Source organism: Monomorium pharaonis, chromosome 3 (assembly GCF_013373865.1).
Source record: "Monomorium pharaonis isolate MP-MQ-018 chromosome 3, ASM1337386v2, whole genome shotgun sequence".
In the NCBI taxonomy this organism is placed as follows: Eukaryota; Metazoa; Arthropoda; class Insecta; order Hymenoptera; family Formicidae; genus Monomorium; species Monomorium pharaonis.
Window position 1 is genome coordinate 16,521,129 of NC_050469.1, and position 72,089 is coordinate 16,593,217.

At 33.5% G+C, this 72,089-nt stretch overlaps 3 protein-coding genes and 1 long non-coding RNA gene across 4 annotated transcripts in view; all 4 read left to right on the forward strand.

Annotated features, from left to right (window-relative positions):
• Window positions 1-18,787: 18,787 nt before the first annotated feature.
• On the forward strand, window positions 18,788-21,298 carry LOC118644956. The gene is made up of 2 exons (XM_036284934.1): window positions 18,788-19,256; window positions 19,605-21,298. Exons 1-2 carry the CDS (start codon window positions 18,788-18,790, stop codon window positions 21,296-21,298), a joined length of 2,163 nt encoding a protein of 720 aa, XP_036140827.1.
• Window positions 21,299-25,045: 3,747 nt separating this feature from the next.
• LOC118644957 lies at window positions 25,046-25,820 on the forward strand. The gene is made up of 3 exons (XM_036284935.1): window positions 25,046-25,069; window positions 25,352-25,707; window positions 25,811-25,820. The coding sequence occupies exons 2-3, from the start codon at window positions 25,415-25,417 to the stop codon at window positions 25,818-25,820; spliced, it is 303 nt and encodes a 100-aa protein (XP_036140828.1). The 5' UTR covers window positions 25,046-25,069; window positions 25,352-25,414.
• Window positions 25,821-44,548: 18,728 nt separating this feature from the next.
• LOC118644990 lies at window positions 44,549-47,801 on the forward strand. Its single transcript, XR_004962751.1, has 3 exons — window positions 44,549-45,804; window positions 46,500-46,675; window positions 46,981-47,801. It is a non-coding gene; the product is annotated as an uncharacterized LOC118644990 (long non-coding RNA).
• Window positions 47,802-71,522: 23,721 nt separating this feature from the next.
• Window positions 71,523-72,089, forward strand: part of LOC118644959 — a 2,528-nt gene continuing 1,961 nt past the window's right edge. Inside the window, exons 1-2 of the mRNA XM_036284949.1 lie at window positions 71,523-71,555; window positions 71,627-72,089. The exon at window positions 71,627-72,089 is cut by the window's right edge and continues 1,961 nt beyond it. Of these exons, the coding sequence (XP_036140842.1) occupies window positions 71,523-71,555; window positions 71,627-72,089 (496 nt within the window). The remainder of the gene's footprint in view (window positions 71,556-71,626) is intronic.

The following is a 72,089-nucleotide window of genomic DNA, read 5'->3' on the forward strand; positions in this document are numbered from 1 at the left end:
TTGTCCTGCTTTATTTATATACTTATGTACATATTAATAAACCTTGAATTTTCTCCAATATATTGTATATCCATATTTCCATTCCATGCAGTAAGAGTAGGAGGATTATAGTCATTTATATAACCCTCTCTCTCCGTTCGAGGAATATCATAAAGCCTACTTCTAGACTTTAACTGTTTCCTACCTGCTATCGAACTTACAATATCTCTTAAACATAACGTATCCGTAACAGGGCGAGGAAATCCGAAACGACATATACGACCAACTTTACGTCCCATTTTCTTAGAACGAAGACAATAATTGTTATGTTTGTGTTGTTGGTATGTATTAACTCGCTCATATAATAATGGAGAAATATTTTTATCTGGCATTTTACAAGTTACATGTTGTAAAATAAATTCAGAAGTTTCTTTTTCAGAAGATACACCAATAATTGGTGCATCTTTAATCCAAATTAACATATGAAAATGTTGTATCCCTCTACCTTGATATTCTCGTCGCCAGAAGTAATGTGTAACTTCTCCGATCGGATGATCTTCGGAACAAATAAAATTAATCATTGCTCGAAACTTATTATCGAGAAATCTCGCTGATACAGGATCTCTAGCAACGAGAGCACTAGTGGAAGACGAATCGTTACACCAACCATTTACTTCACGAATGTATTGACCTAAATCATCCCACATCTATTCACTAGGACTCAATGTTAAAAACCATGTCGCAGGTCCGTAATGTTGTATCATGCACTCTAAATCATATCTTGGTCTACGCCAATATTGTGCTGTATTTCTCAAGGTAGAAAATATTGTACTCAAATCAGACTCCAATAATTCTTTTTGCACTGCTTGTAAATATTCCGAAGCCGTATAACGATCTCGCAAATTGGTTACGTTCAATTTATGATAAATACCGCGCTTTAATTGACGATTATTCGCATTATTTAATAAATAAAACAAATATTGTTGATTCAATCTGTATTGGGGATGTTTAGAAGTCAAACGACATTTAATATATTCATGTTCATAAAGTTTAATTTGTCTAGTTTCATGTTGTCCATTAACACCAAAAGGATATAAATTTGGAAAACATAATAGATCTAAAAAGTTTTCACGGTTATCCAGAGGTAGTTCTTCAATTTTTAACATTTGATACAAAGCGTTAGCACTTTCACGTGTTTTTTTTCATATAAAGGATAAATGGTATACTGTTCATAATAACTCTCCTTGTCATCGGTAACCTGAGTTAACATAGCGTCACCTTGAAGATTTAAAACAATAGCTTCTGCATTATTTTTTGTTTCTTGCATTTCAATTTTGGAATTTAATAATGTACCATCATTATCATCATTATCCGATACAAATTCAGTATCATTTTCTGTCTCTTTTATTTCAAAAAATTCTACATTCTTTTCCGAACATAATTCATCGCAAGTATCTGGCAGTATAATGTGTTTATAAAGGTGATTATTACGTTTTAACCATACCACAGCATCAAATACTTTTTTAAGATTTACTATTTTTTCCCAAATAATTTTTGCTTTTGTCGGAATACCTCTAACTAAAATGTACAATTCCATATTATTTTTATTTATCGCATCAGTTTTCGAACATATTTTGTTCATTGTTTGTTCTAATGGTAATGGTAAATGAAATGTTCTACCTTTTACTTTCTGTACCATCTGCCTATGAAGCAACCTTTTATTCATCACAGTTCCCATTTTAACAACAGTTTGAAATGCTTTAGCCCTTTGTATTAACATTTTTTCGAATGAATTAAGAGACGATATTACTTCGGGAACATTTTGGATGAATAGATTGTTTAAAATACAATAAGCAGGCATTAATCCATTACGGAATTTTCTTTGGCAATAAAGACATATGTATTGCGGATCAATATATAGATTTTTTATACGTGCCATTAAATCTCTCCAAATTGGAATATTTAATTGTGTTTTAACCTTACTAATTTCAGATACACTTTTCTTATAGCAAAGTCTCTCACATGAAACACAAACATATCGAGGTGTGTCCATGGAACGTTTAGTCAACGCCTTAAATGCTTTGCTATATTTAGAAATAATATCATCATCACTCAAATCAGTTAAACTTTGATGATGTTTGTACATATTTGCTCGATCTTGTGCCAAAATTATAAGTTCATTTAATGTATCAATATCGCCAGAATTTAAAGCTTTTTCTAGATCTATTAACTTTCGATAGTCTGCTCTTATTCGATAAATCAAACGTTTAATATGTCTCACCTTTGGAAAATGAGGTGATAATAATTGAATAGAAAGAGACATTGCTTTACAAAGATTTGGATAAATGTAACAAGCCTGTGTATGACCTAATTTGTCAGTCAAATCGTTTACTGTACATTTCTGATAAACCTTGCGGAATAATTCTGGTATTTTCTTTAAAGTATATATATTTATTACTTCGAGAAACTTTTTATAACGATCAATTACAAACGAATCAATTTTACACGAAGCGTTGCACAACCATGCTTTTTTAGCTTGTGCTTCTATTAAAGGTAATACATTTATAATTTGACCTTTCACGTTTGTTATTAAAGGTTGCAATGAAGTCAATTGCTCGCTATATGTAGCTATATATGTCGCTATATAAAATAATTTTCGGAAGAAGCTATATGACCCGATGCACCACATAACGCATGTAATTTATCATCAATTGTTAAACACTCAGTAACGAGAATTAAGTGTACTTCAGCCTTTTTTTTCAATACAGCTAATATTTTATACATATTATGAATATAATTATTTCTAATCTGCATAGACCAACGCAAAATTTTTTCAGCTTCTAATTGTCTTTCAATTTTATTTTTAATATTAAGTTTATTCATAATATCTGTTATTGTTACGGGATTATGCATATGCATGTAATTTTTTGACCAAAACTTACTATATTTTTTAATAATATTTCGATCAACATATTTTTTACAGAATTAAATTTTAACATCTTTTTCTCGTAATATTGTTTATTATACAACCATTTACGATCAAAATATTTTCTGTATCTATCTCGTTCATGTTGTGAATGTTTAAAGTAATGTATTCTCTTACGCAAACGATTTTTTTGTAAATTTTTTTCATATTGACGTCGCTTTTTAACACGATTATTCAGTAAATTTTTTTTATATTGATTCCGTTGCTTAGCCCGATTTTGTTCTAAATTTTCTTGATATCGAAACCGCTTTTTAGTACGATTATTCAGTGAATCTTTTTTATATTGATCCCGTTGCTTAGCCCGATTTTGTTCTAAATTTGGTTGATTTTGTTTTAAATTTTGTTGATATCGAAACCGCTTTTTAGCACGATTATTCAGTAAATCTTTTTTATATTGATCTCGTTGCTTAGCCCGATTTTGTTCTAAATTTTCTTGATATCGTAGCCGCTTTTTAGCACGGATATTTTCCAAATCATTGTCTATATAACGTTTTTTACTACGATTATCGTCAATTTTTTCATATTGACGTTACTTTTTATTAACATGATTATTCAATAAATCTGTTTTATATCGATCCAGTTGCTTAGCCCGATTTTGTTCTAAGTTTTGTTGATCTTGAAGCCGCTTTTTAAGACAAACATTTTCTAAATCATCGTCTAGGTAACGTTTTTTACCATGATTATCTTCAATATCACATTTATTTTTCGAAGAATATTCGACCATATAACATTTTTTAACCTGATTATTATCAATATTATGACATTCATTCTTCAAAGTATTTTTTTTAAATAATCTCTTTATACGTTGAGCATTAGCTATAGCTTCTCTTGCTTTTATTACTGCTAATGGAAGTACTTTTTGAGGAACACCATAATTTAAATCCTGAGGAAAATGCTCAATCAAGTCGGAAATCTGACTGAATGTGTCTCAAAATCATATGTTGGAAATAATCTTTTCAAGAATTGTTCGTGATCTTTATGTAATATTTTATTATTTAAGGAATCATATATAAATATATTTTTTCTATCGTAATAACTACATACCCAATGTGACGGACTATACAATATTTGAATATGTTTTGTATCTGGTAATACAGGTTGTATCAAATGAGGAAGCTGTATTCGCCATGTTCCAACAGGTTTATAGTCCGAACAGTTTTGTAAAAGTTCATGAAAATGATCAATATGGTCATCGTTAAGCCATTCATTTTGAATAATAATATCTTTATTTTCAGGTTTTAAAATAATAATTTCTTTTTCCTTTGGAGACATTTTATTTGAAAAACTTACTACAATTTTTCACAAACGTTCGATTGTTATAAGTGCAAAGCAGTGAATTTTTATAGATCCACAGCAACCGATTTTTATAGACACAGCGACCGATTTTTAAAGGCGCACAGCAGCCAATTTTTAAAGGCGCACAGCAGCCAATATTTATAGGCGCACAGCAGCCAATATTTATAGGCGCACAGCAGCCAATATTTATAGGCGCACAGCAGCCGATTTTTATAGGCGCACAGCAGCCGAATTTTATAGGCGCACAGCAGCCGGATTTTATAGGCGCACAGCAGCCGATTTTATAGGCGCACAGCAGCCGAATAATGTGATATGTATATATAAGAAATATGTAAAGAAAGAAGAAAGAAAAAGAAGACAAAACACAAAAAGATACAGAAAGAGAAATAAAAATAAGAAATACAAATAAAAATAAAAAGCTTTACCTTTCTTCTCTAAATTAGTAGAACCTCTTCTAAATTAGTAGATAATATAAGTATCTATATGAAAACGTAAAAAAGACAATTATTGCATACAAAACATCATCCATCCACAATGACCGCAGTAGTAAAGTTGTAATGCAATCACATTAACGATTGGCGTTTGCGATTGTCTCTTGATCAATAGACAAATGGCTAAAGCTTTCTAATTGACAAGATTGTCAAGAGACAATCGTAAACGCAAACGTGAACGCAGATGCAATCGCTAATATGATTCGGGCATAACATATCTCAAAAGTCTGATCCACTCCCTAAAGCTTGGAAACAGCTTTAAAACATGATGAACATGTGGACTTGAATAACGTTGACAAGATCAGAAGGTCACCTTAATATTGATATATCAACATGATGTCCTCTTGACCTTGACAACATTAAAGTCAAATTCATACATATTTTTCTCATAATATCCTACTTACAACTTTCATCTGAAACATTTTTCCGTATTTAGGCTAGTATTCATAGTCGAATCTTATTTAAAGATCGTCTCCAGCAATGTCTTAAGATGCTAATATGGCTCTGTGATTGGTTGTTGGCATCTTAAGACAATACTTAAGATAATCTTAAATATAAGATTCGACTGTGAATACCAGCCTTAAAGTCGTTTCCAGGATTTAAGTAATAAGTCAATAGAAACGCTCTGTTTAGAAATAAAATATTAATATTTTTTCAGTTTATTTTATTAAATATAACATAATGTAAAAATTAGATAAGGCAAACAAGCATCGAGAACGTAGTATACTTATATACGTAAAGATATAGACCGGTATTCACAATCGGATCTTATATTTAATTCATCTTAAGTACTGTCTTAAAATGCCATCCGTCAATCACAGAGCCGTATTAACATCTTAAGACATTGCTCGAGACGATCTTTAAATAAGATTCGATTATGAATACCATAGATCGATATTCATAGTCGAATCTTATTTAAAGATTGTCTCGAGCAATGTCTTAAGATGTTAATACGACTTGGTCGATGGCATCTTAAGGCTGTACTTAAGATGATCTTAAATATAAGAATCGACTATGAATGGGCCATAAATTTACTTATATTTTCATAAAAAAGTTAGTTTTTCAAATTAACGAGTAAGCTTTTCAATACAAGATGTTCTGTATTTCTAAAAGAAAATTAATCCACTGATTGGTGTATACTTTTTTAGGATTAACGATCACATTTTTACTTTTTCAGAAATACAGAATCGATTCCCAGACGTTAAAAACCAACCAAAAGTTTGATTATTTCAATCAGTAGCAAAATATCAGATTAAAATCAGTATAAATCAAAAACATAACCATGTTTCACTTTTAATGCCCGTTTACTTTTATATTTAATTTTGGAAAATTCTGAGTCTACTTTGAAAATAATTACACATTTTCTTCTTGATACTTACTAAAATATTACCTTCAATACTTTCTTCTCGCCTTTGATTTAACAATAATCAAATTAATTATATTGACAATCTGTATCAATAAAACCACAACCATAAACAAAAATGAAGACACCATTCAAACGGCCATAAAATTTCTAAAGCTGAGTTCGTAAACATCACTGCCATGTACCTGCATATGGTACGTTCGGGGAGCCGCTATTAGCGCTACCAACATCAGTCTATCTTCATTGCTCATTAAAAGCAGAACAAGAACAGACTTATGCTGATAGTAATAGCGTCTCCCCGAACGCACTCATATATTCCAGTGTGTCTCCATCCACGTCGACCCATGTCGAAAATGGCGGCAAACAAGAATATTATGTAAGTATAAAAAATATAACGTATCTCGTAAAAATATTAATCATTAAATATAATAAAAATAATACGTTTAATTTCAGCAATATGGAAATCGACAGCGAAGGAGATGAATTAATAGCCAATGCAGCTTCTCAAATTGAGAAGCTGCACGTGCAACAAGTCGCACCTGCAGCTTCTCAATTTGAGGAGCTGCAAGAAAATGCGCTACTGGCGGCGATTCCATTGCCGCCGACGACAACGTCGATCCCGCCGCCGCCGACGACGTCGATCCCGCCGCCGCCGACGACGTCGATCCCGCCGCCGCCGACGACGTCGATCCCGCCGCCGCCGACGACGTCGATCCCGCCGCCGCCGACATCGATCCCGTTGCCGCCGACAACGTCAGTCCCGCCGCTGCCGACGTCGGTTCCGCCGCCGCCGACGTCGTCGATCTCATCAGTGATGTGGTGGGGGGCCACACCAACGTGGCCATACCCATGGGGTGTACCCCACGGACTATTGATGACCCCACCACCACCACCACCACCAACACAACCGCCACAGGAGCGGACAAGACGTAAGTAAAAAATACTCCAGGTTCTCTATAAAATATATTAATATCAAGGTCTGGTCTGTGATACACATCAGTTTTTTTTCGGTGCAACAATGCAGCACGGTCAGCCACAAAAAAATAGTCTGTATCACGGATCAGATATTTTTATATTTTGTTTATTATAGTTAATTTATTTTTCCTTATTACAACTCCTCGATGGCAACGAGCAGGGCGCGGGCGAAGAAGGGGCCGCGGAGGGCAGCACATAAGAGGAAGGGGCCGCGGAGGGCAAAATATATACATAACTTATAAGTAAAAGGTAAGTAAGATAAAGAGCACAGTCGGGCTCACGCTGCGCTTTCACTTGGCACGAGCCACTACCATGTCTCTTGATAGATGTGGAATATAAAAATACTGTTATGTGACAATAGTTACAAACGATCAAGGAATTCCTTGATCCGCAGCTACTATCACATTACAGTATAATTTTAATACATGTACAAAATAACAAAATTTTTTATTATTGTTTCAGAGCAATGCCATGGATGTATAAATATATATAAAAAATACATATAATATGTATATAAATATGTATAAATACATAATAAATATTTTAAAAAAATTTGTTTATTTTTTATTTATTGAATCACACGAGAGTATTACATACATGGAACGAAACTTCTAATATAAAAATTATGTATAACAAAGTACAACATAAACTTGTTAAAGTCATCGACGACTCTGATGGAGGTGAAAGCCTTGGAAGTTACTGCCGTTACATGTGTCTGTCTCATACGCTTATGATCTGCCGAGATGATACCGAGGAGGAAAGAGCCAAGATTAGTAAGCTTCAGGTGTACTCTGTTTAAAATGTATTCTCCGACCCACGTAAATGGGTTTCTACTGCGTCACTATTGCAGATGATCGAATCGGAATGGAATTTCATTAACTTAATAGGAAAATAATTTAACTTTAATGTTAATTTTAAATTAATATGTAAAGTTAATTTCTATTTCACTACCAGAATGCATTACGAATATCTCTCATTGTGATGACAGACATTGTGTGCTTTCCAGCAAGACAGTGTAACACAGTGTCCATTAGTATGAGCGAGACACACTGACATGTTCTTTCTCACACTAATGGACACTGTGTTACACTGTCTTGCTGGAAAGCACACAATGTCTGTCATCACAATGAGAGATATTCGTAATGCATTCTGGTAGTGAAATAGAAATTAACTTTACATATTAATTTAAAATTAACATTAAAGTTAAATTATTTTCCTATTAAGTTAATGAAATTCCATTCCGATTCGATCATCTGCAATAGTGACGCAGTAGAAACCCATTTACGTGGGTCGGAGAATACATTTTAAACAGAGTACACCTGAAGCTTACTAATCTTGGCTCTTTCCTCCTCGGTATCATCTCGGCAGATCATAAGCGTATGAGACAGACACATGTAACGGCAGTAACTTCCAAGGCTTTCACCTCCATCAGAGTCGTCGATGACTTTAACAAGTTTATGTTGTACTTTGTTATACATAATTTTTATATTATGTTGCACACTGTCAATGAGATACGCAATGTGAGATAGTTGGAGACCAGAGAGAAACCTCTCCGAGGTTTTTCTCTATGGAGATTGATTGAGGTACTCGTGAGATCATCGATGGAAGACCTTTGAGAAAGGTAAGGAGGCAAAAAAAGAGAGAGAGAAAAAAAAAGAGTGAGAGCGGTCAGTGGAAAGAATTATTTTGTGTAATTCAATTGTATTGTATACTGGTGTCAATGAAAAATAGATAAAATAAAGGGGCTATCTCATTTAAACAGATTCTACATGAAGTATATAATGCTCGTAGAACTTATACTTATGTATGCTACTATATGTCCCAAGTTGTTCAAAGAAGTCGATGGAAACAATAGTCTAATTATCAATATTAGTATTACTTGTAAAGATCATGATATATTTTAAATATATCATTCGTGATACCATTGCTATATTTTTTATTTATTACATATAATTCTTTTATATATAAATATAATATGCTATTTTATGCTTTCAGAATAATGGATGTTAAATGTGCCACAAGATTTTATTGACAAGTATGATTCCATGTCCAATAAGACATCGAGCTAGGCTCATCTCAGGTCGAGTATTAACTCATTTCTGCTGATATTATATTTATAAAAAATCTTTGTTGCATTAATTATTTTAATGATCTTAAACTCTACCAAATATCAATTGTAATTCGGACTTCAGTTCAGCTTTGAAAAATCTTGATGGCAAATTATACCCTTTGGATGGAGAACGAAGATACAGATATTGCAAGTACTTTAGAAAAGGTTTTAACCACGTCACGAGTGGAATATATCCATAACCATATTCACTTGTCATCAATAAAATCTTGTGACACATCTAACATCCATTATTCTGAAAGCATAAAATAGCATATTATATTTACATGCAACAGGAATGATATATTTAAAATATATAAGTTTACTCACCGTGATCATGATCTTTATAAGTAATACTGATATTGACAATACATACATAAGTATGAGTTCTAATACATTTCATGTAGAATCTGATTAATTATTTTTGTCCTAGCATTCCAATATTAATTTATAGAATTTATTTGGACAGGTGATTATCTCCTTTGGAGAAAACAGTCAATCCTACATATAATACTACAAGATAATGCCATTAATTGTATTTACAAGTTAGTTTCGTTTATAAAAAACTATTTTATAGTTTGATTTCTATGATATTTAGATGAGATAGCTCTTTAGTAAATCTACATCACATAATCTCAAATATATCTCATTAACATCAATGTACAATACGATTAATACACAAAACTTGCATACCTCGACTGCTTCGCTTTCCACTTTTGTCAGTTCCCATTCTTTCCATTGACCGCTCTCGTTGTCTTTCTCTCTCTCTCTCTCTTTCTCTCTCTCTTTCTCTGCCTCCTTCCCTCTCTCAAAGTTCTTCACTCAATGATCTCACAAGTACTTCAATCTCCACAGAGAAAACCTCGGAAAGGTTTCTCTCTGGTCTCCAACTGTCTCACGTTGCCTATATCACTTACAGGAAATACATGTAAATTACATGTGATTATTATAGACATTACCAGTTATTAAGTGATACTATAGTCCACATACTTCGTTGTGATCGCTTTAGACAAGATTTCACGTATTTTACCTACCTAAATTGTAACTATTCTCTTATCTGACTAATACACCTTCAAATAATCCTTTAGGTATAAAACACACAATAATAATTCATTGAATTTAATCAACAGCAGCATACATTGCCTCACAGTAAATCTTTGATGTCAATCAATTATAATGGCATAACATGCCTCTCGATCTCTTTCTTTCTTTTCTCATGCACTCTTTTTTCTTTTTCTATTCTTCTTCTGATTCAATGTTTCTTCCTCTCTTTTTTTTTAATATAACTGAAATAAAACATAACACAAAGTATTACTCTTATCTCAGAATACTTTATTCCATAAAAGAATAAAAATGTGTAACTTATCTGATTCAAATTAGGCACAGCTGTATTTTTTTCCACCATGTAATATCCACGATGTAATATGCAAGTTATCATATCCATCGCAGATTAAAACATCACACATGAAATGACAATTGATAGCTACATTCCAGTTCCCGTTCTATCCACTGACTGCTCTCGCTGTCTCTTTTTCTCTCTCTTTCTGCCCCCTTCCTTCTCTCAAAATAGACATCAGTCACTGTTAGACATAATGGTATAAGGCCTGGTCTATAATAGCTAGAGTAAACATGAAGTAAGAAGTAAGAGTAAGGTAATTTCCTTCTACGCTGTAATTGACCAAGCGTTAAGAAAAGCAGGAGTAGGAGTAAGACCAAATAAAAATAATTTATTTCGCTTACGCCCTTATGCCAGCTTTCTTACGCTGGATTAATCCTTTTATGCCTAATCTTACTTCTTATTCCATGCTTATTCCAGCTATCGTAGACCAGGCCTTATACCGTTATGTCTAATAGTAACTGATGTGTCTTTTAAAAAAACAATATATTAAGAGGTAAAAGTTTTGAGAGGAGAGACCAGGCATAACGCAAGATCTATAGTGTCAGCAGGAGTAATGAAGTGAGGATGAGGAATAAGAGTATAACAATTGATCATTTCATATTTTCTTACTTCTTATCTTACTCCTACTCTATTACTCCTGCTGACATTACGGCTAATATCATATCACATAGTCGAATCTTATTTAAAGATCGTCTCAAGTAATGTCTTAAGAATGATCTTAAATAAACCGACTATGAATACCGGCCGTAGATCTTGCATGCATAATACTTCACGAACTGTCATTATTAATAACAACATAACCTCACACTGCACGTCACTTCGCGCGAACTCCTGGCGACTCACATAACCCATTATTACACACGATGCAACCGTAGTAACGATGCGAATTCGTTTTATTACGCACATGATTAATTAGACATTAATAAATAATTATACGTAAAACGAAACATTGTTCAAGAAGCATGCGAATATGACCGCTGCTCATGCCACTATATTTTGTCGGTATGATAGATTCCTAAATAACCTGATGTTTATTCATCAGCACACAAGCGCCTCTCGTATCAAAAGTGTGAAAGTGACGTTTTCTGATCTGAGAGGTCGATGACGATTGACGATGACGACGTTTCTTACATGAAAATTTTGACATTTGGACTTTGCGTCGTGATATCTCCTCTCATAAGATACGTAAAAAAAAAATAAAAATAGTTTTCTTATATAAATCGACCCCAATCTTTCGATTAAGCCTAGTTAAAACTCGATCCGTTGAGCCGTTTCTGAGATTCAATAATCTCGAGTGCTCGCAAGTCGTGTACTTGCGTAAAGAACACGGTCGGGCTCGCGCTGCGCTTTCACTTGGCGCGAGCCACTACCGTGTCTCTTGATTAATACAGATTATCAATATAATTTGATTATTATTAAATCAAAGGTGAGAAGAAAGTATTGAAAATAATATTTTAGTAAGTATCAATAAAAGTATAACTATTTTCAAAAGACTCTTGGAATTTTACAAAATTAGATAAAAGCAAGCGGGCATTAAGAGTGAAACACGGTTGTTATTTTTTATTTACGTTTTGACACGTTTATACTTATTCTGACAATCCGAATTTTAACAATGCTTTTACAATTAAATAAGTTAACATTTTATGATCTGAGCATATTCGTTGCAATGTATATTTTTGTTCTACTGATTGAAATAATCAAACTTTTGGATTTAAATATGGATTTAGGTGGTCGATTCTGTATTTCTAAAGGAGTAAAAATGTGAAAAGCAATGTTTTTTAAAAATATAGAACCTTTTGTATTGAAAAGCTAATTCGTCAATTTTGAAGAGCTAACTTGTTAAGTTTATGAAAATATGAATATATTTATGGATATAAGTACTGCGTCCTCAATGCTCGTTTGCCTCTATTTGATTTTTATATTATGTTATAGTTAAAATAGTGTAAACTGGAAAAAAATTAATATTTTTATTTTTAAACAGAGCGTCTCTACTAAGTTATTTCCTAAGGCCGGTATTCATAGTCGGATCTTATATTTAAGATCATCTTAAGTACTGTCTTAAGATGCCATCAGCCAATCACAGAGCCGTATTAGCATTTTAAGATATTGCTTGAGACAATCTTTAAATAAGACTTGACTACGAATACCAGCCTAAATCTCGGAAATGGCTTTAGATTTAGATATGGAAAAATGTTTCAGATGAAAATTGTAGGTAGAATATTAATAATGGAAAAAATATGATTTTGACTTCGATGTTGCCAAGGTCAGGAGGACGTTATGGTACTATATAAATATTAAGGTGATCTTGTAATCTTGTTACTGAATACCGGACCGGGATTCATATTCAAGTCTTATTTTAAGATTTGTCTCAAGCAATGTCTTAAGATACTAAGGACGGAATTCATAGACCGATCTTAAGTTCAAGAATAGTCTTAAGTCTAGCTTCGAGCAGACTTGAGACTTACTTAACCAATGAAATAACAGCATTGACGTCTCAAGATCGTGCTTGAATAAGATCGGTCTATAAATTCCGTCCTAATATTCTGATTGGTTAATGACATCTTAAGGCAGTACTTAAGACAATTTTAAAAATAAGACATGTCTATGAATATTGGCCATAGTCGAATCTTGTGGCTTGTTCTTTTTCGCTGCATTGTTGCACTGTTAGAGTAAGACAAATATATTTTTTCTCACTAACTTATTGCACGAGTGCAGCAGTGCAGTGGAAAAGAACAGGCCATTATATTTAAGATCATCTTAAGTACTGTCTTAAGGGGTTACACCAACCTAGCGGGAAAAAAATTCGATTTTTTTTAATTACATTTTCTTGAAGTTTCAAGTTTCGAGAATATATCCTGAAAGTTTTATGTTGATATCTGAAAAAATGCCGGAATTACAGAGAGTTGAGTAAAACGGGATCGAGCGTTCGAGTGCTCGAATTAGAGCAATATCAACATAAATCGCCACTGGACGATGATGTGATTAAAGCCATTTGTCCAATATTTGAAAACAACTTTCTAGTGATAATTTACTGGAGAAATGCGTCGGTGGATTTACGCAAAACATTAACAAAAGTTTGAACAATCTGATTTGGCGCATAGCGCCAAAAGTGCAGCACAGCGATGCACACGTTGTGCAAATTGCTGTCAATATTGCTGCATACACATTTAATGAAGATGCTGCCGCATATTTATTAATGATAATAAAAGAATTGTGCTGCATATTGCGAAAATCAAGACCGAGCGCGCATCGATGTGGCCGAAGTACGAGCGCAGAAGGTGACGCGCGAAGAAAGGATTGCTCGCCATCAACAGAAGTCTTTACAGAGCGCTACTGTTATTGATGTGAGTAGGAAAGCTAGACCGGTTCTAACTCGGGAGCTCCGAGGGGGGTGCGGGGGATTTCTTGCTGGTAAAGGGGAGGGGGAGGCGTCATTTTCTCCCCACCAACGTGACGCCCCCTCCTCCTTTAACAGCAAGAGACCCCCGCACCCCCACACCCCCTTCGGAGCTCAGGAGTTTTTGAACCAATAACCCCCCCCCCCCGATTTTTTCACGTACTCCATATGTCACTGTAGACCATGTTGTGCTGGGAATGAAGAGATTTCACGTACTCCATATGTCACTGTAGACCATGTTGTGCTGGGAATGAAGAGATCTTTTGGAATCAATTCATCATTAGATTTTTTAATTTTTCTAACGATGCGCCGATTCCAAAAGATTTCCCCCTCCTTTTTTTGATACGATTGATATGCGAAACCGCGATGGCGCGTCAGCCGACGGTTCGCGACAAGAGGATTCCAACGACCACGTCGAGTCAGGCTTACTTCCGTTAGACCGACCTGACATGTCTGTCATGTACTGGGAATGAAGACATCTTTTGGAATCAAGCCATCATTAGATTTTTTAATTTTTAACGATGAGCTGACTCCAAAAAATTCCCCCTCCCCCAAGATATTATAAACGTATAGTTTTTAGACTTACATTACGACTTTCGTCGTGTTGGGAGATTTTTTTTTCACGTAATCCATGTCACTTGTGCGTTGAATTGGGAGCAAAGAGATCTAATGGACTCTGAGCAATAATAGATTTTTTAATTTTTCTAGTATTAATCAGAGTCCAAAAAATCTTCCCCTCCCCTTTCCCGTTTTTGAATTTACCACACAAATGAATTTAATTACAATGATATGGCGGCGAGTCGATCGATGCATAAGAACACCTCGAATCACCAAAGAAAAATATATTTGCATCAATAGCGTAACATGCCATTGCCGATTATATGGCAGTGACGCGAATGTATTTTTCGTTGGTGATGCGAAGTGTGCCCATCCATCAGGCGACTCGCCACTTTCACTAACACAGTTGATAAGGCGATGGGCCATGTGATGAATAAAAGTACCTCACCTTCGAAGTCAGAATCATTCATGTCGTAATTGTTTCCCGCAATCAATGAATTGTTATATTTGTGAAAAAATTTTTTCAAGATCTAACGCAAGACCTCGATATTTACCAGTTTTTTACAAATATAACAATTTATCGATTAGGGGAAAACAGTTACGACATGAATGATTCGGACTCCGAAGGCGAAGTGCAGTCATCCACCATGCGACCGATCGCATGTAATTTTCACAAGCGTAAAAAACTGAATTCGCGGAAACGCCCGTCCCGACGCGGAAATGTCCTCGTTGGTGATGCGAAGTGTGCCCATCCATCAGGCGACTCGCCACTTTCACTAACACAGTTGATAAGGCGATGGGCCATGTGATGAATAAAAGTACCTCACCTTCAGAGTCCGATGCATTCACGTCGTAACTGTTCCCCCAATTGATAAATTGTCAATCAATTGGGAAAAGAGCTACGCGTGAACGACTCGGACTCCGAAGGCGAAGTGCAGTCATCCATCATGCGACCGATCGCATGTATTATTTTCACACGCGTAAAAAACTGAATTCGCGAAACGCCCGTCCCGACGCGGAAATGTCCATCTCGACGGGTGGACGACTCGAGACTGACTGACTGACAATGAGTAAGTACACCTTTCTTATTGTGCGAGATGCTGCGTACGTAGCGGAATCTTTCATCAGTCGGAAGTTATTATTTAGACGTTAGATAAGATAGCGCCAACGCTTCGATCAATACAACTTGTAAATAAGGGATGCGGTCTAGCGTTCTCTCGCGCGCTCTTACTCTCATTCACCGCATATATATTTTTGCACGTTTTTTACTCACACCAAGCTTATGATATTAATAAGGGAAGACGTGCGGAGGGGAAGTCGTGGGAATAATCTTACTCTTTGCTATCGGTGATAGACGAAATGTGTCGCCATAACAGTTAAAATTTTATAAATAAAAACGTCGTAATTTTCTGTGTCGGCGTCGACTTATGAGGGGGGACAATGCACGTAATCGTGGAAGAAGATACCTTTTGAGACCTACCGAAGACAAAATAATATAAAAAATCTGAGATGTGGTGTATAATTCAAAATAAGAAACGTTTGTCACACCGACTGACGTTTTAACTGAATTGTAAATAAGGGATGCGATTCGTGGAAGGGATGCGATTCGTGGAAGGGATGCGATTCGTGGAAGGGATGCGATTTGCGGTTAAGTATCGATACCTGATAGTTGCTTGTAAAAATAGCGGCTCGCTGTGAAATTGTATAGTTAAAAAACAAAATAACAAAATGTTTCGGTTGAGACAAAGAGAAAAAAGATAAAATATACAAAGATTAGATGTGGGTAGGGGGAAGTCGTTGGAAAAAAATTTTGAAATTCTCTCTACTATCAGCGATAGACGAAATCTATTGTCCAAACGGTTAAAATTTGTAAATAACAATGTTATAATTTTTTTGTCGGCTGCTAACTTATGAGACGCGTAGTCATGGGAGAAGATACTCTTGAAATCCATCGAAGACAAAATAATGTGAAAACTTGAGAAGTGGTATAGGATGGAGAAATAAAAGACGTTTATCGCACCAACACCTCAATCGCTACGAGGGATGCGATTCGCGGTTTAGCACCGATATCCAGCTGTTCGCAGAATTAGGAGCTTTCTTTGAAATTATATATAAACAAAAATGGCGATGCCTATGTTCTGGTTGAGACAAAGGAAGACAAAGGATTATAGGAAGTATATAAATGGTCAGAAAATGCACGATCGCACAGTCGACTTGAAGTTCAAGATGTGAGAAGTTCATGTGAGCGAATCAGTGTGACGTGAAAAAATGACTTCGAATAAAGTTATGGTGGAACTTGTAGACATTGCGGACGATGATGTCGAAGTGATAGACATTGCAGACGATGGTGTCGAAGTGATAAACATTGCGGACGATGATGTCGAAGTGATAGACATTGCGGACGATGATGATGTCGAAATGATAGTCATTGCAGACGATGAAAACGAAGTGATAGATATTGTGGATGGTGCAAATAATGTGATAAACATTGCGGATAATCATCCGGAAAACTTTAATGTTGTGGACAATATACAACAAATGGACGATGCCCAGATAATAGACGTTGTGAATGACATTAATTTTGAGGATATAATGGATGAAGAGAGCGTAGCATCGGAAGATAGTAACTACATTAGTGATGATTGCAGCGAGGACAGCGAGGATTATATCGATGTCGTTGAGAAACATTTGACACCTGCGGAAGTGCGTGCCATAACCGCAAGATCGAAACATTGCGGTATATACTTTTATTACACCACGGGTGGTACATATTCAGTATGTGCCGAATGCATTATGCGAATAGCGGACACTGATTTCGGAATAATGCATGCTTTTAGTAAACATATTACTAATGCGTTCGGTAGGCTGGATGGAAAATATTGCTCAAATTGTAGACAGCCCATGTTTGTAATGATTCCCAGTAACTTGTGTCCGGTTTGCACAGTGTAAAGACTTATTAATAATTATTGAAAAAAATAGTATTAAAAATGGAACATTTTGAGCGCGAGCTGTTGGACCAAATTGACAGGGTCGTTACCTTGGGCAAGTGTTTCGAGTGGTTGCAGCGGTGCGACGAGTGTATCGAACGACTCGAGGAACATAGCCGCGTCAAGCGCCCTCGACTCAACGTTGGACAAAGACAATCTTTGGTGGCGAGAATCGCGCGACTCGCGGGTGAAAAGACGCGACTGCAAAGACGTTTCGTGCACGTCGGTGGTAATTACGCGAGTGACTCGTGGGACAACGCGGACAGACTCGTGTGGCGAGAAATTGACACCGCGTTTGAGAATCGCGTTCTGACAGGAGCGGTTATTAATGGGAACTCATTGAACCGCGAAAGTTTTTAGAAGACGCTGGTGGTATAGTACTCGAGCGAGTGCGGGACGCTGTTGAAAGACACAACTCTGTGAAAGTGAACACCGCATTCAATGGCGTATTTGTAACGGGCGACAAACGCGCCAATAAAAGTATTACCACGAAAAACAGTGATCTCTTTAGAACATCAGACTTGGATGAGTGGTACGAGCGGTGCGTTACCGAGCCCACGTTAGCATCGCTCGAGGAATTCCAAGAACGCGATAGTGGGTGGGCGTTGTCGCGTATACAGAATTTGACTGTAAATGTGAATAAGTACAATTCTATGCGCGCGGGATGTCACGTGATATTACCGCAGGAAATAATAACAAAGCGTGCGGTTGTTAACGTGAAATCGATGGATAATGCTTGCTTCGCATGGTCTGTGATAGCCGCTCTATATCCCGCAGAAAGAAATTCAGAAAGGGAGTCATCGTACCCTCATTATACAAACGTTCTGAATTTCGATGACATTGAGTTTTCAATCGCGTTAAAAGACATTAAAAAAATCGAGAGACTAAATAATATTTCGGTCAACGTCTTCAAGATCCAAAAGGATCAAACTGAAACCTATAAAATTCTCCCGCTAAGACTCTCCAACGACAAGAAGGAGAAGCATGTTAATCTGCTATACGTGCAAGATCCACGCGAAGACAACGTGGGGCACTTTGCATGCATCAAGTATCTGTCTCGTCTAGTGAGCTCACAACTCAGTAAAAAGGAACACAAAAAATATATTTGTGACCGGTGAGTAATAATTTTATAAATGTTGTATTAATTTTTTATAATAAAAAATAAAAATTTACGCTATTTTTTTACAGATGTTTACATTACTTTAGTTCTGTGGAAAAGTTGGATGTCCACAGCGTAGATTGCCAGAAAATGAACGACTGCGCCATCCAATTACCTACTGAAGACGAGAAATGGTTGAGCTTCCGCAACATCAACAATAAGGAGCGCGTGCCGTTTGTCGTCTATGCCGACCTGGAGTGTACATTGGAGAAGATGGAGAAGGAGGATATGGAAATATCGTACCAACAGCATCATCAAGTATTTAGCTTGGGATATTATGTACATTGTTCGTACGATGACACATTATCGGGATATTGGTTTTATCGCGATAAGGATTGTATCGCATGGTTCACTAAACAACTAGAGAAATTAGCGCATCGCGTAAAATCAATTTTATCTGCTAAGGTCCCCATGGAAACTCTATCGAAAGAGCAATGGGAGGCATATCGTAACGCAAAGCAGTGTCATATTTGTGATAAGCCGTTCGCACCGGATGATACACGAGTGCGAGATCATTGCCATCTCACCGGTCGTTATCGCGGTCCCGCGCATTCGCTTTGTAACTTGTGTTATCAAAATGTGTTGTACATACCAGTAATTTTCCATAATTTATCCGGATACGATTCACACTTCATTATTAGAGAAATAGCCACAACATTCAAAGGGAATATCGATGTGCTTCCCGTTACAAAAGAAAAATATATTTCTTTTACGAAGCATGTCATAGGTACCGCCGATGAATTAGACCCAAACAATCACATAAAATTACGATTCATAGATTCGTATAAATTTCTTAATTCTAGTCTTGAAAAATTGGCATCATTTCTCGGTAAAGAAAAACTAAAAATTGTACGTAAGAAATTTTCAAATTTATCTGACGAAGAATTCGATTTATTGACTCGTAAAGGCATATTCCCATACGAGTATGTTGACTGTGTCGCAAAATTGAAGGAAACGCGTTTGCCATCGCGCGAATTATTCTTTAGTTCGTTGACGGGCGATACCGTGTCCGAGAGTGATTACGCGCACGCCAAGAACGTATGGGATCGATTCTCTATTCGAACGCTGGGCGAATACAGTGATTTGTATTTGAAAACAGATGTATTGTTGTTAGCCGACGTTTTTGAAAATTTTCGTGACAAATGTGTCGAAAGTTATGGTCTCGACCCCGCACATTACTATACATTACCGGGATTCACGTGGGACGCTATGCTTAAATATACACGCGTCAATTTCGAGTTGCTCACCGACATCGATATGGTAATGTTTATTGAGCGCGGTATACGCGGAGGTCTGAGTCAATGTTCCGGCAGATACGCGCAGGCTAACAACAAGTACATGCAGACGTACGACCCATCGAAACCATCGTCGTACCTCATGTATTTAGATGTAAATAATTTGTACGGATGGGCAATGTGTCAGCCGCTGCCCTATGGAGAATTTCAATGGGTCGAAGACGTCTCAAATTTTGACGTAAATGCGATCGCTGTTGATTCGCCCACAGGGTACATTCTCGAAGTCGATCTGGAGTATCCACAACATCTGCACGATCGACATACTGACCTACCGTTCTGCCCGACGCGCGATAAGCCGCCTGGCAAGCGAGAACGTAAACTTTTAGCGACCTTGCACGATAAGAAGCGGTACGTCATTCATTATCGCAACTTGCAGCAATGCACTCGTCATGGTCTCCGCATAACACAGATACATCGTGTATTACAATTCGTTCAATCCACCTGGCTTCGCGATTATATCGAGTTAAACACACAATTTCGTACCCTCGCGAAAAACGATTTCGAGAAAAATTTATATAAATTGATGAATAACGCCGTATTCGGAAAAACTATGGAAAATGTGCGCAATCACGTAGATGTAAAACTTTTGACAAAATGGACAGGACGATACGGTGCGGAGGCAATGATTGCTAAACCAAATTTCCACAGTCGCAGTGTTTTTGCAGAAAATTTAATTGCAGTCGAACTCCGAAAACTTGAAGTGAAATTCAACAAGCCGATTTATGTAGGTATGTGTATACTAGACATATCGAAAATTTGCTTGTATGAATTTCACCACGAGTACATGCTACCTTTGTACCATGACAAATCTAAAGTCATGTACACAGATACTGATAGTCTCGTGTATCACATCGAGTGCGACGACGTATATGAAAATATAAGACGCGATATCACAAGGTTCGACACGAGCGATTATCCGACTGGTAACGCGTACGGTATGCCTCTTGCGAACAAAAAAGTTCCCGGGCTAATGAAGGACGAAAACAACGGTGCGATAATGACCGAGTTCGTTGGACTCAGGGCGAAAATGTACGCGTTAAAGGTGGATGGAAAAAATGACACTAAAAAGGCAAAGGGTGTAAAGTGTAACGTTGTCGCAAGAACGATAACATTCGACGACTACATGCGGTGTCTGCGAGATGAGATAGAGATGACGCGTCATCAGTCGTGTATACGATCTAAATTGCATGAGGTATACATGATACGTGAAACGAAAATCGCTCTAAGTCCATACGACGACAAGCGGTATCTCGTACCTGATTCGGTAAAGACGTTGCCGTGGGGGCATTATCAAATACCTTTATAATATTTTTGTATTGTACAGCCATTTTTATATTTGCGTTTTATGTATTTTTATACTTTATACTTACATTTATATTTTAATGTTCACGTTTCGCATATTTTATGGTTTATATTTTATGTATTTTACGTTTTACATTTATTTTATAATTTTACATTTAATACTTCATATATTTTACGTGTTACACATATTATGTATTTTATGTTATATGTATTTTTAAAAAAATTATTTGATAATTTATGTGTAACGTTAGAAATGGACGATGGAAGGATAATAAAGATGCTTCATATATGTCACAAAAAAATTATATTTTTTATATAATGTATGCACTACACTTTTTATATGTTTATAATAAAAACAATTTTTTATACTGATTAAATAACATTGTCTTTGTGTATCCACGAATTGTGTGATCCATCGAATCCCAACCACTTGACATAAACCTCGTTTCCTTTCCTGCGCAATACTTTCTCTACCAGAAATACATCCGGGTGAGTCGCGCGATGCAACTCATGCTCGTAGAACGCTCCAGCGATAGATGTTCCACGATAATCCTCGAGTAAATAAGTTACGGGGTTGGTACGCTGCACTTTAACGATCTTGAACACCTCGGTTGTCCAATTTGGTGTGTAACCTTTCTCGAAAATTGTCTTGTACTTGCTCACGCGTACAGAGTCGCCTACTTTGAATTTCGCTGGACCAACAATCTTTATAGTGCTGTATATCGTATCCAAGAGTCTTTCAGCCATCGCAGGAGTTACGTCGACGGGTCGCACACCGATCGTTCGGTGCTTCCGAACGTTGTAATTCGACACGAGACGTGATAACAGGTCAATCCACTTGTAATTACCGTTGAGCGTAAACTGCTTCCACATATCGTTCTTCAGCGTGCGATTAAAGCGTTCGACGACCGACGCCTTCATTACCGAGTACGTGGAATAATAGTTAATGTCATGTTTTTGCAATAGTTTCTGCACGTCGGCGTTGTAAAACTCCTTCCCCATATCGGTTTGTAAATTTTTCGGACGTCTGCCGCTCTCTTGAATTATCTCAGCGATAGCGTCAGCTGTCTCGCTTCCACTTTTGCTCTTGAGCGGTATAGCCCACGCGTACTTGCTCAACACATCGATGATGGTAAGTATGTAGTGGTAACCTTTGTTGAAACGTGAGTACGGAATCATCTCGACGATATCGGCCTGCCACAGATCATCGTATCCTCGAACTATGACGTGTCTCCGCGGAAAATTTTTTCTCGCTGAAGCGTGCAGTTCCTCGACGAGTCGTCGTTTTTCGGAACTAACATTAGATTTCGGTAATTTCATGTTTGGAGTATGGAATGACGTCGATCAACTGATTTGTTTTGACGATACGCAAGTTAATTTATAATAAGGCCTGCCTCGCGAAGTTCTTCGATGATGGACAGCATCTCGTTGTCATGAGCGTTATGACCAGCCCGATGCGAGGCTTCGAGCAACCGTAGACGATCCACCAGTTCGTTAGGATCGTCCCAATGCACGTAATCGATCACGTTGTCGTTTAGTGTCATAGCGCGAGGTAATTCCTTTCCGATTGCATCATCGTTTGGCGTCATAACGCGAGGTAATCCCATTCCGCCCGTAAAATCATATTTTAATAACGGTGCAATTATATATTTATACTTGTATCCCTTATTGGCTAATAATCGGCCGTGTGTAATGTAATTACGTTTATGCGCGTTTGTAGCCAACAATATATCTTTGTACTTTCGTTTATCGTTTTCCGTGTAGACTGAATCGTTGGGATATCGTTTAAAGATCAGTTCGTAAAGACCGTGTGTACCAACGTATTTTACATCACCGATAATTATGTGATTACTACTGTTGACGTCGAACGTTTTATTACCCAACATCATACCATCTCTGTCTAAACGAACGCCGTACACGGTATCCATAATTTTCTCTTTTTTACCACGGCCGCTGAGAAAATCTCCGATGTACTTTTGACCCAGCGGCCCCAAGTGCTGAGATAACGTTTCTAGACCTTCTGACGTTTGTAATCGATTTCGAACGGTTGTCGACGTTCATTCACGTACTTTCCACGTTCGTTTACGTACTTCTTATGTTCGTTTCACGTTTGTTCACATACTTCTTACGTTCGTTTACGTACTTCTTACGTTCGTTTCACGTACTTCTCACGTTCGTTCACATACTTCTTACGTTCATTTCACGTTCGTTCACATACTTCACACGTTCGTTCCACATTCGTTCACGTACTTCTTACGTTCATTTCACGTTTTAAACATCCTTACGTATATGTATAATACCGTTTTTTCCACTGCGTACTGCCTCATCATACACGACCGCGTGGTTCAGTACAACCCGTTGACAAACGTTGTGCGCAAAATCACCTAACAACGTTGTACATTAAAGGAGAGGGAGATAAGACAATATATAAAATCTCATGTTTTCGGAATCTGAATATATAGTGGAATCGAACGACCTATTTATAGGCAAGTGAGTGCAGCGTATGCTGTATATAAATATGTGTGCGTGTGTGTGAATGCAGCGTACGGATAGCGAAAGCGTAAAGGAAGAAGATAAGCTCATCGCGGCGCGTATCAATGACCGCGCAAAGAAGGAAGATAAGTTCGTCGCAGCGTGTATCAATGGCTGCGCGGGCGTGATGCTATACCCCGCAATGGCTGGGCGTGATCGCTGTGTTTATCAATAGTCGGGCGTGACACAACTTATCACCGTGCGTACTAATGGGCGATTCTGTTGAAGATGACTGCTAAATTAATATAGAATTAATATTTTTTACGTTCGTTCACATCTCACATTCATTCACATACTTTTAACGTTTGTTCACGTACTTCTTATGTTCGTTCACGTACTTCTTACGTTCATTCACGTACTTTCCACGTTCGTTTACGTACTTCTTATGTTCGTTTCACGTTCGTTCACGTACTTTCCACGTTCGTTCACGTACTTCTTACGTTCGTTTACGTACTTCTTACGTTCGTTCACGTACTTTCCACGTTCGTTTCACGTACTTTCCACGTTCGTTTCACGTTCGTTCATGTACTTTCCACATTCGTTTACGTACTTCTTATGTTCGTTTCACGTTCGTTCACGTACTTTCCACGTTCGTTCACGTACTTCTTACGTTCGTTTACGTACTTTCCACGTTCGTTTCACGTTCGTTCATGTACTTTCCACATTCGTTTACGTACTTCTTATGTTCGTTTCACGTTTGTTTACGTACTTCTTACGTTTGTTTACATACTTCTTACGTTCGTTCACATACTTCTTATGTTCGTTTCACGTACTTCTCACGTTCGTTTACATACTTCTTACGTTCATTTCACGTTTGTTCACATACTTCACACGTTTGTTCCACATTCGTTCACGTACTTCTTACGTTCATTTCACGTTTTAAACATCCTTACGTATATGTATAACCGTTTTTCCACCGCGTACTGCCTCATAATACACGACCGCGTGGTTCAGTACAACCCGTTGACAAACGTTGTGCGCAAAATCACCTAACAACGTTGTACATTAAAGGAGAGGGAGATAAGACAATATATAACTCTACGACGCATCGAAGTCAATCACAGTCTTCTTGATAACAACAGTCATGTCTGCACCAACGTTCGTAGACCTGCAAGGTTTCATCGTTGGAGGAAAATTTATCGTTAAGGAATTTGCCTCTCTCAAAGATGGATTTGAACTCACCCACTACTTGTTTACATCCACTTATCCATGAGAATACCTTACCAAGGCAGAAAGATGTCAGGTGGTAATTACCGTTGAGCGTAAACTGCTTCCACATATCGTTCTTCAGCGTGCGATTAAAGCGTTCGACGACCGACGCCTTCATTACCGAGTACGTGGAATAATAGTTAATGTCATGTTTTTGCAATAGTTTCTGCACGTCGGCGTTGTAAAACTCCTTCCCCATATCGGTTTGTAAATTTTTCGGACGTCTGCCGCTCTCTTGAATTATCTCAGCGATAGCGTCAGCTGTCTCGCTTCCACTTTTGCTCTTGAGCGGTATAGCCCACGCGAAAGATGTCAGGTGGCATGGTTGAAAGTGAATCATCATGGAATATCATGGGAGGATGGATTAATTCCACACAGCATGGCTAGGAGTTTGATTACAAAGGCGGTGATGGGTACAACTGCAACCGATGATGAAATTCTCGTGTACGTCAAGGGATGTGAGAAACGAGAATGGTTGCGTGATTTACTTCTGGACGAGGCGAGACAGGAAGTTTACGTCGAGAATATCGAGACGCATTACGAAGACATAGAACCTCTAAACAAGTTGGACATTATGTACACTTTACGATGTCAGAATCATGTGAACAACTGTGCTTTACAAAATGTATTTAAGCTGTTTAATTGGTGGTCTAAGAATAAAAATTATATATTGTATCAATTTTTTACATTCTTTCTTCCTCACATATTTCCCTTCCCCCCCTCCCAATCTCGTTTTTATTTATACAATAATTTTTTAACTTAAAACTATATGCAGGAAAAAATAATTCAAACAATATCATTTTTATACATTTATTTTGTTATATAAAGCATAACGTACAATATGATTCACAACGTAATTAGCTTACAGTTTACAAGACTGGTTTTCTTTACACATTTTACTTGTCATATAAAGCATCATATACAATATTATCGAAAGCGTAAGCAATTAGCTCACACTTTACGAGACATGTTTTATCATATTTTTCGCGTAATAACTTTGCAGCGTCGCTTTGATTAGTAATATGATTTTGACGCAAAATAGTAATAAACTTCTTATATTTATCGCTCACGCTTGTACGTATGTTGATCTAATTGATGACATACATAATCAACACAATCTTCAAGTTCATATAGGAACAGTAAGGTTGACGGCTTCATGTACATGCAATTATCATGCAACACCAACTTTATAATATTTTCATCGCGCATTTTTACAAGTTTTATAATCAGATCACAAACTGCAAATCTTGAAGATACTGCACAAATCGTTGTGCAGTCAAAATAAGCTGACCGCACAAATCGTTCAATATCCACCCGTCGATCTATAAACGTTTTCCATGTTGCGTATGGCAAAATTATTTGATTGCCCCTGTTGTCACCAAGCAGTATTTCCACATAAGATATAGGTCCCACGCCGATTGCAATATCCAAGTATTTGTATGCCATGGCGGTCAAGGCGTATCTCCTACCCAAGATGCGTGGAGTATAACGCGGCTGCGATAATGCTCTGTAAAAAAATATAGCTCGCTATAGAAAAATATAAGATATTAATACGAAGAAAATTTTAAAAATTATAAAAAATACTTATGGTTTATCATTCGCCTCGTTCTGTTGGATCGGAACGTAATAGTTTATGCTGTACGTTTCGGGAAACTTTTGAAGTCTGTCTTCCACCGACTGAGGAGCAAACGAGAAGTTTTGCTGTCCGTCTTGTAACACGCGAGTGATGCGGTACCATTGTCAGAACTCTTCTTATATTGTACACCCCTCCACAAATTTTTTAATCCTTTGTCTCAACTGGAGCACTCATCACACTTAATAAAATTACAGCGTTGCCGACGTTTATAAAATTACACCGTTGCCAACGTTTAAATCACGTGATCATCGAGAGCCAATCACGTTATCGCGAAACATGTTGCAACATGTTTAATGCAACGTTGCCCCCCCCCCCCTCTAACACCCAAAACAGGGAGGGGGTAAAAAGTAGCATTTTTTATATCAATACCCCCTTATAAAAACATATCAAGTTTTCAAAAACATATCAAGTTTTTTCAAAGGCACCGCAAAATAGTTTACGTCTGATAAGCGGGATATCAGTTTACTTCTGATAAGCGGTTTTTCCCGGAACCCCGGGTGACGTCACCCCCTCCCCGCCGTAACACCCTCCGCGCCCACAAGTTCCCCCCGCACATCCGCACCCCCCTCAGAGCTCCCGAGTTAGAATCGGTCTTGTATTCCTACTATCAGAATATCAGTATATTAAAATATCGGTGTATCAGAAATACTTTTGGATGATTCAACCTAAGTATTGTATACTAAGTATGTCAAATTCAACCTAAGTAATATATACTAAATGCGCCAAATTTAACTTAAGTAATATATATTTCTGAAGTTAAGGTTTATACTCACACACACAAAATAAATTCTGTACAAAAATAGTGATATCTGAATTTAAATTCAACCTAAGTGATATTTTCTTTTAAGGAAAAAATTACAAATTCAAAATAAAATTTTTAATCAAATTTAACCTAAGTGGTATATACTTTTGGAAGGTTCAAACTAAGTATTATATACTAAGTGTGTCAAATTCAACCTAAATAATACATATCAACCTAAGTAATATATATTCCTGAAATTTTTAAAGTTTATACTCACATACACAAATTAACTTCTCTACAAAAATAGTGATATCTAAATATTTTGCGCCAATTATAAGAACAAATATTTTTATAGAAACTAAAACATTAATACTATTCTTTAGCCAGTTTTTATAATACAAAAGAATTTTTTAGATGACACTATAAAATGAGAGTATTACGGTTTTTTTTCTATAAAAGTAATGATATAATATATAGAACATGCGCCAACTATAAAATAGATGTTTACACGAATTAGAACATTTACTTTGTTATTCTTTGGCTAGCATTTATAGTTTGATTTTTCATTAAGTCCGTATCAGACTAGAGATTGATATTGAGTTTGAATTGAAATATAACCAATTAGTTGGTTCTAATTCAATCTCAATCTCAATCTCTAGTCTGATATGGCTTTGATTGTTTTAAGTTTGTTTTTAAATACAAGTTCGTTAATTACGAAGTATTTTAACGATAAACTTAAGAAGATTCTTAAATATAAGATTAAACTATTAATATTAGCTTTTTGTATTAAATTATTGGCTGCTGTGCGCCGATACGAGGCTGCTGTGCGCCTGCTAAAAACAATTGTCAGGAAGCATGTTGGCAACAAATAAAGGAGATAATATTGAGCTGGCAAATAAGTATTTTTATACAAATAATCACAAATATAACAAATATTTTAATACAAATAAATATTTTACTACAAAAACTTGGCGCCGCTAAACCGAATAATTTGCCAGCTATCTTTCCTTTTCTCTTGCATTTGTGTGTGTGTGTGTGTGTGTGTGTGTGTGTGTGTTTAGTATATAACTTAATTTATATTTTTTATTTTTGTACAGAATTTATTTTGTGTGTGTGAGTATAAACCTTAATTTCAGAAATATATATTACTTAAGTTAAATTTGGCGCATTTAGTATATATTACTTAGGTTGAATTTGACATACTTAGTATATAATACTTAGGTTGAACCATCCAAAAGTATATACCACTTAGGTTGAATTTGATTAAAAGAAGAACCAAACACTTGGCGCCTTTTTTTACCTTTTTTAAAAAGGTAATTTTGTTGGGATATCACGCATTTTGTAGTGTTTATAGACCACTTAGATTGAATTTGATGTATATATTACTTAGATTAAATTTAATTATATAATACTTAGGTTGAACCATCCAAAAGTATATACCGCTTAGGTTGAATTTGATTAAAAGTTTTATCTTGAATTTGTAATTTTTTCCTTATATTACTTAGGTTGAACCATCTAATAATTTTTTGCTTAAAAGAAAAACTAAACACTTGGCGCCCTTTTTTACCTTTTTTAAAAAAGTAATTTTGTTGGGATATCACGCATTTTGTAGTGTTTATAGACCACTTAGATTGAATTTGATGTATTATGTATCACTTAGACTGAATTTAATGAAAAATATCTTATTTGATACATAAGTAAATTATTTTTTTCTATTTCATATATCACTTAGGTTGAATTTGATCAAAAGTTTTATCTTGAATTTTGTAAATTTTTCGTTAAAGGAAAACCACACACTTGGCGCTTTTTTTACCCTTCTTAAAAAGGTAATTTTGTTTGGATATCACGCATTTTGTATTTTTTTATAAACTACTTGGGTTTATAGACCACTTAAGGTTACACTCTAAAGCTTTCTCTTTGAGAAAAATTTTACTAAGAAGCTAAAGTTTATATAACGAATATAATACTATGAATTTTTGAATAAAATTTTCCTTTAGAGCATGTTTTGAAACCATACCTAAGTTGAATTTGATATAATGTAACATAGACTAAGTGATATTTTATTTTAAGGGAAAAATCATAAATTCAAGATAAAACTTTTGATTGATCAAATTCAACTTAAATATAATATATACCTTTGGATGGAAAAAATCACATTTATTTATGTATCAAATAAATTCAAGATAATACTTTTTATGAAATTTAAACTAATTCAACCTAGGTAATATATGTGTGAGCTTCTTTCAAACAAAAAATCACACTTTTAATTTAATCTAAATACATACATATCACATTTATTTATGTATCAAATAAATCCAAGATAAAATATTTTTCATCAAATTTAACTATGATGTAACATAGATTAATTAAAGCGAATATTTTAATCATTGATTAATAAATTGCATTATGCACAAATACAACTTTATATTGTGTAAAAATAACATTTACACATAATACAAATAATCAATCAATGAATTAAACAACTCGCTTCGAAATTTCTCAATTTTTTAAATATTTATAAAAATTTACATTTATATTAAATTAAGAATATATACTTTGCTAAATCCACAAATATAACTTTAAACATTTACACATAAGACAAAAATTAATCAATGAATTAAGAAACTCGCTTCAAAATTTCTCATTAAATTTAAAATAGAATTTAAAATTTAAATTTAAATTATATGATTACATTGCTGAACATATTTATAGATTAATACTTATATTAAATTAAGAATATATACTTTGAATATACTGAATATATATTATTTATTATCAAATTTTTCTAAGAATAATATATAAATATCTTTAGCACCTCTAGGCCATGGCTTTTTTGTAACTTGCACATCATCTGCTTCAATCCAATGTGAATTGCTACTATACAATCCTTCTCTACACATACTTGTAAAATTACCATTTTCAATACATGAACCATGATGAAATACAGCATTCATAACTTTATATACTTGTGCAGCTATTAATATTTTACTTGTCGGGATAGCGCATAAATTAAATTTTTGTGGAACTTTTACTAAACTACCATTTTGTAATGAAAATAAACTTAAACATATAATAACTATCTGTTTTGTCAATTTTATTTCTTGCTTAAATAATAACTCATTTCCTTCACAACGTTCACATGATTTATCATATAATTCAAACCAATGTGAAAATGATATATTTAATAAATCATTAAGATTAAAACTTTTTTTTTAAATTGTTAACAGGAATTGAAAGAATAACATTATTATCCGTAGTAACTTTTGTATTACTACATAACTTGCATCGAGTAGTAAGAATAACTTGATGCTCTACCAAATCTTTTATAAAATCGTATTTTGTGCAAAGAGCTGTAAGAAAATCAAATACATTTCGTTTAATACAAGTTGAAAAATACTCTCCTAAGTATTCCCGTATTGCATAGGTATTCAAATTATGTATTCCATTTTCATATCGGTGAACTAAAATACTTAAAGTATCTAATTTAGCATAATTAAATAATTGTTTTCGAATAATATTTAAGTAAAATAAACATTGCAATACAGCATTTGCATAACATGAAACTTTGTCAGTATTTTGGAAACCACGTAGAATCCAACAAGCGGTACTACGTCGAACTTTTTGATCCGACTGTTGAACAGAAGTAATTGTTTTCCATAATGTCCATAGCGTATCTTTAACTTTATGATATAGTTCTTTTGAAATAGTAATAACTTGTTTTTCCGGTTTATGTATTCGTTTTAACCGATAATTGCTTCTTCACTAGCTATTACACACGAAGGGTCGAAATTAATCAAATGCAATCCATCCAGAGATGTCACTCGGGATAATGCAACGTAAATCTGACCACAACTAAACACAGAATTACCTATATCCATAACAACATTTTGCAAACTTAATCCTTGGGCCTTATGAATGGTAATACCATAACTCAAAGATATTGGAAATTGTTTTCTAATAACAAATGCTTTTTCCATAACTTGAAATTTGACACTGACTTTTTCAATAAAATATTCCAAATTAGATGGTAAAAGAAGTTTGATTTTTTCTACATAATCCGTAGATGGATCTTGCACAAATGAAATAACTGTAGCAATTGTACCATTTACAAGGCCTAAACTAGCATCAATGTTACGTCTTATCATAACTTTTGCTCCAATTTTAATTGTAATTTGTTTGAAAAGCCCAGCTGTCCTACTATTATCATCATCATTATCCGTCAATAACTTTGTTACTCTTTTTTAAATATATGGAATACATTCAATCTCATCTTCAGCAATACGACTTAACATTGCATTGTTAAGAACATCACACATATGACAAGTAGGGAGCAAACAAACGGCATCAGAAGGCAAATTATCAATAAAACTACATAATTCACCTAATCTTTCTTCGAAAGACTTACCTATGAAAGATATTTTTCTTTTTTCGAGAATGTCACAATCAGATTTTGTCAGTAAACCAATACGAATTCTCGAAAGTAATTCACGATAAGATCTATCTCCTTGTTGGCGCATATTGATCGTTAATTTATCGTAATCAAATAAAGTAGTCCATAAATTAACAGCATTTAAGGAACCAAGAAATTTCTTAACTTTTACATTTGATAAATCTACAAAGGCAGGATCTTTATGTACAGGAGGTAATTGAAGCAAATCTCCAAATAGAAGAATATGCACTCGACCAAACCAACCATCATCACAATCAATAGTATCAAATATTTCAGATAATCGCAAATGTATATACAATAAAATCAAATTCGAAATCATTGATACCTCATCAATTATAAAAAGAATAACATCTTTGAGGTCTGCTCGTAAAACTTTTAATACGTGATCAGCTAATTGTTTATAATTAGGAGTAGAACCATGTTCAACGGGTAATTGAAGTAATCTATGTACTGTCAAACCATTTATATTAAATGCTGCTATACCAGTGGGCGCTGCTATTGCAGTATCCTTATTAAGATTTTGTTTTATCGAGCATTTAATAGTTTTAATCAAGAAACTTTTACCAGTGCCTCCTTCTCCACTAACGTATAGTCGTAATAACGATTTTTTATCTGACACGGTATTAATGACTCTATCAAATACTCTTTTTTGATCTGCATTCAATTTTGAAATCATTTCAGATATATCGATTTCTTCTTCGTGACCACCGAGATCTTTAAAATCTTGCATTGCTTCACCAGCTTGAATATTTTGAAAACCTATCGGATTATCAAGATCATCTTGAGACAGATGCTGTTTTTTGTCAATCTGCTGTTGAACCAATTCCTTTACAGTTTCATATGCTTTTTTCAATTCTTCCATTTTTTTATGATATTGCAATGCTTCGACGAGATGTAATTTTATCTTATGAAATGATTCCGCATAAGTATCACAACCATTTTTAAGATCTTCCATTTTTCGCCATGGTTGAAACATAAGAAGTAATGAAAAGAAATAATTTTCCAGCCGCGTCTTAACATCATATTTATAATGATTAATGAGATGTCCACGTTGTCGCCGTTTAAGGTAATAACCATTATCCATTTTGTAATATTTAATATTTTTACTTTGTGGTTTAATTTTCGTAATAACATGCCATTGCATAAATTCATATAAACACATCGATTCAAATTCTTTCGGTCTATGTGGATAATGGTCATCTATTACAGACGCACAAAATATATCTGTAGAACCTCCATCGAGAGCTTCAACTTCCTTAACGTTTTTAACTCTTCTATATCGTATCTGATTCGTATCCAACCATTTGATCGTCGTATTTCGATCAGTTCCATATAAAGGAATACTTAGCAATGTATCCGCAGCTTCAAGAGCTCCACATTCTCTATTATTTAAAAATCGTAATCCAATATTCCAAAGACAGCTCGCTATCGATTTGCTTGTCTGATTTTTACAATCAAGAATATCTTCAGATAATTCACATTGTCCTGCTTTACTTACATACTTACTTATGTACATATTAATAAACCTTGAATTTTCTCCAATATATTGTATATCCATATTTCCATTCCATGCAGTAAGAGTAGGGGGATTATAGTCATTTATATAACCCTCTCTCTCCATTCGAGGAATATCATAAAGCCTACTTCTAGACTTTAACTGTTTCCTACCTGCTATCGAACTTACAACATCTCTTAAACATAATGTATCCGAAACGACATATACGACCAACTTTACGTCTCATTTTCTTAGAACGAAGACAATAATCGTTATGTTTGTGTTGTTGATATGTATTAACCCGCTCATATAATAATGGAGAAATATTTTTATCTGGCATTTTACAAGTTACATATTATAAAATAAATTCAGAAATTTTTTTTTCAGAAGATACACCAATAATTGGTGCATCTTTAATCCAAATTAACATATGAAAATGTTGTATATCCCTCTACCTTGATATTCTCGTCGCCACAAATAATGTGTAACTTCTCCAATTGGATGATCTTCGGAACAAATAAAATCAATCATTGCTCGAAACTTATTATCGAGAAATCTCGACGCTGATACGGGATCTCTAGCAACGAGAACACTAGTGGAAGACGAATCGTTACACCAACCATTTACTTCACGAATGTATTGACCTAAATCATCCCACGTCCATTCACTAGGACTCAACGTTAAAAACCATGTCGCAGGTCCGTAATGTTGTATCATGCACTCTAAATCATATCTTGGTCTACGCCAATATTGCGCTGTATTTCTTAAAGTAGAAAATATTGTACTCAAATCAGACTCCAATAATTCTTTCTGCACTGCTTGCAAATATTCCGAAACCGTATAACGATTTCGCAAATTGGTTACATTCAATTTATGATAAATACCGCGCTTTAATTGACGATTATTCGCATTATTTAATAAATAAAACAAATATTGTTGATTCAATCTTTATTGGGGATGTTTAGAAGTCAAACGACATTTAATATATTCATGTTCATGAAGTTTAATTTGTCTAGTTTCATGTTGTCCATTAACACCAAAGGGATATAAATCTGGAAAACATAATAGATCTAAAAATTTTTCACGGTTATCCAGAGGTAATTCTTCAATTTTTAACATTTGATACAAAGCGTTAGCACTTTCACGTGTTTTTTTTCATATAAAGGATAAATGGTATACTGTTCGTAATAACTATCCTTGTCATCGGTAACCTGAGTTAACATAGCATCACCTTGAAGATTTAAAACAATAGCTTCTGCATTATTTTTTGTTTCTTGCATTTCAATTTTTGAATTCAATAATGTACCATCATCATCATCATTATCCGATACAAATTCAGTATCATTTTCTGTTTCTTTTATTTCAAAAAATTCTACATTCTTTTCCGAACATAATCCATCGCAAGTATCTGGCAATATAATGAGTTTATAAAGATGATTATTACGTTTTAACCATACCAAAGCATCGAATACTTTTTTAAGATTTACCATTTCTTCCCAAATAATTTTTGCTTTTGTCGGAATACCTCTAACTAAAATGTACAATTCCATATTGTTTTTATTTATCGCATCAGTTTTCGAACATATTTTGTTCATTATTTGTTCTAATGGTAATGGTAAATGAAATGTTCTACCTTTTACTTTCTGTACCATCTGCCTATGGGGCAGCCTTTTATTCATTACAGTTCCCATTTTAACAACAGTTTGAAATGCTTTAGCCCTTTGTATTAACATTTTTTCGAATGAATTAAGAGATAATATTACTTCGGGAACATTTTCGATGAATAAATTGTTTAAAATATAATAAGCAGGCATTAATCCGTTACGAAATTTTTTTTGACAATAAAGACATATGTATTGAGGATTAATATTTAGATTTTTTATATGTGCCATTAAATCTCTCCAAATTGGAATATCTAACTGTGTTTTAACCTTACTAATTTCAGATACACTTCTCTTATAGCAAAGTCTCTCACATGAAACACAAATGTATCGAGGTGTGTCCATGGAACGTCCAATCAACGCCTTAAATGTTTTGCTATATTTAGAAATAATATCATCATCACTCAAATCAGTTAAACTTTGATGATGTTTGTACATATTTGCTCGATCTTGTGCCAAAATTATAAGTTCATTTAATGTCGTTATGTTAATCGATATGTTAATCGATATCGCCAGAATTTAAAGCTTTTTCTAGATCTATTAACTTTTGATAGTCTGCTCTTATTCGATAAATCAAACGTTTAATATGTCTCACCTTTGGAAAATGAGGTAATAATAATTGAATAGAAAGAGACATTGCTTTACAAAGATTTGGATTAATGTAACAAGCCTGTGTATGACCTAATTTGTCAGTCAAATCATTTACTGTACATTTCTGACAAACCTTGCGTAATAGTTCTGGTATTTTCTTTAAAGTACATGTATTTATTACTTCGAGAAATTTTTTATAACGATCAATTACAAATAAATCAATTTTACACGAAGTATTGCACAACCATGCTTTTTTAGCTTGTGCTTCTACTCAAGGTAATACATTTATAATTTGACCTTTCAAGTTTGTTATCAATGGTTGCGATGAAAAAAATTGTTCACTATATGTAGAATCAATAAAATAATTTTCGGAAGAAGCTGTATGACCCGATATACCACATAACGCATGTAATTTATCATCAATTGTTAAACACTCAGTAACAAGAGTTAAGTGTACTTCAGCCTTTTTTTTCAATACAGCTAATATTTTATACATATTGTGAATATAATTATTTCTAATATGCATAGACCAACGCAAAATCCTTTCAGCTTCTAATCGTCTTTCAATTTTATTTTTAATATTAAGTTTATTCATAATATCTGTTATTGTCACGGGATTACGCATATGTATGTAATTTTTTGACCAAAATTTTTCGTACTTTTTAATAATACTTTGACCAATATTTTTTTCTGTAGCATTAGATTTAACATTTTTCTTGTAATATCGTTTGTTATATAAACATTTGCGATCAGAATATTATATTCGTCTCTCTTGTTCACACTGAGAATTTATTAAATAACGTTTTCGCTTTTGTTCACGTTGTTTTACTAAATCCTTTTTATAACGACATTGCTTCTGAATTTGATTATGTTCTAATTTTCGATTATACCTATATTTCTTACTAGCGCGATTTTTTGCTCCACTTTTGTGATACCGTTCAACTTGTTTAGCGCGATTTTTTTCTTTACTTTTGTGATATTGTTCAACTTGTTTAACACGATTTTTTTCTCCACTTTTGTGATATCGTTCAGCTTTTTTAGCGCGATTTTTTTCAATATTTTGATGATACCGACGCCGCTTTTCAACACAATTAATTTCTGAATTCTGTTCATACTGATGTCTTTTTCTAGTAGTACAATAACTTTCTGAATTGTGCATACAGCTCACTTGGTCTAAAAACAAAGATTTATTAACATTGTTATTTTCAAAATCTTTGTTTATATTTATTAATTGTACATTTGCTTTTAATATGCTTTGTTGTTCTCTTTCGTATTGACATTCTTCACGTGTGCAAGCTGCTTCAATCTCTTTTGCTTTTACTACCGCTAAGGGAAGCACTTTCTGAGGAATATAATTTACATCTTAAGGAAAATGCTCAATTATATTAGATTCAAACATAAAAATGTTTGAATCTAATATAATTGAGCATTTTCCTTAAGATGTAAATTATATTCCTCAGAAAGTGCTTCCCTTAGCGGTAGTAAAAGCAAAAGAGATTGAAGCAGCTTGCACACGTGAAGAATGTCAATACGAAAAAGAACAACAAAGCATATTAAAAGCAAATGTACAATTATTTAACATAAAACCTAACGAAGTAAAATATAAGCATAGCTTAATGCGTTCGCACTTAATAAAAATTAAGTGCGAACGCATTAAGCTATGCTTATATTTTACTTCGTTAGGTTTTATGTTAAATAATAACGAAACAGCAAAGGCTATTGCAAAAACACCACAATCGCTACCGTTCGGTTGTTGTTGCACAGTAAGAAATATGACAGGATTCGTGATAAAATCATAAGTTAGAAACAATTTTTGTAAAAATTGTTTCTGACAATCACTCAACATTTTTCCATTCATAGAATCGTAAATAAATATATTTTTTGTATCATAATAACTGCATATCCAATGTATTCCCAACAACGTAGAAGGTAATATTTGTATATGCTTTTTGTTTCTCGGTATAGGTTATATTGTATTTATTAATTGTACTCGCCATGTTTCTACAAATTCATAATCTAAATATTTCTTTAAAAGAAAATTAAAATGATCCATATGCAAATCATTTAACCATTCACCTTGAACAATAATATTTTTTTGCTCTAACGTCAGAGTTATTTCTCGTCGATATCGTTTTTTTTTTATCAACATGCCCAGTGAACACATTTTATAGCGGCAATATAACATGGAAGTTACATGTAATTTAACATTGTTATTCTTGTGATATGTAGGTGCTATATGACATGGAAATAACCTGTTACGTAATATTTGTTATACGCAAGTGATATAGCTGTTATACATCGTTTTGGCGTTACAGTTATTCAACAAAAATTGTATAATCGTAACATAACACGTTCGTATCAATGTTATTACGGAACGATGCGTCGTAGTTGACTCAGAAATCAGACAACATTTTATAACATCCTAAATGACAGTTCTATTTGATAATAAAAAAAATTATTATAAAGATAATGTTTTTTAAAGTAACGGTTTGTCTACAATTACTGCGCACAAAAAATGCACAAAATCTAAATTCATCATGTGCTGAACAAAAACAAAATAATAAATGTATACTATTCAATTTTTCTTAGAATTACGATCTATATAGTTAACCATCTAATTAATCATTTGAACGCTTCAAAGATTAGTGCTAAATAGATCGCAACTTCCATCAAATTATTAAGGTTATGGAAAAAAAATTTAACAATGAAATTAATAAGTATATACATTAATGCTATTTATTTTTAATATGTTTTGCAAAATTTAATTGCTTTTATAAAAAATAATATAGTTGCGTCAGTTTATAACATATAGGTATATGTAGACAATAACAAGTACCCATATCGATGAGTCAAATTGGCGTAGCAGGTAGAGTACAAGGTTCGTCATCCTAAGGTCCCGGGTTCAAACCTAGCAGCGACAAATAAGAATAAAATAAAAAATTACATAATTTAAATTTAATTAATTAATAAAAAATTATTCTAAATGTAGTATGTGCTGTTGATAAAAATAATTTTTAAAAAATGAAATTTTTATTTTATTTTTCTTTGTAACTGTTGTGTAACGGCTAGATAACATGTAATTATAACATGTTATATTGCTGAGTCGGAAATTGTAACTTACATGTAAGTTACGTGTAATTTCAGAGTAACGTAACCTGTTATATTCGGTTACATTGCTGTTACACTGCTGCTATATTACTGTGTTCACTGGGTGTTTTATTTCAGAATCATGACTTTTTTTCAACAGATTCAATTGTTCTTCGTGTTTGCGTTTTGTACAAGTCGCTTTAATCTCTTTTACGTTTACCACTAATGGAACTAATTTCTGAGCAACATATTTCGAATTTTGAGAAAAGTGCTCGATTAATGTACTTTGCTTTTTTAAATAATTTTCAGGTAATCCATCATTAAATTGAAAATCGTAATTTTTTTGTAACTGATTTAATTTCTGTTGTATGTTTTTTTGGTCAGATTGACTTTTGGCATGTTTACGAGCTGCGTCAGCTTCTCTTGCTCTTATTACTGATAATGGAAGCACCTTCTGAGAAAAACCACACTTTAAATTTTGAGGAAAATGCTCGATTACGTTGGATTCAAAAATTTTTACTAAATGCGAACGCATTAAGTTGTGATTATATTTTACATCTTCAGGTTTAAGATTAAATAATAATGAAATAGCAAAAGCTATTGCAACAACCCCGCAATCATTTGTATTCGGTTATTGTTGCACAGGAGGAAATTTAACGGGTTGTTTATCAAAGCAATAAAATGGAAATAATTGTTTTAAAAATTGTTCATAGTTTTTATGCAATTTTTTATTATTAAGTGAATCATAGATAAATATATTTTTTGTATCATAATAACACACCCAATGTCCATTCAATGGTTTATTTAAATCATGTAAATATAAATTCATTGGATCAGATATACTGAATAAAATTTGTATATGTTTCTTATTTTCTGGCATTGATGGTATCGTATCAGGAATTTGCATTCGCCACGTTTCAACGAGTCTATAATCCGAATAACTTTTTAAAAGCTGTTTAAAATGATCCATATGTGCACAATTTAACCAGTCACCGTTAATAATAATATTTTTTTGTTTTAATAACATTTGTTTATTCATTTTTGCAGACATTTGTTTTTATTTTTTTAAATATTTTTTATCTAATATATACCACACTACACTTAATCTCTGCAGACACACTCGATCTATACAAGCGCACAGCACCAGATCTTTGCAGGCGCAAAGCACCTGTTTTCTGCAGGCGCACAGCACCCGTTTTCTGCAAGCGCACAGCACCCGTTTTCTGCAAGCGCACAGCACTCGTTTCTTATAGGCGCACAGCACCCGATATTTACAGGCGCACAGCACCCGATTTTTACAAGCGCACAGCACCCGTTTTCTGCAGGCGCACAGCACCCGATTTTTACGGGCGCACAGCACCCAATTTTTACAAGCGCACAGCACTTGTTTTCTGCAGACGCACAAGATCTAATCTTTGCAGACACACAACACCTGATTTTTATAGGCGCACAGCACCCAATCTTTACAGTTACACAACGTCTAATCTTTACAAGCGCCTTTATTTAAAACTCTTCTTAAAAAATACAGCACTTTTATATTGGCACACAACAGCCTTATTAAAACACAATAACGTAAAAATTAAAAAAAAAAAAAAAATACCTATTTTCTCCTAAACCGCAAAAATAAAACTACAAAAAAAGGAAAAAGACAAAATAAAAATTTAAAATAACCTCTAAAGCAAATTGCATCTACATTGTAACAATCTTCCATCACAATGATGCGATATTTTGCAATTATTCTGCAAAATAATACATCATTATTCTTAGATTGCAACAACAAACTTTTCAAATTATAATAACGCAATGTTGCTGTATTCATCAAAAAACAAATTTCACACAAAATTAAATTATATAATGCAATTATAATAAAGGACCCCACACCATTCTTAAAGGACTATTTCTTTCTGCGGATTTGACTAAATTTTGGACATGTAGTTTTCGTCATTCTAATCTATAAGCCCTGGAAGGTTCAGATTTGACATGTAAAGATGTAGACTTGATATATGTGATTCCTCGGCCTAGTGTGTGTGTGTGTGTGTGTGTGTGTGTGTGTGTGTGTGTGTGTGTGTGTGTCAGCAGAGATAAGAACCCCACGGTTCGTTACTCCCGTAACATATTTTGACTTTAAACTCTGTTGTGTGTGTGAGTAAAGGAGGTGTTATAATTAATATTACAACATTATTATCCATTAATAAGTATTAAATCGTTTCGATTTTGCTGTAGTGCATACACACACACACACACACACACACACACACACACCCACACACACACATACACAAACACAACAGAAAGAGTTAGAGTATAAAAAAATACTACGAGAATGACAAACCGTGGAATTCTTATCTTTGCTGTGATACACACAGACACACACACACACACACACACACACACACACACACACACACACACACACACACACACACACACACACACACACACACACACACACACGTAGAGACTAAACCAAAGGGTCACATACATATATCGAGTTGAAAAACCTATACCTTTACATATCAAATCTGAACCTTCCAGGGATTGTAGAGTAGAAACGGTTCATAGAATCGAGTTGTACATTAAGACATTTGTTCAGAACGACAAGAACTATAACATCCAAAAATTAATCAAACTTTAATATTACACATTTTTTATTAATTAAAAAAAATAGTTACAACATCAAGTTTAATATCAAAACTATTGTCTATTAATCTTAAGATAGTTCTCTCAAAAAATGGTTTTCTTGAAAATTTTTTAATTTTATTGTAGCTTTGCAGGTTAATTTAGATTCAACGAATAAGACGATATTTGTTTGAAGGTAGGAAGTGGAACCCGTTTTTTAAATATTCAATTCCGAACTTTACACTTTTAACTTACTAGAGAAAGAGGCGTGCAACTTGGCAACGGTGCATCACACACACATACACACACGCACGCACGCACGCACGCACGCACGCACGCACGCACGCACGCACGCACGCACGCAGGCACGCACACACATTGCACGTGCCTTTCATTCTATATAGATATATATACAAAATTTATATTCATATTAACCAAAATCCCAAATCTTTGAATGACAGTTTCTTTGGAATATTTCGAACAGATTTATTATATAAAGGATATATGTATGTAGTAGTAATATTGCTAGTATAGTATTATATAATAGTGAAAAATGTACGCACGGAACATAATTGAAATTATATGAAATAACAATTCCAATTAAATTTAAATAAACAATCATTTTGATACCAAAGTCGGTGCAGTAACAAATTTTTGTAACGCACTTTACTCTTGTGTGTGCGTCAGCGCCACCATCTTAACAATTAAATTTGATAATTTAAAAATATTGAACACGAATTTTGATACTAGGATATTTTAAGAACACATAAATAAACAATTATGTTAGTACCAAAATTGAAACAGCAACCAATTTTTTAGGATGTTTTACTTTTACTCATATTTTTATATAAATTTTAAAAGCTTTTAATTAATATTATTGTTGATTATGTCATTTTCATCATCTTTGTATGGGCGCAAAGCAGCCAATATCTTATCTTAAAATATTAAAAATTTTTATTTATAATCTGATCTTATATTTAAGATAAGATTGTTTAGAGTTCATCTTCAAATACTCTGTAGTAAAAGAAATAATAATATAATAGTTATAAAGATTTTAGTTTATATAAATATCCATGATTTTGTAGTTAACATAAAATATTTTGATATTATTTTTGTAAAAAAGATTTATTTATGTGTGCGTGTGCGCGTGTGTAAATATAATAATTCTTTATTAAAATTGTTTTAATAACATTTGTCGGAATAAGTACTTAAATATCCATTATTATAGTTGGCGTAAAATATTTTAATATTATATTATACTTCCCTATAAGTCACCAGTATATTACCTAAGTTGAATTTGATGAAAAATATTATTATCGTAGATTTTATTTAATACATAAATAATTTTGATTTTTTCTATCCATAAAAGTATATATTAGGTTAATTTGGAAATCATATTGTAATACAGAAGGTTTGGGAAAAAAGACTTACATATAATCCAATATGTGAAGTTGGCGTCACAGCTTTCTGCACCGCAAGTTTTTATGACAGTTCTACTACTTACACCCCAAATAGTTCTAGAATTTCTGATAGATTTCAGCAATAGTTCTGGTCTTTAAACACTTAAACAATTTTTTAATTTGGCCGCTGGCATCGTATCACAAAAATAAAATATCACTTTATGGCAAGTTTCAGCCGACTTTATAGCATTTTCCAATAGTTCTGCAATAGTTCCAAAGCTTTTGTAGGTTTCGTTGACAGTTCCTGCCTTTAGCCATTTTTTAATATTTTTTTAAAGACCGTCTCCACAGAACCACAAGAGTAAACTACCACCTTATAACGAGTTCCAGTTGATTTTATGACATTTTCCGTTAGTTCTGCAATAATTTTTAGGAATCGCTTCCACAACAGTACCACAAAAGTAAACTACTACCTTATGATGAGTTCCAGTTAACTTTATATGACATTTTCTGATAAGTTCTACTATAGTTTCGACGCTTTTTGTAAGTTTCGTCAACAGTTCCAACCAGACATTTTTAAACAATTTCCTAATTTGACTGCTGGCACCATACTACAAGAGTAAACTATTACTTTATGGCGAGAAACTTACAAGAAACGTTGGAATTATTTCAAAACTATCAGAAAATGCCATAAAGTTGGCTGGAACTTGCCAGAGAGTGGTATTTTACTCTAGTGGTGTGTTGCCAGCGATCAAATTAAAACATCGTTTAAAAATGGCTAAAAGCTGAAACTGTCAGCAAAACCTACAAAAAGCGTTGAAACTATTGCAGAATTATCGGAAAATGCCACCTAAAAAAATGTTGAAAAACGCCTAAAATGCAGAACTAACGGAAAATGTCATAAAGTTAACTGGAAACTCGTTATAAGGTGGTAGTTTACTCTTGTGGTTCCGTAGAAGCGGTGCTTAAAAAATATTAAAAAATGGCTAAAGGCAAGAACTGTCAACGAATTATTGAAAAATGCCGTAAAATCTGGAAACTCATCGTAAAGTAGTACTTTACTCTTGTGATGCGGTACTAGCGGCCAAAATAAAAAATTGTTAAAAAATGTTTAAAGGCCAGAACTATTGTTAAATCCTATCAGGAACTCTAAAACTATTTCGGGTGCAAGTAGAATTGTCATAAAAATATAATAAAATAAAAGTCGCGTAAGTTATGTAAAGAACACGATCGGTCTCGCTGCGCGTTCACTTGGCGCGAGCTACTATCACGTCTCTTGAGATATATTCATAATTTACAAAACTTTAATGGTTTTAAAACAAATTTTCTTCTCAAAATATAAATAGAAAAAACCGTTTCCACATAGTAAAATATACGTACAAAAATAAATATTTTGATATATACAGAAATGTCAAGACATCTATTTATATTCCACAGCAAAATATATCACAGAAATATTTTGAAAATATGTATATATCAGAATATCTGTTACATAGATGTTGACACAAGTCATCAATCTATTTTAAAAATGTCTTAAATATCAATCTCCAAGATATTAGATTTTTGTTTATTTTAATTTTTAATTCTTATATTTAAAAACATTAAACAAATTGAACATTTCAACAAGGTAAAATTTAAGATATCTATAATATACGTCAGAATAAGACATGTTAAAAATGTATAATACCACTAATAAAATCTATTCCGTAGTAACAAAATATATTCACAGAGATATCCGCATATGTCAAAATATCTGTTATGTAACACTTTCAAAATATCTTCTAGAATGATTCTGAAATATCTTTAAAATAAAACGTCATAATCATATTAATTTTTTAAATATTTATTCTAATCTTTAATTCTTAAAATGTTTTTTCTAAAAATACAAGCAAATGTTCCAGAGATTCAGAGATATACAGACAATACATGATTTCAAGTAATAATATCCTGTTAAATTTTATGAATATTTAATAAATAATAACACATATTTATAATTTTATTACTTATCTTTCAATAATTTAAAAATTCTTTATATCCTTTGGATTTAACCACCTTCTGTGCAAACCACCAATTACTTTAATAATATAAAATTATATTATGTATTACATATCATAATTATTAATTTTATAAATTCTTTATTTATATATACTCACGTTTTATTGCACAAAGAAGAAACGCACCAACCAGCACAAGGTTAAAAATCCTTCACCTATAAATTAATGTAAAATTATTAACATCAAACGCAGTAAAATAAAATTCAAACTATATTAATCTGTCTGTTTTATCAATAATATAAACTTTAATATAAACTTTAATATAAATTAACCTAGACATGTCATCAAGAAGATTTTTATTATAAATTAACTACAAATAGACATTGACCGACACAAATACCTAGACATGTCATCAAGAAGATATCGAAGAAGCATTAAGAAAGAATAATACACATCCTAATTCCCTTTTTAAATAATCATATTCTGTATTTCCAGATTTTTGACATATCCAAAAATTTGTATCGGTCAATGTATTTATAAAATAACGTGAACGTTATAAAATAATGTATAAAATTACCTTCTTATCGCTGAAAACTACAATCTTTTCGTCATACGAATAATGCAAGCCACTACCGTGTCTCCTCACAATAACAGATACAATCACTAACAATAAAATTAATGATTGATCGTACACAACCACTTTCAGAAAACGCGTTATCAGCGCCATGATGTCAGAAAGTACATGCACTCTTTCTGATTATCGACTTAAAAAATCCCTGTAACACCATATATCATCTAAAAGTCACGTGAGTCGCAAGTGGCTCGCTCGCGCCAACTTGCTCATGCCACCTGCTCGCTCGCGCCACGCGCCAGCTCACGTCAAGTGATATGTAGTGTATTGATGGGTTACTGGGTCACTAGTGGCTCGCTCGCTTCACGCGCCAACTCACGTCAAGTAATATGTCTACCATGCATTCGGGATACGCTATTAGCGTTATCAGTGTCAGCCTATCTTCATAAAAAACAAAAATAAACTTGCTGACAGCGCTAATAGCGTCTCCCCAAATGCATCTATAGCGTGAGATTGTTTTGAGGTTATTAAGTTATTTTGACTATTTCAAAATTGCTGTTAGTACTGAAAAGCTATAGTTTCCGTTACGTACACAATACATAAATTTTCAGTACTGACAGCAATTTTGAAACAGTCTTTATTGTGCTTTAAATGATAATCGTGTAGATAGTAAAAACTAGGAGTGAGAAAGACAGCGGAAGAGAGAAAGAGATAGAGAAAGAGATAAAAATATTAATTAATGTGTAGTCTAATTAGCCTGTTGTGTTTAAAGAACTTGTTGTGTTCAAAAGTTTAAAGATTTTTACGATATGCTTGAAGTTCCTATGGATAAAAGAATGACAATAGAAACATTTTCCTCAATTACAGTTATTTAATATAAATGAATACATTTTCCTACAAGCTTTCAGTGTATATTAAGTATATTAAAAGTTATTATAGAAGTAATTATAGAGAAAATGGGAGATTATTGTTATACATCCTTCTTGTAACTGAGACGTACGACAGATAATTTAGTTGTTTACATTGAAACTATCAAGTGTTCATCTAAAATTGTTACTGTTGAAGAAAAAAAAAATGACGATGTTCTTATAGAATTATACAATATATACATTTGTACATTTTGTACACAAATTTTATACAATTTATACAATATATAATTTGTACATTTTGATTTTATAAATTGTTATAAATAAATTAATATTTACTATATTTTTGTAGGTAACTACTAAAACACTCTATTTTGTCAAACAAAGATGCACTTCTCGAAAAAATTAGTACACCCACGAAAAAAGAAACATAAAAGAGGATTACAAAAGTACAAATATTTCAAGACGCAAAGCATTTGCATTGTGTAATCAATTATCTTTTCTTGACAATTTCATTAAAAGAAAAAGGTAAGAAGGAATGAGATTGCTTTTTAAAAGCTGAAAATTTTTAAGAGATGTTCTTCCTTAGAACTCTCTATTCAAACCAAAAGATACGGAAATAGTAAAATCACAATATTTGATAAGTCCCCAAATGTCAATATATAATGTCAACATGAATTGTCTCGACTACATACAAAGTCATTTTGTTTTTATACATTTTTTTAGATTCGCTAAATTATTTAAGATTTAAATTTAATTTAATTTAATAATTAGTCAAAGTATTATAAAAAAAGATACGTATCATCTATTGTATGTTTACTTTTCTTTTACAGATGCACCTTTTTAAAACGTTGCCCATGTGAAACGCCGATGATAAAGTTATTTCATCGTTTTTGAGTGACTACCATACATCAGTAATTAAATTTTTCAGAAGTGCTAAGTAAATAAAGGAGAAACGTTTTAATAAATCCAAATTAAATAATATATGCCAGATTTTGTAAATACAAAAATTCAAGCAATTATTTACGTCGCTGGTCGTTGGTCGCACTCGTTGGCTGCCTAGGCTCTTGTTGTAGCTCCTGCTTGCTCGTCCAGTTGTAAGCTCGGCCCCGGTTCTGGGTTGGATCACTTTCGTTCTAGTTGCAAGCCCAATATCGGTTGTGAACTCGACCTCGACGTCCGGTTCTTTTGTCGTTCTTGTGCAAATACAATTAATTTGTAATAAATATAACATTTTTATTCAATAAATAGATTGTATTATATTTATTCTTTGCATAAACACCTTTACAAAATTATGTTGTCACACCATACTTTGCCTGTATCTATATTAAAATATACTTTAATTTTATATTTTAGACAGGCACGTTTCGCTATCTATCTTATGATAAAACGTCACGCTCTTTTTGCATTAGAATATCATTTATACTGTTACACCACTTGTAAATATGTTTCCAACATTAACGTTGTATGATGTACGTAAGACACTGTTCATTTTTAGTGTTAATAGATCCTCGGTGATCACAAATTAGGACATTCTTACGTATACTACATTTCTTTGATACGTAATTATTAAGAATATTTGCTGCAATAAAGTTGCAAATGTCAAGGTAATCACGCGTTGTATCAAAGAAAGATATTATATTAATTTCTCCACAACACAAGGTGACGAAAATAGTCAATAATTAGTAACACTGAAGGAAAAAAAAAATATAAAAACATTTATTCCTCTCTTTATATAAGTATAAAGTTACATGAAATTAATATTATATTTGTAATTCTTTTTTTGGTTAAATCCGCCTCGCCCGCGCCATCCGCCTCGTCCGCGCCATTTGCCTCGCCCGCGCCATCCGCCTCGTTTGCCACGACTTTTTTGCCATCGGACTGTAATAAAAGTTATAATACTAACTTTACAAAAGTTATTAAAATCCGTTTCTATCAACATTAATCAAATTAATCTCTATTAATTTTTTTTGTTTTATTTGTTACTTTGTCCTAGTTTAAATTAATCGTTGATAGAAACCTAAAACAATTAAATTAATCAAAAGTTTTAAAATAAAACCATATCCCTATAAACATTCATCACGACCATAAACTATCATTAACAATCGCGCTACTCATACCGAGTGAGTACTTCTATAGTTCTTTGATTGACCCCTGATCTAACATTAAAAGAAAAGATGGACGACGCCGATGACAACGTGTAAGTAGACACAATATTTCATATTAAAGTATTTAAAACAACATTAATAAAAGTTATCCTTTTTAGTATAATGGCAGCCGCAAATAATGCCGAAGACCTCTTAGCACGAATTAAAAAAATGCAGCAGCAATATGCTGCTGTAATAACAGTACAAGTTAATACAGACCGAAAGATTGCCGATCTCGAAATGAGAATTTAAAAAATGGAGTAACAATTCGCTCCACAAAACCAAACACCAGTGCCGAAGTTACAGTCGAAAGAACAACCAAACTCACAGCCTGAGTCGAGTTCACAGCCGGGGTCGAGTTCACAAGCGGAAGAGCAACCAGAGTCCAACTCAGAACCGAAACCGAGCTCACAAGAGATGCAACTAGAGCTTAGACAGTCAACGAACGAGTCTGCAACCAGTGACCGGCGACGTAAGTAATTTTATTATTAATTTTACATTAATCCTAGAACGATAAACTTATTTTTTTTTAATAATTATAGGATTGAAACAAAAGTTCAATGCATGATAATAATAATATATATAACTAATAACGTATATATTTTTATTATAGCGCGACGATGGCAAAAAAGTCGTGGCCACCGAGGCGGACGGCGTGGGCGAGACGGAATTGAAAAAAAATACAAGTACAACATATACTTCAAATAAAAATTTTGTACTTACATTATATGAAAAGAGAATTAAATGTTTTTATACTTTGGATTTATCTTGTACACAGCATGATGCCCAGCTTAAGACATTGTTAGTATCATATGTATTGTTTTAGATTTCTTTATATAGATAATAAAATATAAATTATATTTTATTTTATGTTTTTATTAATAAAATATGGTCTTTTGTAAAACAATGTTTCAAATTTGTGAAAATTGCACATTATTTCTCACGATTTTACTTTTAATTCTAGAATTATTTCATAGCTTCTACAGGTGAAGTATAGTGTGACAATACAAATTTTGTAAAGGTGTTTATGCAAAGAATAAATATTATAATACAAGTTGTATAATAAAAATGTTTTATATTTACATAAACTTGTATTTGAGATCTATTATAAATATACAGCACTATTTAAACAACCATAATCTCTGGCATATATCATTTCATCTTTTTCAAATAACTTTATCATCGACGTTTTACATGTGCAACGTTTTAAAAGGGTGCATCTGTAAAAAAAGTAACAATAAATGATTTTTGAAATACTTTGGCTAAAAGAGAGAATAAAATATTAGTATTTATATTTGCTAGTAAAAACAAATAAATGTTATAGTGTACATCTCATTTTTTCTTTATCATTAGCCTCAATAAGTAATTACCTTTTAATTTGTAGAATTTTTTTTTGTGCTTTTGAGACAATCAATATATAATTGATTACACAATGCAAATGCTTTGTCTTAAAATATTTGTACTTTTGTAATCATCCTTCATGTTTCTTTTTTCGCGGGTGTACTGATCTCTTAGAAAGTGCATCTTGTTTGACAATAATCAAGTCAATCAATTTATTATTCATATCAATTCATAGAATGAAAATGCACAAAAGTATTTCAGGTGAACATAAGCCTTGTTCGTTTTGTCTGTTCTGGGTCTACTCCAAGCAAACTCAAGCAGTCCAACACACTCTAATAGGTTGATTCCGATGACGCCAACCTATTAGAGTACGTTGGTCTGCTTGGGTTTGCTCCGAGTAGACCCAGGGGCTCGATTCTTAAATTCATTCGCAAGAGAAACGTATGTGCAAATACTGGCTCTAACAGAAAAATTGCAAGTTTATTGGTTAAAAGCCACACGATAGCCAATAAATTTCCAACTTTTCTGTAAGAACAGAATTTGCGAATACGTTTCTCTTGCGAATGAATTCAAGAATCGAGCCCTTGAATATTTTAACTTACTGCACCAGTGCAGCAGTGCACCGAAAAAGAACAGACCGTGTTATAAGTCACGTGGGACGGCCAGTGGCTCGCTCGCGCCACGCGTCAGCTCGCATTGAGAGGTTATATTATAAGATATGACAGTTTCTTGAACATCATGCCATACCAAGGCTGCGTTCCGATATTCACTGCCAGTATGAAATACAGTTTATCATCACGTACACTGTAGAATTCAGTACTGGCAGTGAATAATATCGGAACGCAGTCCAAATGAAAGATAGACGAAGCAGAAGAAGGGCCACCGCACAAGCTTTTCCGTAACGCGTTATGTACGTTACGTTAACGTAAGTACTTCATAAACCTAAACTCGTACTTAAAAATTAACTTAAATTAATTAACACACAAAGAAATCCCAGCAAACACCAAGTTACATGTAACGTGCTTGTTAGTTGTAATTTCCCACTCAATAATATAATTGTAATATAACACGTATTATATTACAATTACATTGTTGAGTGAGAAATTACAGACACGTTACATGTAACTTGGTGTTTGCTGGGATCCTTCACGTAAATTCTTAAGTTCTTACGTTAATAATTTCTTTGTGCGTTAAGTTAAGTTTATTGTTTATTAAGTACGAGCCAAAGTTAAGGCCAGTATACTTAACAACGCGTTATGGAAGAGCTTGTGCGATAGCCCGAAGTTAGGTCAGGAGATGAAAAAGCAGTAAAACCAGAAAAGAAACTTGAAGGTTAATTTTTTTTAAATCTACGTCATACTTCATTTATAATCATCACCAATGTAAAATTAAACATTAATCAGCGAGTAACAAGCTCAGATTTTACACTAGTATCGATGAGATAGAAGATGTTATGTGACCTGATATGGAATTGTGATCAGTTCTCAGTGAGTCATAAGCTCTCACATTTTACATTGGTGTTGATGAGATTGATGTTGATGAGATTGATAGATAAGATATGTGATATAGAATTGTGATCAGTTAATAACTGCTATATAACCTTATAAGGTTATCAATATTTAACTGCTGCACAACTCAACGTCACACTTCATCTATTGATCATCACCACCAATGTAAAATTATTTAATAAGAGAGTAACATAACTCTAACTCAGATTTTACACTGGTGTCGATGAGATAGATGAGATGTTGTATGATATAGAATTGTGGATCATTTGTGATATCCATAATGTTTGATTCTATGAATTACTATGAATAACTAAATTAATATTTATCATATTTTTTGTAGGTTGTCAAATAAGATTAATGCACTTCTTTAAGAGATCAGTGTACCCGTGAAAAGATTTTGAAATGCAAATGTATTAATTATTTCATTAAAAGGAGAAGGTAAGAAGAAATTATATAATGAGATAAATTAAAAATAATTGTCTTTTAAAGCTGAGAAATTTTAAGAAATATACTTCCTTAGAACTTATCGCTAAAACAAAGAACTCATTTCAAACTATAAAGATATGGAAATATAGAATCGCTAAATTATTTAAGATATTTAATTTAATTTGATAATTAGCCAAAGTTTTTGTAGTAAAATATTTATTTGTATTAAAGTATTTATTTGTAATATCTATAATTTATTTGTATTAAAACTTATTTGCCAGCTCAATATTATCTCCTTTATTTCTTGCCAATATAGTTCTTGACAATTGTTTTTGCATTTATTATCTCTTTTATTTTTCGTCGATATGCTTCCTAACAATTTAATTCAACCTAAGTGATATATACCTTCGAATCAAATTCAACCTAATTCAACCCAAGTAATATATATACTATGTGGGCTTACACTGAGGGAAAAAGATTCAAATAAATATTTATTTGAATGGTACTAATCACAAATTTTATTAAAAATAAATATTTATTTCAAAAAAGTAATACTTTTTATAATTAAAAAAATGTTATTTGTTTGAAATAAATATTCATTATTTATTTTTAATAAAATGTATGATTAATACCATTCAAATAAATATTTATTTGAATCCAGTATTATTCTTTTTCCTCATTATGTTAAATCAGAAAAGTTTTATCTTGAATGTGTGATTTTTTGTCCTTAAAAGAAAATATCACTTAGGTTGAATTCGATTAAAAGTATTAACTTGAATTTATTTGATATATAAATGAATTTGATTTTTTCCATCCAGAAAAGTATGTACCACTTAGGTTGAATTTGAAAAAAAATTATCTTGTATTTGTGAATTTTTTTTCCTTAAAAGAAAATATCACTTAGGTTGAATTTGATCAAAAATATTTTTTTTTCCTCAGTGTATAATTGGCGCAAAAAATTTAGAGATATCATTATTTTTGTAGAGAAGTTAATTTGTGTCTAAGTATAACTAATGTTACCTTGGTTATATAATTTTTCTTTAAAAAAAAAAAATATATATATATATATATCACTTGAGCTGTCAAAAGTATTATCTTAGATTATGTGGTTTTTTTAAAGAAGCCCATACAGCATATATTACTTGAGTTGAATTAAATTGAATTTGATAAAATATGTAAAATTTGATTTTTTCTATCCAAAGATATGTACCACTTAGGTTAAATCATTAAAGTTTTATCTTGAATTTGTGATTTTTTTCCTTAAAAGAAAATATCACTTAGGTTGAATTTGATCAAAAGTATTAGCTTGAATTTATCTTTTTTAAAAAGGTAATTTTGTTTTGGATATCACGCATTTTGTTGTGTTTTTGTAAACCACTTAGGTTTGAATTTGATTTCAAAAGTATTAATTTGAATTTATTTGATATATAAATAAATTTAATTTCTTTCATTCAAAGGTATATACCACTTAGGTTGAATTTGATCAAAGAAAAACCATACACTTGGCGCCTTTTTTACCTTTTTTAAAAAGGTAATTTTGTTTTGGATATCACGCATTTTGTTGTGTTTTTTTAAACCACAGGTTTAAATTTGATTTCAAAAGTATTAATTTGAATTTATTTGATATATAAATAAATTTGATTTTTTTCATTCAAAGGTATGTACCACTTAGGTTGAATTTGATCAAAGAAAAACCATACACTTGACGCCTTTTTTATCTTTTTTAAAAAGGTAATTTTGTTTTGGATATCACGCATTTTGTTGTTTTTGTAAACCACTTAGGTTTAAATTTGATCAAAGTATCAGCTTGAATTTATTTAATATATAAATAAATTTGATTTTTTCCATCCAAAAGTATGTACCACTTAGGTTGAATTTCATTAAATTAAAGCGAATATTTTAATCATTGATTGATAAATTGCATTATGCACAAATATAACTTTATACAATTTTATTGTGAATAAAAAGAACATTTACACATAATGCAAATAATCAATCAAACTCTTAAAAATTTCTCAATTTATCGACCGTGTTCTTTACGCGAGTACGCGGCTTGCGAGCATCCGAGGTTATCGGATCTCAGAAACGGCTAAACCGATCGACTTCTAACTAGGCTCAATCGAAAACTTGGAATCAATTTTTTATAATTACATTGCTGAACATATCAATCAGAAACTCGCTTCAAAATTTTTAATTATGATTACATTGCTAAACATATTTATAAAAATTTGTATTTATAATTTATCAAATTAACAATAAATATATACTTTGCTAAATATATATTATTTATCATCAACTTTCTCTAAGAATAATATATAAATATCTTTAGCACCTCTAGGCCATTGCTTTTTTGTAACTTGCACATCATCTGCTTCAATCCAATTGCTATACGAACCTTCTTTACACATGCTTGTAAAATGACCCTCTTCAATGCATGAACCACGATGGAATATAGCGTTCATAACTTTATATACTTGTCCAGCTATTATTATTTTACTTGTCGGGATAGCGCATAAATTAAATTTTTGTGGTACTTTTATTAAACTACCATTTTGTAATAAAAATAGACTTAAACGTATAATTACTATTTGTTTTGTCAATTTTATTTCTTTTTTAAATAACAATTCATTTCCTTCACAACGTTCACATGATTTATCATGTAAATCAAACCAATGTGAAAATAATATATTTAATAAATCATTAAGATTAAAACTTTCTTCTTCAAATTATTAACAGGAATTTAAAGAATAACATTATCATCAATAGTAACTTTTGTATCGTTACATAACTTGCATCGAGTAGTAAGAATAACTTGATGCTCTACCAAATCTTTTATAAAATTGTATTTTGTGCAAAGAGCCGTAAGAAAATCAAATACATCTCGTTTAACACACGTTGAAAAATACTCTCCTAAGTATTCCCGTATTGCATAGGTATTCAAATTATGTAATCCATTTTCATATCGGTAAGCTAAAATACTTAAAACATCTAAATTATCAGAATTAAATAATTGTTTTCTAATAATATTTAAATGTAATAAACATTGCAATACAGCATTTGCATAACATGAAACTTTGTCAGTATTTTGGAAACCACGTAGAATCCAACAAGCAGTACTACGTCGAACTTTTTGATCCGACTGTTGAACAGAAATAATTGTTTTCCATAATGTCCATGGCGTATCTTTAACTTTATGATATCGTTCTTTTGAAATAGTAATAATTTGTTCTTCCGGTTTATGTATTCGTTTTAACCGATTATATTCGATAATTGCCTCTTCACTAGCTATTACACACGAAGGATCGAAATTAATCAAATGTAATCCATCCAGAGATGTTACTCGGGATAATGCGACATAAATCTGACCACAACTAAATACAGAATTACCTACATCCGTAACAACATTTTGCAAACTTAATCCTTGGGCCTTATGAATGGTAACACCATAACTCAAAGATATTGGAAATTGTTTTCTAATAACAAATGCTTTTTCCATAACTTGAAATTTGACACTTACTTTTTCAATCGAATACTCCAAACCAGATGGTAAAAGAAGTTCGATTTTTTCTACATAATCCGTAGATGGATCTTGCACAACTGAAATAACTGTAGCAATTGTACCATTTACAAGGCCTAAACTGGCATCAATATTACGTCTTATCATAACTTTCGCTCCAATTTTAATTGTAATTCGTTTGGAAAGCCCAGCTGTCCTACTATTATCATCATCATTATCCGCTAATACCTTTGTTATTCTTTTTTTTATATATGGAATACATTCAATCTCATCTTCAGCAATTAATAATATATCTTTTGAAAAAATACGACTTAACATTGCATTGTTAAGAACATCACACATATGACAAGTAGGGAGCAAACAAACGGCATCAGAAGGCAAATTATCAATAAAACTACATAATTCACCTAATCTTTCTTCGAAAGACTTACCTATGAAAGATATTTTTCTTTTTTCGAGAATGTCGCAATCAGATTTTGTCAGTAAACCAATACGAATTCTCGAAAGTAATTCACGATAAGATTCATCTCCTTGTTGGCGCATATTGATCGTTAATTCGTAATCAAATAAAGTAGTCCATAAATTAACAGCATTTAAGGCACCAATAAATTTTTTAACTTTTACATTTGATAAATCTACAAAGGCAGGATCTTCATGTACAGGAGGTAACTGAAGTAAATCTCCAAATAGAAGAATATGCACTCGACCAAACCAACCATCATCACAATCAATAGTATCAAATATTTCAGATAATCGGAAATGTATATACAATAAAATCAAATTAGATATCATTGATACCTCATCAATTATAAAAAGAATAACATCTTTGAGGTCTGCTCGTAAAACTTTTAATACATGATCAGCTAATTGTTTATAATTAGGAGTAGAACCATGTTCAACGGGTAATTGAAGTAATCTATGTACTGTCAAACCATTTATATTAAATGCTGCTATACCAGTGGGCGCTGCTATTGCAGTATCCTTATTAAGATATTGTTTTATCCAGCATTTAATAGTTTTAATCAAGAAACTTTTACCAGTGCCTCCTTCTCCACTAACGTATAATCGTAATAACGATTTTTTATCTGACACGGTATTAATGACTCTATCAAATACTCTTTTTTGATCTGCATTCAATTTTAAAATCATTTCAGATATATCGATTTCTTCGTGACCACCGAGATCTTTAAAATCTTGCATTGCTTCACCAGCTTGAATATTTTGAACACCTATCGGATTATCAGGATCATCTTGAGACAGATCTTGTTTTTCGTCGATCTGCTGTTGAACCAACTCCTTCACAGTTTCAATTGCTTTTTTTAATTCTACCATTTTTTCATGATACTGAAATGCTTCAACGAGATGTGATTTTACCTTATGAAATGATTCTGCATAAGTATCACAATTGTTTTTAAGATCTTCCATTTTTCGCCACGGTTGAAACATAAAAAGTAATGAAAAGAAATAATTTTCCGGCCGCGTTTTAACATCATATTTATAATGAGTAATGAGATGTCCACGTTGTCGCTGTTTAAGGTAGTAACCATTATTTATCTTGTAATATTTAATTGTTTTACTTTGTGGCTTAACTTTCGTAATATCATACCATTGCACAAATTCATATAAACACATTGATTCAAATTCTCTCGGTCTATGTGGATAATGGTCATCTATTACAGACGCACAAAATATATCTATAGAATCTCCATCGAGAGCTTCAACTTCCTTAACGTTTTTGACTCTTTTATATCGTATCTGATTCGTACCATTTGAACGTCGTATCTCGATCAGTTCCATATAAAGGAATACTTAGTAATGTATCAGCAGCTTCAAGAGCTCCACATTCTCTATTATTTAAAAATCGTAATCCAATATTCCAAAGACAGCTTGCTACCGATTTGTTTGTCTGATTTTTACAATCAAGAATATTGTCAGATAATTCACATTGTCCTGATTTACTTACATACTTATTTATGTACATATTAATAAACCTTGAATTTTCTCCAATATATTATATGTCCATATTTCCATTCCATGCAGTAAGAGTAGGGATATTATAGTCATTTGTATAACGCTCTTCCTCCGTTCGAGGAAGATCATAAAGCCTACTTCTAGACTTTAACTGTTTCCTACCTGCTATCGAACTTACAACATCTCTTAAACATAATGTATCCGTAACAGTACGAGGAAATCCAAAACGACATGTACGACCAACTTTACGTCCCATTTTCTTAGAACGAAGACAATAATTGTTATGTTTGTGTTGTTGGTATGTATTAACCCGCTCATATAATAATGGAGAAATATTTTTATCTGGCATTTTACAAGTTACATGTTGTAAAATAAATTTAGAAATTTCTTTTTCAGAAGCTACACCAATAATTGGTGCATTTTTAATCCAAATTAACATATGAAAATGTTGTATCCCTCTACCTTGATATTCTCGTCGCCAGAAGTAATGTGTAACTTCTCCAATCGGATGATCTTCGGAACAAATAAAATCAATCATTGCTCGAAACTTATTATCAAGAAATCTTGACGTTGATATAGGATCTCTAGCAACGAGAACACTGGTGGAAGACGAATCGTTACACCAACCATTTACTTCACGAATGTATTGACCTAAATCATCCCACATCTATTCACTAGGACTCAATGTTAAAAACCATGTCGCAGGTCCGTAATGTTGTACCATGCACTCTAAATCATATCTTGGTCTACGACAATATTGTGCCGTATTTCTTAGAGTAGAAAATATTGTACTCAAATCGGACTCCAATAATTCTTTCTGCACTGCTTGTAAATATTCCGAAGCCGTGTAACGCTCTCGCAAATTGGTTACATTCAATTTTTGATAAATACCGCGCTTTAATTGACGATTATTTGCATTATTTAATAAATAAAACAAATATTGTTGATTCAATCTATATTGGGGATGTTTAGAAGTCAAACGACATTTAATATATTCATGTTCATGAAGTTTAATTTGTTTAGTTTCATGTTGTCCATTAACACCAAAGGGATATAAATCTGGAAAACATAATAGATCTAAAAATTTTTCACGGTTATCCAGAGGTAATTCTTCAATTTTTAACATTTGATACAAAGCGTTAGCATTTTCACGTGTTTTTTTTTTTCATATAAAGGATAAATGGTATACTGTTCGTAATAACCATCCTTGTCATCGGTAACCTGAGTTAACATAGCATCACCTTGAAGATTTAAAACAATAGCTTCTGCATTATTTTTTGTTTCTTGCATTTCAATTTTTGAATTCAATAATGTACCATCATCATCATCATTATCCGATACAAATTCAGTATCATTTTCTGTTTCTTTTATTTCAAAAAATTCTACATTCTTTTTTGAACATAATCCATCGCAAGTATCTGGCAATATAATGTGTTTATAAAGATGATTATTACGTTTTAACCATACCAAAGCATCGAATACTTTTTTAAGATTTACCATTTCTTCCCAAATAATTTTTGCTTTTGTCGGAATACCTTTAACTAAAATGTACAATTCCATATTGTTTTTATTTATCGCATCAGTTTTCGAACATATTTTGTTTATTGTTTGTTCTAATGGTAATGGTAAATGAAATGTTCTACCTTTTACTTTCTGTACCATCTGCCTATGGGGCAGCCTTTTATTCATTACAGTTCCCATTTTAACAACAGTTTGAAATGCTTTAGCCCTTTGTATTAACATTTTTTCGAATGAATTAAGAGATAATATTACTTCGGGAACATTTTGGATGAATAAATTGTTTAAAATACAATAAGCAGGCATTAATCCGTTACGAAATTTTTTTTGACAATAAAGACATGTATTGAGGATTAATATTTAGATTTTTTATATGTGCCATTAAATCTCTCTAAATTGGAATATCTAACTGTGTTTTAACCTTACTAATTTCAGATACACTTCTCTTATAGCAAAGTCTCTCACAAGAAACACAAATGTATCGAGGTGTGTCCATGGAACGTTTAATCAACGCCTTAAATGCTTTGCTATATTTAGAAATAATATCATCATCACTCAAATCAGTTAAACTTTGATGATGTTTGTACATATTTGCTCGATCTTGTGCCAAAATTATAAGTTCATTTAATGTATCAATATCAACAGAATTTAAAGCCTTTTCTAGATTTATTAACTTTCGATAGTCTGCTCTCAATCGATAAATCAAACGTTTAATAAATCTCACCTTTGGAAAATGAGGTGATAATAACTGAATAGAAAGAGACATCGCTTTACAAAGGTTTGGATTAACGTAACAAGCCTGTGTATGACCTAATTTGTCAGTCAAATCATTTACTGTACATTTCTGACAAACCTTGCGTAATAGTTCTGGTATTTTCTTTAAAGTACATATATTTATTGTTTCGAGAAATTGTTTATAACGATCAATTACAAATGAATCAATTTTACACGAAGTATCGCACAACCATGCTTTTTTAGCTTGTGCTTCTACCAAAGGTAATACATTTATAACTTGACCTTTTACATTTGTTATCAAAGATTGCGATGAAGAAGTAAATTGTTCACCATATGTAGAATCGATAAAATAATTTTCGGAAGAAGCTGTATGACCCGATATACCACATAACGCACGTAATTTATCATCAATTGTTAAACACTCAGTAACGAGAGTTAAGTGTACTTCAGCCTTTTTTTTTAATACAGCTAATATTTTATACATATTATGAATATAATTATTTCTAATATGCATAGACCAACGCAAAATCCTTTCAGCTTCTAATCGTCTTTCAATTTTATTTTTAATATCAAGTTTATCCATAATATCTGTTATTGTCACGGGATTACGCATATGTATGTAATTTTTTGACCAAAACTTTTCGTATTTTTTAATAATACTTTGACCAATATTTTTTTCTATGGCATTAGATTTTAACTTTTTGTTATAATGTCGTTTGTTATATAACCATTTGCGATCAGAATATTGTATTTGTCTCTCTCGTTCACACTGAGAATTTATTAAATAACGTTTTTGCTTTTGTTCACGTTGTTTTACTAAATCCTTTTTATAACGACATTACTTCTGAATTCGATTATGTTCTAATTTCTGATTAACCAATATTTCTTATTAGCACGATTTTTTTCTCCACTTTTGTGATATCGTTTAACTTTTTCAGCGCGATTTTTTTCTATACTTTTGTAATATTGTTTAACTTTTTCAGCGCGATTTTTTTCTACACTTTTGTGATAACGTTTAACTTTTTCAGCGCGATTTTTTTCTCCACTTTTGTGATATCGTTCAACTTGTTTAGCGCGGTTTTTTTTCCACTTTTGTGATATCGTTCAACTTGTTTAGCGCGATTTTTTTTAATATTTTGATAATATCGACGCCGCTTTACAGCACAGTTAATTTCTAAATTCTGTTCATACTGACGTCTCTTTCTTTTCCTACTAATATAATAACTTTCTGAATTTTCTTTATTAATATCTTCCACTTTTGAGCAATGTTGATATTCCAAAGATTTATTAACATTGTTATTTTCAACATCTTCGTTTATATCTACTATTAATTGTACATTTGATTTTAATATGCTTTGTTCGTTTTCATATTGACATTTTTCAAATATACAAACTGCTTTAGTATCTTTTGCTTTTACTACTGCTAAGGGAAGCACTTGCTGAAGAATATAATTTGCATCTTGAGGAAAATGCTCAATTGTATTAGATTCAAACATTTTTATTAAATGTGTACGCATTAAACTATGATCATATTTTACTTCGTTGGGATTTATGTTAAATAATAATGAAACAGCAAAGGCTATTGCAAAAACACCACAATCGCTACCGTTTGGTTGTTCTTGCACAGTAAGAAATGTGACTGGATTCTTGACAAAGTCATAAGTTGGAAACAATTTTTGTAAAAATTGTTTCTGACACTCACTCAACATTTTTCCATTTAAAGAATCGTAAATAAATATATTTTTTGTATTATAATAATTGCATATCCAATGTGTTCCCAATAACGTAGATGGTAATATTTGTATATGCTTTTTGTTTGTCGGTATGGGTTGTATAGTATTCATTAATTGTACTCACCATGTTTTGACAAATTCATAATCTGAATATTTCTTTAAAAGATAATTAAAATGATCCATATGCAAATCATTTAACCATCTGCCTTTAGCAATGATATCTCTTTGTTCTAACGACAGGATCATTTCTCGTTCACATCGTTTTTTTTTATTAACATGTTTTATTTTAGAATTATGACTTTTCTCTAACAAATACGATTGTTCCTCGTGTTTGCGTTTTGTACAAGTCGCTTTAATCTCTTTTACGTTTTCTACTAATGGAACTACTTTCCGAGCAACATACTTTGAATCTTGAAAAAAATGCTCAATTGACGCATTTTGTTCCTTTGAATAATTTTCATGTAATCCATTATCATAATTTTTTTGTAACTGATTTAATTTCTGTTGTATGTTTTTTTGGTCAGATTGATTTTTAGCACATTTACGAACTGCGTCAGCCGCTCTTGCTCTTATTACTGCTAATGGAAGCACTTTCTGAGAAAAACCATACTTTAAATCTTGAGGAAAATGCTCGATTACATTTGATTCAAAAATTTTTACTAAATGCGAACGCATTAAACTGTAGTCATATTTTACCTCTTCAGGTTTAATATTGAATAACAATGAAATAGCAAAAGCTATTGCAAAAACCCCGCAATCATTAGTATTTGGTTGTTGTTGCACAGGAGGAAATTTAATGAGTTGTTTATCAAAACAATAAAATGGAAATAATTTTCTCAAAAATTGTTCATAGTTTTTGTGCAATTGCTTATTATTAAGTGAATCATAGATAAATATATTTTTTGTGTCATAATAACAACACACCCAATGTCCATTCAATGGTTTACTTATATCATGTAAATGTAAATTCAGTGGATCAGATATACTAAATAAAATTTGCATATGTTTCTTATTTTGTGGCATAGGTGGTATCGTATCAGGAATTTGCATTCGCCACGTTTCAACAGGTCTATAATCCGAATAGCTTTTTAAAAGCAGTTCAAAATGATCCATATGTGCACAATTTAACCAGTCACCATTAATAATAATATTTCTTTGTTCTAATGATATTTGTTTATTAATTTTTACAGACATTTTGTTTAATATATAAAGTTTTCTGTACCACACTACACTTAATCTTTACAGGTGCACAATATCCAATCTATACAAGCGCACAGCACCAAATCTTTGCAGGCTCAGAGCACCTGATATTTACAGACGCACAGCACCCGTTTTTTTTGTAGGCGCACAGCACCTGTTTTTTGCAAGCGCACAGCACCCGATATTTACAGGCGCACAGCACCCGTTTTTTGCAGGCGCACAGCACCCGATTTTTACAGGCGAACAGCACTCGTTTCCTATAGACGTACAGCACCCAATCTTTGTAAACGCACAGCACCTTTATTTCAATTTTTTTTTAATTACAAAACCCGTTCTTTAAAAATACAACACTCTTGTATCGGCACACAGCTTTATTAAAACAATAACGTAGTAATAAAAAAATACTTACCTGTTCCTCTTAAACCGCAAAAATACAACCTACAAAAAATAAAATAAGAAAAAATATAAAACACAATACATGGTAACAATCTTCCGCAATAATGTAATATTTTGCAATTGTTTTGCAAAATAATACATTATTGTTCTTAGATTGCAACACCAATCAAATAATACAATGGCATATCAGCATTGCAATACAATAAATTTATAATACAATGTTGCTGTTTATCAAGCAATGTAAAAATAAATAAATTCACAATATACCAGTACATTTGAGATATTAATTTAACATGGTATTAATATTTAAGAACAAATATCGCACACAAAACACATTATCTCCATTATTAACTGACGAATTCTAATCATTTATGATATCATTTGTTTATGATATCATTTGTTTAGTAGCCTATAGGGTTATATACAATAGTGACGCTAATTATTAGTAGTCGACGACCGTTTCTGAAGCAGAAAAGCAGAATACACTACCAGCACGAACTCTGAATGCCTTTGGCTTTTCTGCTTTTCTGCCAAAGTATGAATTCTCCCTAACAGTCAACATTTGTTATAAGATATTTTTTACATTTCAAAAATTTCCAAAATTTTTAAAATACATTTTAAACTTTTTAAACTGAAACGCATTATAACCCAAACAAATGTATATACACTTAAGTATTTTTTTATTATTTAACTCTTCATTTGGTTGTTCATTCATCTCGAATTATACACAATTAAACAATAATATAGAATATTGTTAATATATCAATTTAAACGCGTTATTAGTAATATAGTCACTTTCGAGACCTCAATATCGAGATCTCAATATCGATCTCAATTTCTCGATAAATCAATTATCACTATGATATTAAACATTCGAGTAATTTTCATTCATAGTATACATAGAGGGTGCGTTCGAAAATAGCTTTCGCTGGTGCTGGGAGAAAAAGTTAAGTTGGTAGTATTGAGAATTTCCAACGCTGCGTTCGTTTTCTCCCAGCTGGGAGCTGGGAGTAGTTGGAGACCGATCAAATGGCATTTAGTGCAAATAGCAATGAAATATTATGTCAGGCGCGATAACGTATACATTGCATATGTTTTATATAATAACCAAAATTTATCAGTCAATTCAAGGTAATGTTTTTCTTTGTTTAATAATACTTAAAAGTTTCACATTTATATTAATAAATAAAAAGCAAAGAATGAAAGGAACATTAAATTTTATTAATATTTTTTATTATAATGTATGGTTGCCGTCTATGCCCAGGTAGCAAAAATAGAAGGTACAACCGTATGCGAATAATAGTTCGATAATTAACTTAATTGCTACAATATGTTCCAAATAATTTTTTATTTTTGGTACGTTTCTCTTTTCATCTGTGATTGTTACTGAACAAGATATTTTGTAATTCTTCATCATTCGTCGTCATCACTGTTATTAGATGATAAACTATACTAGAATCCCACACAGCACACTTTATCCTGAGGATATCCCAAATTATCCCAGACAAACAAAGGCGATCCCACGGATATCTCAATGAGTAGCTCCTGGGATATCCTACAAAAATATTTTAAAATATCGTAAAATATCTTAAGATATCATACGATATCCCATTAATATATTTCGATATCCCAAAAAAATATCTTAAAATATTATAAGATATTGTAAGATATTCTATAATATCTTACGATATCCTATTACATCCAGATAATATCCCATCATATCTTTTATCTCTATACAATTAATAGAGCGTAAATCAAATGTAAAGAAAAAGTAAATTATAATGTAATAAAAGGGTGACAAAAGCGTTAATTAAATCTCTAAGAAACGTAAATTAAAACAGAACATAAAGAAAGCACACTTATCGAAATAATATGGTATATATTAATAATACTAAAAAATTATAAAAAATGACATTAAAAAATTTTTCTGATTTTATACAAATAGAGCAAAAACAAACTTTTTAATAAGTTATTCCACATGCTATTTTGCACGCATATGTAAAAATGAATAAAAATCTAAAACTTCATATTTATTCATAAAGTTAACTATACATATTTCATCCTTCTGATAACATCTATTGTAATGATATGTATGCATAACAAGTATGTATGCATAAACAAGAAGTGTTCATGAATTATCACGTGGCGTTAGAATGCGTACGATCTTCGAAGTCAAGCAACGTCGCCGATGGTTGACACTTTTCAGATATAGAGATTAAACATGCTTTAACGGGTGTACGACTGTGGCTTGACTGAAACATGTTGTTATAGTCTTCTTCCTCTTACAAGATTACTGTAAAAATAATTAGAATTTTTTATTTTTTGTTTAAGTTTTTTTCAATTCTTAAAACTCTCAAAAATACTTAGAAATATTCAAAAATTTTCATTTTTAAAGTTTTTCCGAGAAACGTTTCAATTCTTATAAAAAATCAGAATATTTATCAGAAGCCTGAAAAAATTTTTTTTAATTCTGACAAATTTTTTCACTAGGGTATATTATGATATCTTAGGAAATCCCTTGGATATTCTCTGGATATCGTTTGAGATATCTACAGGATGTCAAATCGGTGGACGTTTGTGCATTCCTTGTTGGATATCCCTTGGATATCGCAGATGGTCCACGGATATCCAACGATATTGCGATATCCCAAAATGACATCCTAGAGACATCCCAAGGATAAAGTGTGCTGTGTGGGAAGAATCAAACATGTTTTTGAGTAAAATATTCTTCAATAATAACTTTTCCATAATAATAATAATAATGTTGATTAAATTTGTATATTCTTTTTATCGACTTTCGTTTCTTATTCAACAATACGAAAAGAAAAAGCCTGTAAATACATTATATTAAATAATTATTTATATATTCAGTAATTTTTTATATTGATTAGTTAATTTACGAAAAGTAATAATTTATGAATTTGTTGTATCCCTGGTCTCGGGATACAGTGCGGGACCGCTGCCGATGACTCCTCGGGATCAGGTTTCCAAAAGATAACGCCGAGAGTTAATAACAAGAGATATATATTTGTTCTTCCTTTACAGTTTTCGTTAGCGAACCCGAAAGATGTGTTACTACGTCTAGTTTGTAGTTTCGACGAGCGACATATACTCGTCGCTATTATTATTGATTATGAGCCTACTCGTTCTCTTTCCGCGGTCTTTATATACTCAGCCTTTCGGCTTGTTACCAAGGGATGTCACTCGCGGTCACGGGCCTTTGGCCCGGGCACTAGCTTAGCCAGCAATTGCTAGCTAGGCGCATTCCACCAGAAATCAGGAGATTTCGGGTGGCAAAATGAGTAACCGGATATGTAGCTCGGTGTGATGTCCGGTGTGAAGGCCGGTGCGATGCCCGGTAGCAAGGCCGGACGGTGTCGTCGCGCGAGGTGTCACTCGACACCCTTATCGTTATTACAAGTAAAGTTTGTGTGAGTGTCGCGCACTCACAACAAATTTGCATTAAGAAAATATTTTATTTCAAGTAATTTGTTAAATTTTATGTATGCGTCACAACCACACATAACAATAAAAAATATTAAGAGAATGTTAATAATGTTCCTTTTATTTCTTGCTTTTTATTTATTAATGTTATTTTACATTTACTCTATTTTACATTTAAGTGTTATTAAACAAAGAAAAAGGATTACCTTGAATTTGCTAAATTTCAACAATCGTAAGTATAAGTTATATAAAACACGTGCGTACGTTATCGCTTGTTAAGATATTTTGTTGTCATTTGCACTAAATGCACCTATTCGATCGATCTCCAACTACTTCCAGCTGAGAGAAAACGAACACAGCGTTGGGAATTCTCAATACTACCAACTTAACCTTTTTTTCCCAACACCAGCTAAAGCTATTTTCAAACGCAGGCAGAGTATGTCTTACGACAGAAGGAAGAGGTTATGTGTAAATGTATGTATTTTGCAATATTTTATTTTTTTTGTAATTATAACAATATATTTTGGGTGCATTCTACTTAACATTTGCAACACTCCTGAGCATCAATAGAATTACTTAAGTTAAATAAAAAATCGAGACCTGAATATTTTAAAAGCAGATAATATATCAACACCATAGTTGATACAATAGTTGATTTGTTTAAGATACTTTACTCTTGCGTGTCCGTATAAACAATTGAGTTATACAAGTTAAACAAACAAAATAAATATTTTAAAAGCAAAAAGACAATCATTTCAATACTATAGTTAATGCAGCAATTTATTTTTTAAGGTACTTTACTTTTGCATGCGCGTCAACACTCCTGTCGAACTGCCCCACCCCCCCCCACATGCAACGAATTGATCATTGTGGAAGAATTACGAGCTTTTTATAAACTTTTAAGCTGATATAATTGCAATTATTAAGCCCATCCCTTTAAACCTAAACCTAAACCTAAACCTAAACTTAAACCTAACTTAAACAACCTAACCTTGAGACCGTCCCCTCAGGGCGTCCAGCAGCCCGAACCGTCAGCCAAGGCAGAGGGACACGACGAGGAGGCGATCCCGAAGTTTTCGGCGACCAAGACCGAGAGGAAGTCAGTAGAAGGCAAACAAGTAGTCAGCGTCGTCCTGCAACGTACGGATGACCGGACCAGCCAGGAGGGCCAGCGGAAATAGCCAGCCCAACCGAAACAACGCGTCTTACCCCGCGAAAAAAATTCGCGTTTCTTTCATTTCGTTAAATGACGTTATCTTTAAGTTTATTTTCATGTAAGGCGCGAGTTCGTAATTTTTTATATTTAATATATCTAAAGTCTATAGTTAGTTAAGTTACATATATATATATCTTTAACAAAAGTTTATTTGCATTTGCATGCATTCTGTTCTAAGTTACTAAATAAATATTATCACTATGTTAGAATTACTTATTATAATCATACTTACCCTTGTAATCATACTCCTGATAGTTATCATAATAATAGTACCCGTATGCGTACCCGTATTCGCGTAGCGGCGTTTGAAAAATTAGTTTCTCTTAATTTTGTTACATACAGTCATGTTAGAAGCACAACTAGTGTGCTATCATTATTTTTTGTTAAATATTATTTTTATTAGACTCAACGCGACATTCTTAGTGTCATATGCATATTCGATGCATTTTTTAGTTTCTTGGCTTTAATAAGCATTTTCTATGTAAAATTACATAATCTGTGTGGATTGCACTTTAAGTGCAATTCACACCAAATTATTTGCACTTGCAAGTGCAATCTTCAATAAGGAAGAGGGGATACGCCAGACTAGAGGGGGCAACTCAGCGAGATGCCCGCAGCGCAGCAACGCCGCGCAACAGAGAGTGGGGGCAACACCTCCAACATCCGTGGGGGAAACCGACGCCATGCGCGGTTGGCAGAACCCGGCGGGAGGGGGAAGCCCGAGCGCTCCCGGCAGCGTCATGCGTGCGATTGGCGGATTCCGACGAGACGGGGTAGCGTCCCTCTCGGTAGTATAAAAGCGAGCGTTAAGAGCTCTCAGGAGCTTTCGCGCGCAGGAATTCATGGCGACAACACCGCGAACGACCGAGTTAAGAGTTTTCGCGCGCCATACATATCCGATAGCAAAAGTCACGGAAAGCGAGATACGTGACATCGCGAGTGCGACTGTTCCGTGCTATGCACGTTAAAGTGAGTGAGCTCTCGCGCGTTTCGGCATAACCATCTCTTCGTTAAGAGAGTTCGAGCGTGCGTGCGCAAGTCAATAACAACAAAATAAATCGACCGAATGCGAGTAGATTCGATACCCGAATAGTGATAGTGTCGACTCGATTGTGAAGAAGCGACGCGTTCGGGACTTATGTGACATATGTGACACCAAGCTTATCAATAAAGCGTACTGTTTGTTATTTGTTACGAAAAACAACATAGTGTTATCTCTCACTTACCTGACTGTGTGTCCGTTCCTGAGCTCGTGGATATTCCTGGCAACCTGAAAAGAAAGTAATCCTATTAAAAACGGGACCGCGGGTAAACCTGAAAATCAAATTATACTTACCTGGCGAAGTTCCTGTGGGACGACGAAGGCGATCCTGGGGACGATCCTGAGACGACGGCGGCACCTGAAAGAAAAGAGAAAAGGAATTAATAATAAGTCCGTTCGAAGTTCGTGTGTTGTGAATTTCCTCTGGGATATAATCAAGCTAGTGGTAGCTGTCCATCCGACGGAAGCAGCACCGACGTGCGTTCCGGCGTTCCTGAGCAGAACGACGAATCCGGGACACCACACCTTGCCTCTTGATAAGGATAAAGGGGCTGGCGACTGTGAAAACCTGCAACAAAAGGTTTGTGAGTCTTTACTTGTCCGAATTCGTGAGTCACGTCATTCGGTAATCCGGTCACAACCTAACCTTGCGACCGGCTCTAGGGGCGCATCCGGAACCACTGCCATCAACCTCCGGACTGCAGCGGAAGACGCAAGCCGAGACAAAAAGGTTTCAGGCGACGAAGACGGAGCGAAAAACCGTGAAGGGGAAAAGCATCCTCAGCGTCACCCTAACCAGATCTGGAGACATCCCGGAAGAGAAGGCCGGACCCAGGCAACACCGGGAGATCTGAAACATAAGAAATACACAAACATTAACACGTTATACACAACCACGCACAAATATTATATGCGAGATTATTTTATTTTATTTTGATACTTAATATAATATGACAGTTTTATGTATTTTACTATGTCAAGTTAATTTACAATAGAGTAAAGTCGTGTGCAAATGTTACGACACCGACGACAACACACAAACACTCTAGTCACGCGGAAACACGCTGAGATAAGAAAAATCGCGTAATAAACAAATATAATTATTCTAGGTTAAGTTTTATATTGTTACTTAAAGATACATATATCCTAGGTTAAGTTTATAGTACCAAAGTAGAAAATAAGCACACATGACATTCGCAATATTAGCGATACATATTTTATATAACTCCTTAAATACACTATTTTTTATAAAACACAGATACACGTACAAATACATTTTATAGCTATTTTTACTAAATCTATAGCATACGCTAAGTTTTCATATAATAAACATTTATTCTTCTTTTAAATAATTCTATTATAATCAAAAACATCTACTATTCCAAGCTAGGAAAATATTCCGGCGAAAATCAAGCTACCAGACATCTTTATATGACATTTGTCAAAAATATCTATCTAACATCACATAAGGCTTAAAGCTAGATTCATAGTCGAGTAGCGTTAATAATTAATCATATTTCAGTTAGCCGATAGGCATGTTTCTCATTCTTGCATGTATCAGCATGTTAAGTTAGATAAAAATGTTAAAGTTACTACAAGAGGTAGTGTGCTATTCCGTGCTAGTTTATTTCATCGCACTAATGCGACTTTGGATTACATTCATTATTTCATACGCTTTCTGCTTATATGTAGCGGTTACTTAAATAAATATTATTTTCAGTTTGTTCTAAAACATTTAGTAATAAAGTACGGAGTGGCACACACCCCTGCACTTTTGCACTTTCGGGTGCAATACGATCATTTTCCGTGTAAGCTCGAATAGAGTATAGGAAGCGGAGAAGCGCATCTCACGCGAGCCAGCCACGCTCTGCCGTGATTGGTGGAAGCCAAGGGAGAGGGGATAACACTGCCTGCGATCCCGCGAGGCGACGCGAAGCGTCGAGTGGCCACGGCATGAGTGGTGGGGGTATCGGGAAACCCCGAGTGGTGGCAGGTGACGCTATCGCTGATTGGCGAATGCGGCGATGGCAGGGTGATGCGTTTCAGTATAAAACGAGCGACCAAGAGTTCACTTGAGCTTTCGCGTCTCGGAGATTACGAGGGAACAACCTCACGTCCGATAGATAATAAGTTCGCGCGCAAACCAATCGTCGGCCATTTTGTGATGCATAGCGATCGCGCGACGAAAGTGAAAGTTCCGTGTTCACCACGAAAGCGAAACTGATTGTGACGTGGGTCGAATGCTAGTAGGCCTACGTAATTAAGAGAGTATCACGATTACGCGATTGTGATTAAGCCACGCGATCGGGTACTGTGAACAAACATTAAAAGTGATTATCAATAAATCATTACTCTTTGTTACTGTTAGATACACTTGTGATTATACTTACCTTTCTGTGCATACAATCCTTCCTACGAACATACTCTGGGGACCTGAAATAAAAGATCTCGTTAAGACTGGGACAAGGGTGATACATAACCTCAAAGTTGTGAACTTACCTGTGGATGATCCTGGGAGATTGCGGCGATCCGGAAGCGTTCCTCTGGGATGTGGGCAGCACCTGAAAAAGAAAGAAAGTGAATTAGTGAGTGGTAGCAGATTCACACGTGTCGGAAATCCACTGCGCGCGGGCGTCCATAACCTCAAAGGCGGATACTCATAGCAGCACGGGCGTGGTCCTGCGTGTGACAACGGATGTTCCAGCGGCAATACAAGGTCTGGGTATCCTGTTCCTTGCTCTTTGGTGGTAAAAAGAGCTGGCGACCGTTATCTGAAATATCAAAGGTTTGTGAGATTCTCTCCATTTTCGGTTGTAAATTCTATCGCATGCATAAATCCGGTCACAGTGAAGGGTGTTAGCTTTCACGCGGATTTGGCCCTGCAAATTCGTAAATGAAGTTTGATGTCTTATCCTCTGGCAAATCAGACGCGTGTGGTCGCGCGTAATTTCACGTTCCAACGTTAACTTTAGACAAGCAAATTAAATAACATTTCTGGCGACCGTGACAGGACGCTATCGTCCCGAATTATTAAACTGCGATTGATAATTGCATAAAAAAGTTTATCGGCGTTACGTAGCGATTCGTGTGTAACCGCGAAGTATCCTGAGATTCAAATACGTGCATGTGCTCGTGGAAAGTTAAATTATTATAAGCGAGTAATAGATAGATAGACTGCGAAATGGCGGAGGAATCCGATGCCGAACAAGGCGCCGTACGCGATTATCTTAATCCAAAGATGCAGCATACACCTAAAAAGAAATCGTCTGACGAACGGGTCACTAGGTCGAAGGCAAAGAACGTAGCGGAAAGAATGCTGCGGACTTAAAACGCATTATCGACGAGAATGAAATCCTGCGTAAACGTCTTGAACAAGACGAATTGGCACGCAAAGAGGAAAGTAATTCTATCGGAAACGAAGAAATCGTGTTGTTACTAGCGGAAGTACGTCAGCGTTTGGAAACGCTGGAGACGCGGCAAATACCGATGCGCGAACGAAACGAAGGCGAGCATTTTGAACGCGAGCCAGAACCCCTTTTTGTCAACGCAACGGCGCGCGAGCCGACCATTCCTGACGGAAATAACGTCGTACACGCGAGACTACCCAAAGGTGGATGGCTGAAAAGCCCATTCGAAGATTTAAAATATTTTGGTAAAACGGATACTCAAAACCCCATTAAATTCTTGAGGCGTTTCGAGAAGATCGCGACTTACGAAAACATAAGTGAGGCCGAGAAATTGTATTTTT

Coding starts and splice junctions, on each gene's coding strand:
- LOC118644956 (XM_036284934.1), top strand. CDS start 18,788: ATGAACGACTGCGCCATCCAATTACCTACTGAAGACGAGAAATGGTTG. Junction 19,257..19,604: donor CGGTCCCGCGCATTCGCTTT/GTAACTTGTGTT, acceptor TGACTCGTAAAG/GCATATTCCCATACGAGTAT.
- LOC118644957 (XM_036284935.1), top strand. CDS start 25,415: ATGGCTAGGAGTTTGATTACAAAGGCGGTGATGGGTACAACTGCAACC.